The 53,780-nt window shown below is 44.7% G+C and overlaps 1 protein-coding gene and 1 long non-coding RNA gene across 5 annotated transcripts; one reads left to right on the forward strand and one right to left on the reverse strand.

Annotated features, from left to right (window-relative positions):
- Window positions 1-8,303: 8,303 nt before the first annotated feature.
- On the reverse strand, window positions 8,304-20,532 carry LOC125753511 (uncharacterized). Its single transcript, XR_007405505.1, has 2 exons — window positions 20,362-20,532; window positions 8,304-11,107 (listed from the first exon to the last, which is right to left on the reverse strand). It is a non-coding gene; the product is annotated as an uncharacterized LOC125753511 (long non-coding RNA).
- On the forward strand, window positions 19,805-25,372 carry WFDC2 (WAP four-disulfide core domain 2). Of its 4 annotated transcripts, none has more exons than XM_025470218.3 (4): window positions 19,805-19,964; window positions 20,532-20,675; window positions 22,698-22,850; window positions 25,202-25,372. In XM_025470218.3, the coding sequence occupies exons 1-3, from the start codon at window positions 19,886-19,888 to the stop codon at window positions 22,847-22,849; spliced, it is 375 nt and encodes a 124-aa protein (XP_025326003.1). In that variant the 5' UTR covers window positions 19,805-19,885; the 3' UTR covers window position 22,850; window positions 25,202-25,372. The 4 variants fall into 4 exon arrangements, with proteins under 4 accessions (XP_025326003.1, XP_048956353.1, XP_035561736.1 ...); XM_049100396.1 differs by lacking the exon at window positions 25,202-25,372 and adding an exon at window positions 22,991-23,130; XM_035705843.2 differs by lacking the exon at window positions 25,202-25,372 and adding an exon at window positions 22,991-23,130 and having other exon boundaries at window positions 19,828-19,964; window positions 20,475-20,675.
- Window positions 25,373-53,780: the final 28,408 nt, after the last annotated feature.

The following is a 53,780-nucleotide window of genomic DNA, read 5'->3' on the forward strand; positions in this document are numbered from 1 at the left end:
ATTTGGGGACATCTCATGGCTGACAAATTCCTTTCCTGGGGCTGCTGTAGCAAAGTACTACAAACTGGGCAGCTTAAACAACAGCTATTTATTCAATCACGGTTCTGGAGGCCAGAAGCCTAAGATCAGGGCCATGATCTCTTTGAAGGCACGGGAAAAGGATATGTTCCAGGCCTCTCTCCTAGTTCTTGGAAATTCCTTGGCTTGTGGCAGCATAAATCCAGTCTTCACACGGCATTCTATGTCCTGATTTCTCCTTTTTTTAAGGACACCAGTCATAATGGATCAGGGCTCCCCCTAATGACCTCATCTTTCCTTGTTGACCTCTGTAAAGACCCTATTTCCAAATAAGGCCTCATTCTGAGATATCCAGAGTTAGGACTTCAACATATCTTGTTTAGAGGGGACACAATTCCATCCATAATAGCAAAGAAATGTCAGAATGTGGACCTATCAGCCTGACCCAAAGCCGTTGCCCTTTGGAAGGAGGAAGGCTGTAGAAGAGCCCAGCCTCTCCAGCCAGGCTACAAGGGGCCAAATGCTTGGGTCTGTCTTAATTCAGGGCTCCAAAGAAGTAGAGGCCAAGCAGCTTATTAGGGAAGGTGGAGGGGCGCAAGAAAGAGAAGCAAAGGTGGTCAGTAAACATGGAGTTATCAGGGCCACTACCACAGCTTGGTTTGAGACTGGTGCTTAATCCCATGAGGATTTGAGGAGGTGGATAGAATGCTTTCCCTGTAGTGACCTCCCCCAAGAGGAAAGGGAAAGGTGTTTACACACCAACTCCCTGTTATTCATTGGTTGAGGACTTTTGGCTTGCTCTGTGCACAGGCTTTCTTTGTGTGGCTTCCAAGAAAGCCCTCGGGCAAAGAGGTGTACATACTGGCCTTTGGAAGCCAGCCAGCCAACAGAACAAGGCAGCTCCCAGAGGTAAGGGAAGGGCACCTACCTTCCTCCACACCGTGTTTGTGGCTTTGAACAAATTCTTTAACCTCCCTGGACCTGCCTTCTCCCTATATGAGGTCGTTGTGAGGCTAAATGACTTAATACATGCTGAGCCCTTAGACCAGAGAGCCTAGCATGTAAATAGTGCAATTGAAACCTTTGCTAGCATTAGTATTGCCTAATTATACTGTCCTTTGCTGGCAAATGAGTGACTCAGACACTCATCTTTAGAACACTGTCTTTTACTCTTTGAACCCAAAAGGATCTCCCTCGTCCCTGCCCTGCTCTTCCATGTTAGTCCTGAATCTACTCCCAAGAAACCCACCGACCAAGTCTGCTGTCTTTGTCCTAAGACAATTTATACAGAAATTGGGAAGACGGCCATTAAGGAAGTACTCCCATCTCCCATAAAGTGTCTTTTAGGTTCTTGTGCAACATTTTGTTAAGTCCCCTCCATTAGCTTCCAGATTCTCAGGACTAAAAGTCTTTTTTCAGCTATCTACAATTTATGCAGAGGCTGCTAGGATGCCCCCTTACTCTGTTGGGGGAGAGAGGTTCATGTAAGAAAAGGAGGATGGACTGTAAGGTAAAAGCTCCTAAACCACCCTCCTGACTTGCTGCCCCCCCCTCCCCCCGCCTACTTTGGGCAAGAGAGTGGCAATCAGATAATGTGGAAATAAGAACAACTGGAAGAGGATTGCTGGTGGGAGGGGGTAAGAGGTAGGTGATGGGCAGGGGTCCAAGCTCCGGGAGATACTTCTCAGGATGCACCACTCTTTGGTTCATCATTAAATCTTCCCAGCTATAAGGCATTGTGGGAATGACTTGTTGAGAATCTATTGGGCCCCCAGCCAAAGGGATGTCCCCCACCCAGAGTTTTCAGCTCTCCCAAGCAGATGCCTTTGACAATGCTTTCACACTCTTGCGTCTGGGAAGGTGTGAGCTGGAGGGACCTTTGGAGAGTGGTCTAACTGCCTCACTACAGATGAGGAAACTGAGGCACAGAGTACTCAAACAGCAGGGATCATTAAAAAGAGAACATAGACGCAGCTGGTTTTGTCACACACTACCTTGTAGTCTTGGGCAAATTTCTCAACCTTTCGAGTTTCACTTTCTTTATTTATAAAATAAGGGTGATGAAAATACCTGTTACTATCCCCAACCAAATACGCTAGAAGCACTCCTGTTTCTACTTGAACAAGTTGGGGTTATTACTCATTGCAGCAAGGGAGAGCGTACACCTTGGGGAAGCATATGCATCTTATTAAGAGGATATTAGAAAGGACTTAGGGGATTTGGGCTTGTGTGGGGTGATTTGGGGACAGGTTTCAGGAAGCTGGCTTTGCTCTGGATCAGAGGCCGTCAGGAAGTGGGGCAATTCTCTGATTGGATATCTTAATCTAAACAATAAGAAGGGAACAGCAGGTAGTGGTGAAAGCTGTAGCGGGTAAAGGAGCAGCAATCCCTCAGATGGGCCAGGATAGAGGATCCCTGCTCATTTTTGTGGCTTGTGCGATACGTTCTGTCTGTGTTCAAACAAGATTACAGAGGGTCATGATTTTGTCTCGATCCACCACAGGCACAGAATGGCCTTGTCTGATGTGAATGTTCTGTGAAATTGTTGCTGTTCAGCAGCACATCGAAGGCCAGCTGTGAGGGGCAGGTCAGAAGTCAGAAGGGCTGCTTTTCTCTGTCTCATATCTACCTCATCAAATCCTGGTGAGGATTAAAATAATACAACATTTGTAAAATGCTTTGTGCAAGTGGCTGACAGAGTGACCCTTCAGGGAATGAGAGCTCTGATAGCATTAATAGTAATTCTATTAATAAATACATTATTTCCATTATTAATTTAAACAGTATAATAAGAAATAGATTTGGTAGTAATTAGAAGTAGCCCTGGGGAGCCTGGGTAGTTCAATGGTTAAGCATCGGTCTCAGTGGTTGAACTCAGGTTGTGATCCTGGGGTCCCAAGATAGAATCCCACATAAGGCTCCCCAAAGGGAGCCTGTGTCTCTGCCTCTCTCTCTCTGTGTCTCTCATGAATAAATAAATAAAATCTTAAAAAAAAAAGTAGCTCTGGATGTTGCTATGTGATCTTAAGCAAGTCACTTTATCTCTCTGAGCCACAGTGTCTTTCTTTGTAAAATAAGGAGATGATATCTGCCTTAAGAAATTCATGAGTTTGGGTATTTTTGTGGACTACAATGATTATGGTGCTGAAGTGCTTTGACACCATAGACCAAAGCAACTTACTTAAAAGCACATAGATTTTTAGTTTCCTTGGCTCCTGATTGCTTTTTTAAATGTGCTATCAGTGGCATTACAGAAAGGAACAGGGATGCCTGGGGTGGTTGTGCTGGGCTCAGTGGTTGAGCGTCTGCCTCTGGCTCAGGTGGTGATCCTGGGGTCCTGGGATGGAGTCCCACCTCGGGCTCCCCTGCAGGGAGCCTGCTTCTCCCTCTGCCTATGTCTCTGCCTCTCTCTGTGTCTCTCATGAATAAATAAAATCTTTAAAAAAAAAAAAAAGGAACAAATAACTTTTTTTTTTTGGTGGTGTCACCTCCGGGAAGTCCATCCCAGGAAAGTCCGTCCCTCCATTGCCCAAGGAGTGCCACAATATCTCTTCCAAACGGGTCCCAGTCTTCCCTAGGGGCAACTAAACCCCTCTTGCTTTCATAATTAGCTTCACTCAGGTCCATTCCCACATCCAACACACCTTGTCTTTTATTTGACTTTCAGGTCTCTCAAAAATGTGCGCGGGAGGTGCGCGATACCGTTGGGGTTTTTTATTTTTTATTTTTATTTATTTATTTATTTATTTATTTATTTATTTTTTGATACCGCTGGTTTTGAGATGCAGGCCACCTCTTCTTCAGCCGGTAGGAACCTCCCTTTAAAGAAAGCTCTGCCTGCCACCTGGTGGTAGGATGGGGGAAGTGCCACCTCCCCCGAAACAGCGCACACCCCACTCCTGTGACCGGGAAGATTTACCTCTTTTGGTATTTTTTTTTTTTAAGATTTTATTTATTTATTCATGACAGAGAGAGAGAGAGAGAGAGAGAGAGAGGCAGAGAGAGAGGCAGAGACACAGGCAGAGGGAGAAGCAGGCTCCATGCAGGGAGCCTGACACGGAACTCGATCCCGGGTCTCCAGGATCACGCCCTGGGCTGTAGGCAGGCGCCAAACCGCTGAGCCACTCAGGGATCCCAGGTATCTGGTTCTTTAAAAAGTTTTTGTTTTTTGTTTTGTATAGGAAGTAAATTTTTAAGTCATAAAGTAATAGAAATAATGAATATAAAATATTTATTGTGCATCTGTACGCAGGACAGGCACAACCTCTGCTCTCACGGACTTCACCGGCTATCAGAAATCCCATGAGACATTGAACAAGTGCTTACAATGCATGTGGTGACTATTCGCAAAGGGGAAATGCAAGGTGTGATGGGAATGCTGGCAAGGGACCTGGCCACGGTGGAGGTGGTGGTGGTGGTAGATGGGAGGGAGGCCCTGGGGAGGTGAATTTGCAGCTGAGACCTAAGGGGTGAGCCAGAGTTACTCAAAAGAAGGGGGAAGGGCACCTGGGTGGCTCAGTGGTTGAGCATCTGCCTTTGGCTCAGGTGGTGATCCTGGGGTCCTAGGATGGAGTCCCACAGCAAGCTCCCCGCAGGAAGCCTACTTTTCCCTCTGCTTATGTCTCAGCCCCTCTTTGTGTGTCTTTAATGAATAAATAAATAAAATCCTTTTAAAAAGCAAAGAAAGGGGGAGAAGAGCAATTTGAGTAGATAGGAAAGCAAGAGACAGCTTAAGGAAGAGAAGACACTCAGAATGAGTGGGAGGATGGGACAAGATGGTAGTGGGTGTAAGAGTAGGGACCAGACCCAAGGAGCCTTGCTAGAGAGGCTAAGAGTTTGAGGCTTTATCTGAAGGCCAGAGGAAGGACCTGGGCATCTTAGAAGCTGGCAGCTGGATGGGGAAGAGGTGCAAGGCATGTGGCATGGCGGCCCAACAATTATCCAGATGGCAAGAGAGTGGCCGGCACTCAGCAAAGAATAATGGCCTGGGGAGGAGACAGTGAGGAGGTACAGTCAACAGGCTTTACTGATAGATTTCTCATGAAGGAGAGATGATTCTATCAAACCTTCCACACTAATTCCTGGAGTACTGGCTGTATATGCAGGCTGCCCCTCAGGACCTGTGCCAGGCTGCCTGAACCTGAGATGCCAATTCATCTTTAGTTTTTTCCTCTATGAAGTGGCAGTGAAAAAAATCTGTCCTGCCCACCTCCCAGGAATGCACAGAGGGGAAGGATGTTGAGGGGAGGAAGGAAGAATTTCCTTCTTCCTCTCTTTCTACTTCACATCATGGATGTTGCAAAGGCAAACAATTTTTGGGCATCATGACCTAGTGCAGAGTATATGCACAAGGCATCTTTGGTTCAGAACCTGAGGCTGTCTGAGCATGAAGGGAGGTGACATCATTGGAGTCCTCTGGGATGAAACAGAGCCAGGTGCCTAGAGCCATAGGGCATCTACGGGGCGCTTTGACAACGGCTACTGTTCGTGTGTTGACACTGTCTTGATTGCTTTGCAAAAACTATCTCTTAATCCATTTGACCTTATGAGGTTAGAAGTACTATCTTCACCTTATAAATGAAGGAACCAAGGCTCAGAGAGGTTAAGTAACTTGCCCAAGGTCACAGAGCTAGGAAGTGGTAGATTTGGGCTTCAAACCAGATCTTCTGAACTCCAAATGGAGTCTTAACTACTTTTGTGGGATGGAGATTAGAGAGCATTTGCAAATAATGAAACTATTGGTTAGGTGTTTCTTTTTCACTTCTGCTACAGAATGATTTCTGTGGGCAAACCTCAGTAATTGATAGAGAGCCTATTCTAATTATACATAGTTTATTCACAAGGCCAACAAGATTATAAAAACCTTTTTAAAAATAATATCTGCTCCAGTTAGCTATGGGCACAGTACACCAACCTAAAGTGTAAAATAGAAATCATTATACTATGCTCATGGATTCCATGGGTCAGGACTTGGGACAGGGCACAGTGGGAACGGTTTGTCTCTGTTCCATAAAGCCTCAGGCCTCAGCTGGGAAAACCAAACAACTGGAGGTGACTCCATGACCGGGGCTGGAATAATCTAATGGCTTCTGCGCTCAAATGTCTGGGCTGGGAATGACTGAAAGGCTGGGTGAGCTGGGATTGTGGCCCACATTGCCTCCACGCAGCCTCTCCATGTGACTTGGGGTTCCTTACAACATGGCGGCCTCAGCTAGTTAGACTTCACCCAGGGCAGCTCAGAGCTCCAAGAGCTAGTGTGCCAGTAGAAACTTCCAGTGCAAAAGGTAGAAACTGCATGATGAATCAGTAACCATACAGTCCCCCTCTGTGACTTAATCTTCCTTAGTATGACAAGTCTAATAAATCAGCCCTGTCCTCTGGATGGGATGGACTGATCAGCAACAAGTGATTCATGATCCTTTGCCTAATATAAGGAACTGTTACCATTGATTCTTTGCTCAGTCAACTGCAAAAAAAAAAAAAAAAAAAAAAAAAAAAAAAAAAAAAAATCTCACTGTATCTCCACTTTCCACAGCTTCCCTCTTACATATAATCCATTCTTTTGGAGCAGCTGGAGTGATTTCCACAATTACAAATCAGATAATTTCACATCCCTACCTCCCAGCTAAAACTAGCCTGTGACTTCCATTGCACTGAGAGGGCACACCCACAGTGGGCCCTGCGCCATCTCCTCCCTGCCCAGCTCTCTGATTTCACTTCTTACAGCTTCCACTCTGTTCCAGCTACGCTGGTTTTTTACTGTTCTTGGCATTCATCAGGCTTGTTCTCGCCTTAGGGACTTTGGACTTGCTTTAGTCTTTTTTTTTTTAAAAGCAACGGCATTTTAATTTGTTGAAAAACTCAAGTTTACAATCCCTTAGTAAATGATGAACTAACACTTTATTTTCCTATTCCATAACTCTTTAAAAACTCGTTAGCAAATAAATATTTGTGAACAGATGAAGGGTAAGGCAGACTGGGGAAGGGCTCTGATGTTTATGTTCCTTGCATGTGACTCACTCCACAGTGTGAAAATAGCACTGTTGATAAGTGAGCTGATATGAGATGAGCATTGAATTTCATCCCTCATCATTCAAATCCGCCCCGTGGCAAATACTCAGTTTTTGCTCATCACAGGCAGCCAACTATACATATTTTATGGAAGGAATACTTTGATAGAGTTCTTATTTAAGTTACACTGTACATCACAACTAGAAAAATGGCCTGAATTGTTCCATTTAACTATCATCTATAAGCTACAACTATATGATATTCTGCATTTTATCTGGGCTGTGTTGAATGTCTGTCTAGACCAAAAGTATCCTAGCTGCCTAGTTTCACCACTTCTGAAAAGATCTAGATCTGTGAAAAAAGACTGTCTTCCACACAAAGATGACTATGTCAGGAGTTTAATCTCCTTTTTTCTTCCTTTTCCTTAATATTCAACCTCTAGATGATCATATAGATAGATCTTACACATCATTCAGGTATCACTTCATTTTAAAAAAATATTTTATTTATTTCTTTAAGAGAGAGAGAGAGAATGAGCAGGGAGGAGAGGCAGAGGGAGAAGGAGAAGCAGACTTTTTTTTTTTAATTGGAGTTCAATTTGCCAACATATAGCATATCATCCAGTGCTCATCCCATCAAGTGCCCCCCTCAGTGCCCGTCACCCAGTCACCCCCACCCCCTGCCCACCTGCCTTTCCACTACCCCTTGTTCATTTCCCAGAGTTAGGTGTCTCTCATGTTCTGTCATCCTCACTGATATTTTCACTCATTTTCTCTCTTTTCCCCTATAATCGCTTTCACTATTTTTTATATTCCCCAAATGAATGAGACCATATAATGTTTGTCCTTCTCCGATTGACTTATTTCAGTCAGCATAATACCCTCCAGTTCCATCCACGTAGAAGCAAATGGTGGGTATTTGTCGTTTCTAATGGCTGAGTAATATTCCATTGTATACATAAACCACATCTTCATCTTTTGATGGACACCGAGGCTCCTTCCACAGTTTGGCTATTGCAGACACGAGAAGCAGACTTCTTGCTGAGCAGAGAGCCCCATGCAGTACTTCCCGCCCGAAGTAGAGGAGCAAGACGTCAGCACTCTGCCAGTGTCCTGTGCTTGGGAGAGCGGGATGAAACGTCCCCCCGCTGCCTGTGCTTCAGCTAGCATTAACGTGTAGGTGCCACTCCTGTAGCTGTTAACTTCGAGTTTAGCTTGAATTGTGGGTTTTGAGGGGACCGTTTAACTTAATTACTGCTAGTTTTGAGATGTCTGTAAGTAGGGTTGGCATGAATGCAACAGTATGGAAGACTAGGAGATGGGGTCACTTATCTGTGTTCCTATGGAAACTATTTGAATATTTGTTTTATATGGATTTTTATTCAATTTTCAAACATGCTACTAAGGAGTGCCCCTCAGCTGCTGAGCAAGCGTTTGTAGCTTGTACGTTGGCAGAATGGGCCAAAAGCTTAGTGTTGTGACCTGTTTTGAAAATAAAGTATCTTGAAATAAAAAAAAAAAAAGAAGGACCAGGACCCCGTTACCATGACCTGAGCCAGAGGCAGACACTTAACCAACTGAGGCACCCAGGTGCCCTCTGGTATCACTTCAAATGTCACGTGCTCAGAGAGCCTATCTCTGGTTTCCCCCAACCCCAACCTATAATTACATGACTTTGCTTCATTTTCTTTATAGCATTTATCCACTTCGGCAATAATATTTTCCATTTACTAATTTATTTGCTTATTTTTTTTCCCTAGAGAGTAGGCTTCATGAGAGCGGATATCATATTCATCTTGCCGCTGTTCTGGTCATCTATTGGTGTGTAATGAACCATCCCAAAACTTAGCAGCTTAAAACAATTTACTATTAATTCTCATGGTCCTGTAGGTTGACTTGGATCAGCTGAATTGAATAGTTCTCGCTTGGGTTCTTTCTGAGGTCAGATGGTGGCCAAGGCTGCAGTCGTTTGAAGGCTTGCCTGGGACAGATGTCCACAGTGGCTCCCTGGCATCTGAGGCTGGCTGTTGGCTGATAGCTTGGTTGGAGATGTCCACTGGAGCACCCGTATGTAGTTGCACATGGAGAATGGTGGAACACATGAAAGGCGGGGCCAACATGCTCATGATTGGAGCAGGTGAGATTGGGAGAAATAGCAAGTGACCTCTTGTGGGCCAGGACACTAACACCTCTTGGTTACTGCTGGTACATTAAGGTGTACATTTGTTCGTCTTGTTTTGTGCAGATTAAGGCTATTGTTAAGGCGTATCTCAGAAGCCAAAGAATCACAAAGAAAGGAAGAAAGAAAGAGAGAGAAAAGGAAAAAGAACAGAAAGAAATTGGTGGGTACTGGTGGAGCATTTAAAGCCTGGTAGAGTGCTCACCACCTCAAAAAGACTTGGTGGTAGAATACGTTGGTCACAGAATGGGTTCAGTAGACACTAGGTTACCTCTCAACTTCAGGAAAATTTCTGGGCAATGAGGTATATTGTAAAACACACATAACCCCCAACCCCTCGGCACATCCCTTTTAGGTATTAGTTCAGCTCCTAGAAACCCAAAGGCTTAGCTAATGGGATCTTTATTTTTAATTTAATTTAATTCAATTTATTTGTTTTAAGGAGTTAAATTAGAAGTTTTTTTCCCCCCATAGGCAGTATTTCTTTTTTTTTTTTCATTTGTTTTCATTTAAGTTCAATTTGCCAACATAGAGTATAACACCCAGTGCTCATCCCATCTAGTTCCCTCCTCAGTGCCCGTCACCCACTTACCCCAACACCCCCCACACACCTCCCTTTCCACAACCCTTTGTCTCCCAGAGTTAGGAATCTCTCATGGTTTGTTTCCCTCTCTAATTTTTCCTACTCAGTTCCCCTCCTTTCTAATGGGATCTTTAAATTCTAGAGTCAAACATGCCACCTTCCAGCACACCTGCCTATTTTATTTTTAAGAACTATACTCCGGAAGTTAGAGATATCTAGCAAAAATGGCAAAATCTTACAAAGCTTGCTTTGTCCTGAGGAACTTGGCTTGGTAACTACCAGATCAGGCACCCCCCCCAAAAAAAAAAGCCAGAAAGAAATGTGAGTTATACCCCATTTACAGTTAGATATGGCTGGACAGAAATGTGGCTTTGCTCCATTTGGGGTCAGGGTCCTACCAAACTGCTGCCTGCCCTCAGAGGAATTAACAACCTAGAAACACAATGGCCATTATGGAGAATGTCCCAATTAGGTAAGATCATTTAAGAAGTGCCCTCAAAAGCAAGGGTTCCCAAATTAAAATGGGATACCTTTTTTAATTGGCAAGCAGAAGCCTCCAAAACCTTTCAAAATTCCCAATAGTTTCACAAAGAGATGCATTGCAAAAGGCTAATAAAGAATTACAGGAGATGCCTGGGTTGCTCAGTGGTTGAGTGTCTGCCTTTGACTCAGGTTGTGATCCCAGAGTCCTGGAATCAAGTTCTGTATCAGGCTTCCCGCAGGGAGCCTGCTTCTCCCTCTGCCTGTGTCTCTGCCTCTCTCCCTGTGTCTCTCATGAATAAATAAATAAAATCTTAAAAAAAAAGGAAATTACAGATGGAAGAGGTACCTAAGACAAATGCCTGTAAGATTGATGTAACTCCTTGTTCCCCTCTGCTGTCTTTTGAGCTAGCATTCATGCTACTAATCCTCTCTCTGAATGGGTTTTCCACTCTGAAAAGACTCACCCTTAAAAAATTCCACCAAGTTAATGGACTTACAAACTGCGCCCAACCCCATAACTACCTGTAGAGTTGTCAGAACTAAGGGATTCTCTAATAAATTGCTACATTATTCCCTTAAACAGCCAAAGGGAAACCCATAAACACCAGAGCTTGTGGAATGGAGCCTGGAAAAATTGGCAGGAGCCACAAAGGGTGCAAATCCTTACCAGAATAATTTCTTCTGAATCTCTGTAGTGCCAGGTGGAGAGAACAATAAAATTTCACGTTGTCTCTTCCTTTCCAAATCCCATTGGTTATTGATCCTTCTTCTCCCAGAGATAGCCACTGTCTTCTCACAACACATCCTTGTCACTGGGCTGGACTTTCTGCCTGCCTGGGACATGCGGGAGGTTGGTTCTTTCTCTTGGCTCTCACTGGGAGCAACTTTGGATTTTGAGAAGGTTAGTGTTTTTTGTACCCTCTACAAGCCGCAAGGAGGCTTATCCAACACTGCCAGAGATATTTAATATTACAACTACATACTCCAATGGAAAGAAGTAAGTTGAGGATAAAGGAATTGGAGAGGTGGATTAACCAGTGAGGACACTGAAGCGACAAAGCAATTCTTTGAGGAATTGAAAGCAATTTTCCACATTTTACAAATCTTTACAAAACAGGAAATGAAGCTCTGGAGACACGTTTAAAGTTCACCTCTTCCTTTACCAATCCCTAAACTTTCCCTAGTTATCCTAAACAGCTTGTAAATTACTAGCTTTAAAAAGCCAAAGTCTTTTTTTTTAAGACTTTATTTATTCATGAGAGAGAGAGAGAGAGAGAGAGAGAGAGAGAGAAGCAGAGACATAGGCAGAGGGAGAAGCAGGCTTCCCACAGGGAGCCCAATGTGGGACTCCTCCTGAACTGGGATCACTCCCTGAGCCAAAGTCAGACACTCAATCACTGAGCCACCCAGGCGTCCCAAAGCCAAAGTCTTTCTTAGAAAAATTTGCATTCTTTCTCTGTCTCTTAAAGTTGTACATCTTATCATATCTTTTAAATGTGAACACAACCCGCAATCAGCTGAGAGGAAAGGAAAAGAAAGGGGTGAAGGGGGTGGGGTGGGGGTAGGGGTAGAGGCTTCTTTAAAATGCAAAGTCCTTTTAGGGCTCTGGTGCTCAAACTCTTCTATAGCCTCCTTAAGATTAATTCTAGGGACAAATACAAATTTCAAAAATCTTCTTCAAGAGTATTAGTGGCTATAAGTTCTTTACATCTGTGTGCTTATGTGTATGTTGTAAATGTGATGAGAAACTGTTCTACTTCTGGGCAGTCCTGCTACGATTAATTTGTAAAAGAGCCCTATTTACTAGGTTTGAAAGTAAGCACTTGGGCATTCTAACACACTCAGAAAGATAGAAACTAACCCCCAATTTTTTTTCAAGTTCACCTATTCTGGGAAAACATTCAATTGTTTGTTTAATTGAAATAGACATGTTTTGGAGAGCCTGGCTGGCTTGGTCAGAGGACCATGTGACTCTTGATCTTGGGGTCTGAGTTTGAGCCTCACATTGGTTGTAGAGATTATTTAAAAAAATAAATAAACTTTAAAAATAGACATGTCTTCAGGTTATCAGTATTAAAATTAAAACTTTTATTCTGCCTGGATTTACTTCAGTTAAATAAGTTGATATGATCTCTGTTCTGCCATTAAAAAAAATTTTTTTTTTAAAGTAGCTTGGAAGAATGACTGACTTTTATGTCATAAAGTTTTTTATGGGTAGTTTAAGCATAATTGTTAATAACAAGTAAATTAAATAGGTGTAAATAAAACAATTTTTAGGTAAACTTTAAATCATCGCCCAACTCTTTTTGGTAACCTAACACCTTAAAGTTTTGCTGAGTTAGGTTAAGTAATAAGTTAAATTCATTAAATATGTAGATCGTTTCCAAATAAGATAAAAATACTGCAACATTAATAACTGAACATAGGTTTATTTACTTTTGACTTTCTTATTGCAGAGAAAGTAAAGATAAAGTTGGGTCTGTTAGTAAACATGTGTGTTTCTAAGAATTATGAAATACATTTTTCAATTTACCAACCTTGAGAATGCCGGTGTAACAAGTCACAATTGCTTACTTATTAGCTTTCAGTAGAAATCAAGGTTTTTAAGAGGTAAAAATTCTAATAAGGGAAATAACTATGCAAGAAAGTAAGATGTGTTTTTGGTAAAAAAAGAGAAACTATGAGGAACAGAAATACATTTTTGCTGAGGGAAAAGAAAGTAATCTTGTCCTAAAATGAGCGTGGTTCGTTATTTGTTTATTTATTTAGAAAAAGATAGGGAGGAAGAGAGGGAGGATCAGAGGGAGAGGGATTTGCCAACATATAGCATAACACCCAGTGCTCATCCCATCAAGTGCCCCCCTCAGTGCCCGTCACACAGTCACCCCCACCCCCTGCCCACCTCCCTTTCCACCACCCCTTGTTCGTTTCCCAGAGTTAGGAGTCAGAGAGGGAGAATCTTAAGCAGGTTCCACACCCAGTCCAGTGCAGAGCTCACCCTCATGACTGTGAGATCATGACCTGAGCAGAAATCAAGAGTCAGACTTTCAAGGGACTGAGCCACCCAGGTGCCCCAGGGGTGGTTACTTAAAGAGGAAAAACTGAGGACAACATCTGAATGTGAAAAAGAAAAGTTGTAGAAGTTTCATGGAAAAAAACATCTTTGGGGAAGAATTTTTTTTTTTTTAAGATTTATTTATTGAGAGAGAGAGAGTATGAGAGCACACAAGTAGGGGGAGGGGCAGAGAGAATCCTCAAGCAGACTCCCCACTGAGCACGAGCCCCAGGCAGGGCTCTATCCCAGGACCCTGAGATTATGACTTGAGCCAAAATCAAGAGTTGGCCACCTAACCAACTGAGCCACCTTGGCGCCCCCTTTGGGAAGGAATTCTAGGTGTGGTCAGGACTCCCTAAGATTGGAACGAATAAGGTGGGGTTTGGGAGGTTTGTTTGGTTGGCTTTATTTGTTTTACTTACTGGTGACGTATTTGTATCTTTCACACGATTTCTTCTAGAATGAGTGTTTCTATATAAAAAGTAAGCTGGTGCAACATTAGAATTTGGTTTTCTTTCTGTTAAAAGGACAATTTTTTATTTTAGACTTTTGGTATGCTTAAGTCTTTTCGACCTCGAACATTTCAAAACATTGACTAAACTAATGAGGCTTATTTGCCATGTCCAATTGCATGGGGAACATTGTCAAATAAGAAGTCACACTAAGCTTTCTTTATGTTGTATTTGTAAGATTGTGGCACATGTGGGTAAAGTCCATTCTGCTTCTACAATAATGGCCCCTCATTGCCAGACCTTTGCTATCCTGATGTCCTAGTAACATGGCAACACTCAGCTCCTCAAGCAGAGAAATTGAGGTGTATAAAAATGGCTGTAAATTAAACAAACAGGGCTACAGGGAAACCAAGACAATGGCTTGGTTCTTCCCGGCTCTTTGACAAACCCCATTTGTTGGTGTTTGCATTCCTTTACCCACCAGAGGGCATGTAAGATGACTCAACTTATAAATGAACATTAGTGGAGAGAATTCTGTAATATAGCAAGAAAAAAAAAAAAGTCTACCAACAATGTCTGACTTGTCGGGTCCATATCCTGGAAAAACTTTTTGTCTCAGATCTCCTTCCTCTGGACACTAGGAACACCTGCAACTGGATTTTTTTTAACTGCCATCAAGGATGGGTTTCCAATATGTTTTTGTTTTTGCTTATATGTTTTCTGGGGGGGTTGGAACTTTTCGCTGGTGCAAGGCTGATGCCCTCTCAGTGTGGAGATAAAACTGTTAAAAATGTGTTTCACATTTGGGATATACCTTCTATAATCTCCAGTGATTGAAACTCCCACTTTGCTGGACAAATCATACAATGCTTCATGAAAATCTTGCAGACTTCTTGGAATTCCATCAGTGTACACCCTTCTGCTAATGCCTGGTCTCATGCTAGTACACCCAGCTACTGTAAGCTCCTAAAGGCTTATGCTCAAGCCTGTCATCAAAGATTAAAGAAGCCTTCCCAGATATTAATTCAAAGGAACCTGTTGATCACATTCCAAATAAAGCCCGCTGACTGGGCCTTCTAGAAACGTCATCAGAGGGGTGTCTGGGTGGCTCAGCTAGTTAAGTGTCTGCCTTCAGCTCAGGTCATGATCCCAGGGTCCTGGGATGGAGCTCCATGTCGGGCTCCCTGCACAGCGGGGAGTTTGCTTCTCCCTCTGCCCCTCCCCTCCACTTGTGCTCTCTCTCTTTCAAATAAATTAAAAAATAAATCTTTAAAAAAATGTTAGAAATGTCATCAGAGGAAGACAGTCTTGGAGTCCTGTTGGAAAGGACCCTACCAAGTGTTTTTGATGACTAACACTGCTGCAAAACTAAAAGGTATTGAGCCTTGGGTACACACCACACAGCTAAAGGAGGCTCCACCTGCTATCTGATCCTGTACAGATGCTGGACACCTCCATGTCAGGTTGACAAGGAAGAAAAGTAGCTGAGTTCTAGGTAGACTGCTTCCACCAAGATGACTGACCGACTTAATACTTTTTTTTTTTTTATTGGAGTTCAATTTGCCAACATATAGCATAACACCCAGTGCTCATCCCATCAGTGCCCCCCTCAGTACCCATCACCCAGTCACCCCCTACCCCCTGCCCACCTGCCTTTCCACCACCCCTTGTTCGTTTCCCAGAGTTAGGAGTCTCTCATGTTCTGTCTCCCTTTCTGATATTTCCCACTCATTTTTTCTCCTTTCCCCTTTATTCCCTTTCACTATTTTTTATATTCCCCAAATGAATGAGACCATATAATGTTTGTCCTTCTCCGATTGACTTATTTCACTCAGCATAATACCCTCCAGTTCCATCCACGTTGAAGCAAAGTGTGGGTATTTGTCGTTTCTAATGGCTGAGTAATATCCCATTGTATACATAGACCACATCTTCTTTATCCATTCGTCTTTTGATGGACACCGAGGCTCCTTCCACAGTTTGGCTATTGTGGACATTGCTGCTAGAAACATCAGGGTCCAGGTGTCCCGGTGTTTCACTGCATCTGTATCTTTGGGGTAAATCCCCAGCAGTGCAACTGCTGGGTCGTAGGGCCGATCTATTTTTAACTCTTTGAGGAACCTCCACACAGTTTTCCAGAGTGGCTGCACCAGTTCACATTCCCACCAACATTGCAAGAGGGTTCCCCTTTCTCCACATCCTCTCCAACATTTGTTGTTTCCTGCCTTCTTAATTTTCCCCATTCTCACTGGTGTGAGGTGGTATCTCATTGTGGTTTTGATTAGTATTTCCCTGATGGCAATCATACTTTAACTAGACATGACACTCTCTCCTCTCCCCTCCTCTCCCCTCCCCTCCCCTCCCCTCCCCTCCTATTCCTTTCCTTTCCCTTCCCTTCCCCCTGGCATTGGCCTGGAAAACAACACTCTCATCTGTATCTCCCAGGCCACTGCTAATGGGGTTTACGTCTAGATTTTAAAACAACTTTTTATTTCAGGCCAGGAGAAAATCTAACTGTGACCCTAACTTTTCAGAGGCAAAATAAGACGTTACCTATATTTACATTGTGAGTTAAAAAGCACCTATCAGGAGGCTTTCACAATTCAGGACTCACTCCTTTTGGCAGGTTCCTACATCTCTGGTTGATGATAAATGTAAATGAGGTAGTGATCAGGAATTTCTTAATTCTTGAAATTGTTGCAAAATCTGCTGTTAAAGCAATAGCTGCCCAAGAAAGATCCTTAGACTCTCTAGCCAAAGTTGTTCTCAATAATAAAATAGCCCTTGATTATCTTTTAGCTGAACCAGAAGGTATCTGCTGTGGCCAACACCACCTGCTACACCTGAATTAACACTTCTACGGAAATCAAAATTGAGTTACATAAACTCATTGAGCAAGCCTCTTGGCTTAAAGGAGTGATTCCTTCAGTGGGAGGTCTTTCTTTGACTTATTTAACTTTGATTGGTTTGGATCATGGCTTCAAAGTACACTCCAAATATTGGGAATTATCCTGTTTATAATAATCATAATAACCTTCCTGCTGTGTTATAGTCTCTCAAAAGCTTTACATGCGTGTTCATAGACACTAACCGTCAAGCAAATGATCTCCCCAAGACTGAAACGTCAACAAAAGGAACGAAGAAAATGACCATTTGTGAAGCTGAAGTCATAACCTGTGAATATCATAGTGATAAAGCAAAACATCAGGACCTATGAATACCACAGGGGAGCAACAGGAGCTGCAAGCACTATAGGGCAGAGCTGAGAGTGATGCTAATACCTTAAGTTTTGAGTAATCAAAATCAGCTGAGAGTCTGGTCAAGGGAGTAATTGTTAATAATAAAACCACAGTCCCCAAGTCACTTAGATTCAGACCCTAAGTCAGTAAACCAAGACTTAATACCTAACCTAACTGTAGTCTCAACCCCCTACAAGTATAACGTTTTTTCCAGTCAACATGGGGACTTCCTGGTCATTGCTAGGAAATTTACTGATAGACCCCTTCTGTTCCTCTGGGGAGAGTGACCTGGCCTAAAACAAAAGATTCTTTGTTAATAATTTCCCTTTTTTCTGCTCCTTCACTGCTTTTACAACTCTTTGCTTTTCTGTAGCCCTTTGGCACCCCCCCTCACCTGCTAGATGAGATGCTCCCTGATTCATGAATCCATTAATAAACCCAATTAGATCTTTAATGTGTGCTTGGTTTAACTTTTGTTACTTAACACCAGGAAGTGCCAACCTCTGATCTAGACCTGAGTGTGTTTGGTTCTAAAGCCTCTGCCCTTTTTACCTTCTATAAGGAGAAGGGAAAATATATGAATATTCCTGCACAGAGCCTAGCATCACAAAAGTGAAACGTCTTTTCATGCCTTCGGCCATTGACAGAGGAAACTTCTCCATCTTCTGCAGCACCCCACCCCCTCAGCCTCAAACTAATCCGTACTCCTGCCAGAAGAGAGGGCCAACCAGCTGGGAACCCAGGACTGTTGGGGAGGGGTGTGGCTGGGCAGTTTCCCTGCCTGGGAGCTGGGTAGGTCCCGGAAGCTGTGCCCAAGACGGAATGTCCAGTACCCAATTGGGTCCAAAGGCTAAAATCGGCGGCTCATCAAAATGTCCTCTGCATGCCCTAGACTGAAGGCAGATGCTCAATCACTGAGCCACCAGGTGCCCCGTGCATGCCCTAGACTGAGTGAGTGTGCCAACTGCTGTCCCCTACCTGGCTCCTGCCTTATTGTTGTTGACTGTTCTTTGAGCTTAGAATAAACAGCCCTTGCCCTTCCCAACTATGGCACCCCTCTCTTCCCCAGGAGGGGCATGGGAAGTTGAGGAAGGCATTCTTTTTTTTTTTCTTAAGATTTCATTTATTTATTTGAGGGAGAGAGATATACAGAGAGCATAAGAGAGGGAGAAGGACAGGGGGAGAAGCTAGCTCCCCACTGAGCAGGGCGCCCAATGCGGAGCTCGTCTCAGGACCCTAGGATCATGACCTTGAGCAGAAAGCAGACACTTAACCCACTGAACCACTCAGGTGCCCCTGGGGGAGGTAAAAGAGATGACTCTTTTACCAAGAGTCATCTGCGGAGACAGTGGCCTGATACACTCATGTCACCAAAGCCCTGCTCACCAGTCGTTCCAATTGTCAGTGCCCCAGATGCCTCTAGCCTCCAGCAGCAAAGGGGCTTACAGAATCGCAGATTGTTGGAGCAGGAAGGGTCTTGTCTAATGCCCTGGGTAACTCTTTGGGTATTTTCCAGCCTGGATTCTAAGGCTTGGCTATATACTTATCAGATTCCTTGGTCTAGACACCCTTTATCAAGCACTCACAGCTGTTTATCTACTCCCTGCTAGGTGTCAGGGCTGGAGCTCCTATGCCAGTCATGTGGATCTAGCCGTCAGTGAGTACTCAGCTACTCCACGGCAGGAACATTGCATTCACGTTCCCTCTGAATTCTTACTTTATCAACATCTTTGTACATGGCAGGATGGAAGCTCAGAATGGAGAAGTAATTCATTCAAGGTTCTGCAGCTGGGAAATAATGAAGATGGGAGTCACACCCAGACCCTACCACCCCACAGTCAGTGCCAGATGGCTCCTTTAATTGCTTTCTCTACACCAATTGTCTTGCCCCATAACGTGTCATGTAGTAGGCACCTAGTGAATATTTATGATGGAATGGGGGAAAAACAGAGCTTGGAGGGAAGAGGTGTGGGTTCAAAACCTTGTCTCTAGAGCTTGGCATGGGACCTTGGGGGAAGCCTCTAGACTTCTGAACATCCTATTCATCTGGCATTTACAGCTGATGGAAATAGGAACTCCTTATTCATAGGTTTGCTGGGAAAAGCCATGAGATGCCAGGAGGCCATGAGCACAGAGCCTGGCACAGGCAGCCCTGAGACAGTATTGGTAGGGGAAAGAGAGAGATAGAGAGAGAGAGAGAGAGAGAGAGAGAGAAAAGAAGAGAAGAAAGAGGGAGGAGAAACACACATTCAAAATGTCTTGAGTCTGTTAATTAATAGTTGTTTCACCTTCATGGGACTCAATGTCTTCCGTGGAATGGGTTCATTTATTAATGATATTTCTGTAGCCCCTACTATATGCTCTGTATCACCTCACTAGATCTGCATCATGAATCCTTCAACAGAGATGGGCACAGTGATCTGGCTGCTGCAAATCCAACCACTTAATCCCCAGGTTCGATTTGCCTCCCTGAGGGCCCTGCCCTGCCCTCCCGTGGCATTACAGGGAGACCCAGGAGTCCTGGGCCCGACCGGGCCGCCAGCCACCGCCCCGACAGCCCTGCGCGAAGGCCCCAGCAGGGAGGAGGGAGAGGGGAGTGGACAAGGGTCTGACTGCAGCTGGTCGAGCTGCGCCAGGCCCTGGAAGCTGCTCAGGTTCCTGGTTCCCACCGGGGCCAAGAATGACACCTGATCCCGGGGAATTGTGAAATGGCGTGAGGTGGCAGCCCGCCCGCGGTGGCCGCTGCGCCCACCCCCCGCCGCGAGGGCGGCCCCACCCCTACCCCACGCCCCCGCCCTCGCGCGCGGTTAAATCCCCGCATCCGGCGGCGGCAGCGGCTCACACCGCACCCGGCCCGCACAGCACCATGCCTGCCTGCCGCCCCGGTCCTCTGGCCGGCGCCCTGCTCCTGGGCCTGCTGCTGCTCGGCCTCCCCCGGGTCCCAGGTGAGCGGGGCGGGGAGAGCCCTGGCGCCAGAGCGGCCTCTCCCCGAGCGCTAGGACCGGGCCTGGGCCGAGGCGCACGTAGCCTCTCCGGGAGCTGGAGAAATGGGGATTCCTGGGGCGGAAGTGGGGAGACCCATGAGAACTAAATTTTGATGATTCCCTGGTTCCTGAAGGTAGTGACCCCTGGAGCTTAGATGTGGGGTCCTATGTGCTGGAGGTGGGGGAGACCACTGAAGGCTGAAATTTGGGGCAGAGGCTGTGTGCTGAAGGTGGAGACTTAGTGGCCGGTGGGGCACCCTTGCCTAGGCATAGGAAGCTCCTAAGATGCTCAGCTGTCTGGGGGCCCCTTAAGGATTGAGGGCTCTAAGGATGAGAGTTAGGGGACCCCCGTACTTACACTTATTAGGGTCCCCAGGCCTGGAGGTGGGGCTCCCTGAAGACTGTGAGGGGGGCGCCTAGAGCCAGAGACCAAGAATCCTTGGAGCTTGCGTTCTGGGGCCCTGGGAGCAGGAGGTGGGCGTCTTCCCAGACTCGGGCTCCGCGCCCCCCTGACCGTGCACCTCCCAGGCGGAGAAGTGGAGAAGACCGGCGTGTGCCCCCAGCTACAGGCGGACCTGAACTGTACGCAGGAGTGCGTCTCGGACGCCCAGTGCGCAGACAACCTCAAGTGCTGCCAGGCCGGCTGCGCCACCATTTGTCACCTGCCCAACGGTAACCCTGGGGCGTCCGGCGCGGGGCGGGGAAGGGCGCGGTGGGCTGGAGGAGGCAGAGCGCCGAGATCGGGGGAGAGGGGAGCCCCCCCCCCGGGGACCCCTGTAGAGTCGAGGCGGATGGAACCAGATCCGCCCTGTGCCTCCTCGCGGGGCCTCGGGGAGACAAAGGCGGCGCTAAAGCTCAGCCAGGAGGGGGAAGGGAGGTCCCCCCACCCCTGGCTGGATTCCATTCCCTGGTGCGTGACGGGCTTCCGGGCAAGCACCAGCTGGGACCGTGTTCCCGGAGGTCAAGGCACCCGGTTCTCAGTTTCCTCCCCGGCCGGTTGGAGCCGCAGCCAAGACCCGGGCTGGCCAGTGGGCTGGGTCGTGAGAACTGGGGCGCTCAGCCCTCTCGGAGTCCCTCCCCTGCGCCCCCCCTCCCCCCTCCCCCAGCTCTGGGGGAAGGACTTGGAGCGTCTGGCCTAGCAAGACTCCCCGGATTCCTCTGTCCAGACAGAAAGAGACTTTACGCATTAAGGAGAGCGCCCAGCCCATCCTGAAGATGTGGTGGTGAGCGGCAGACTTGTCCAGGGTCGCTCCGCCGCTCCGTGGCTCGACAGGAGTCCTAGCGAGGGGGTTCAACTTTTGCCACTTCTGGAAGGCTGGTTTGGAGGAAATCAGGATCACTTCCCTGAGCACCCCTACCCTCTTCCTCCTATTTAAAACAATCTCTTCCACTAAGGATGGAGAGAGAGAGAGAGAGAGAGAGAGAGAGAGCTATGCGAAAGCCCTGGTGATCCGCAAAGGTCCTTGCTAGAGCTCACTGTCTCCACTAGGCTGCAGGGACCTCATCAGAACAGGGAGTGGCCTTAGGCAACAAGAAATCCAAGCTTCTCATTTTTCAGAGGGAAAAACTGAGGACCAGAAGTAGGGATATGACCTGGGGCACCAAGCTGTTGTGATTACTGGTCTTTATCCAAAATACAGCCGCCCTCGCCCAGCTGTGATTTTTTTCCCTTTCCGTTATTTCTAGTAGGGGCTGGGACAGTTTGTAATTAGAGACCTCAGACTTAGGAGACTGGAGCTGGGAGGGTAGAGGGAAGATTGGCCCGTCAGGGGCAGCTGCTGGGTCTGGAGGCCTCTAATCTGGAGCAGGGAGAGGAGGACCAGAGGGAGAGGTGAGGGTTGAGAGAGAAAGCGAGAGGCAGACAAACACAGATGAGTGGGGTGGAGGGGACAGAAGGCGTGCCTACTGTTAGGGGCAGACTTTGCTGTTCCTTTGTCTCAGATGGACGGACTGAAGCAGGAAGAGCAACGGGCCAGACGGCCTCCTGAGCTAGAATCTTAGTTCTGCCATCTGCCAGCTGTGTGGTCCTGAGCAAGTTGCTTTATGTCTCAGAACTTCTCCTTTCCTGTTGGCAAAATGGGAATGATAATCCCAAACTTTGTGGGACTGACATGGGGGCTAAATGAAATAACACATGGGAAATGTCTCTGTGGAGAGTAGACCCTCTATCCGCTGTGGCGTGTTTTGTCAGTAAACTGCTCCCGATTCCTTTTTTGTCCTAGGGAAGCCCAGTATCTAGACCTCCTGCCCTTTTCAGAGGAATGGATTTCTTTGTGCTAAGAAGTCAGCCACTCCTAGCCTCTGCAGCTGATCAGCCAGTTCTGTACCTGTGTTTGACCTTTGGCTGGGCTTGCTCTTGGGGCTTCCGGGAATTGAGCCCAGCTTCTTTCTCCTTGACCCAGGAAGTGGTGCTTAGGGTGTGTGTGTGTTTGTAAATGGTCACAGACTGGGCTCAGGTCTTGATTTTACTTCTTACCAGCAGCCTGGTGTTGGATGGTTCCAAAATCAAGGATGGAGGGAGCAGGAAGTGGAGGGGTTTGCGGGTGGTCTTCCTAAGTGCCCTGAGATCAATGCCAGAAGGCAGCTGTCTGGTTTGTGACACAGGGGGAGGGGGATGGGAGGTCATGTTGTGGACCAGTGTTCATCTCCCGGCATCCCCTCTGCCCACTTTCTCTTGTTCCTTTTTCTCCCCAGAAAAGCAGGGTTCCTGCCCCCAGGTGAACACTGACTTCCCCCAGCTCGGCCTCTGTCAGGACCAGTGCCAGGTGGACAGTCACTGTCCAGGCCTGTTAAAATGCTGCTACAATGGTTGCGGGAAGGTGTCCTGTGTCACTCCCATCTTCTGAGGTAAGTTGTGTGTGTGTGTGTGTGTGTCGGGGGGGGGGACAGCACACTGATGTCTAGATGTAAAGATGATTGAAAAGGAGAGCCTGGGCAAACATACTTCTCTTCACTATCTGTCCATTTCTTTGTTTTCTTGCACTCAGTGAGTATCAGTTGAGCATCTATCATGCGCCATGCACTGCTCTGGGTACGGAAGAGGATCCATGAGTGAGCAAATCAGACAAAAAATCCTCTCTGATGGAGTTTATGTGTTAATGGATAATAAAGAAAAGTAAACAAGCAAGTGTTTTCTGTAGAATGTTTGAGAGAGAAAAGTGCCATGGAGAAAAAGGAAACAGAAGGGGAATGGGAGTGCCGGGGAGGGGGCAGTGGGGTGAGTGGGGGTGAGGTGGGGTGGGCAGGAAGCAGGGTTTCTGTGTTAATTTTTTTTTAGGGACACTCAGGGAGGGCCCTACCCAGAAAGGAGCATTTGAACAAAGACTTGCCAGAACTTGAGGGCGGGGGCCACGAAGATAGCTGTAACGGCGGGGGGGGGGGGGGGTGTTACAGGTGAAGGCGGCAGGCACAAAAGCAGGAGCATCCCTGGTGTTTCAGGAAAAGCCAGGAGGCTGAAAGGGAGCCAGGAGAGCACAGGAAAAGGAAGGTCAGGGGTAAGTTTAGCAGCTTCTTAGGGGCCTGGTAGGTCATTATAGGACTTTGGTCTCGACCCCGAGATGTCGCCCCTGTGGAAATGGACATGCTCTGGCTTAGATTTGAGAAGGATTGCTCTGGCTGCTGGGTGGAGAATAGACTATACAGGGGCAGTGGCAGAAGCAGGAAACCAGCTGGGAGATGACAGACCAGGGGAGGTAAGTGACTGTTTGGGGCATATATGTGGAGGTAGATGGGATGGTACTTGCTGATGAATTGGGCTGTGAGGGAAAGAGAAGATCCTCCCTGTTTCCATAGCATGCACTCAGAAAGCCAACAGTTGGAGGAGCAGCTGTGTCCTGAGAGAGGGGATAGTGGACAGTGCCTAGAGGGGGTAAGGGTGGGAGGGAAGCTCTTTGCATGTGGCCAGTGGGAGGCTGAAGACTGATCTTTAATTTCCCCAAAAACTTGGCTTTTCAGGATACACTTGGCAGGTGTCAAATATGTATTTGATGTGTGATGAGCTCTTGCTCAGTGGCGGGCTGGGGCTATGTTTGGCCACCTCTGGTAGTTCTGACCCTGCAAGGAAAGGATTGCAGAGCCTCTCTTCCCCTACCTACAACTAAAAATAAAGCAATACCAAGTCCTAGAGTAAGTGTGAGTAAGTAAGAAATACAAGATACAAAGCACATGTTTGATTGGCCCATTGGGAGATCCGGTTGTGCCGTGGTCTCTGTGTCAGGTGCTGGGACTGAAGGTGAACACTGCCCTTCCTCACAGAGCTTACAGCCCCCTGGCTAAGGTGGATGGACGGAGGGACACTCCCAGGGCCAGTCTTCAGTGCTGCAGTGAGGGAAGGACTGGGTGCTGTGGAAACAGAGGAGGAAAAACCTTATGGGGTAAGAGGGTGGGAGGGTGGAAAACCAGTGTGGGGAGAAAGCAGGCTTCACAGAGGCATTGATGACCCTGGGCCCATCCTCAAGGATGACTGGAAGGTCAGTAGAGGAGTGACGTACAGGAGGAGCAGGACCCCGGGAGTGTCCTCTGATTGAAATCTCATGGTTGATCGTGGGCTACCTTGATAAGCCCTCAGCCAGGGGCTGACAGGTCTCTGGCGGGACCCAGGATTGCACAGATGAGAAGAGGGGAGAATGTGCCCAAGATCCTGTGATTGCATTTCGAGGTGTCCTTTTGGTGCTTGAGCGGCAGCCACATTCTCCCGAGGGCCCGGAGCTCCCCAGTGATGCCAGCCACCCCTTGGCTCCCACGTGCCGGCAGCATTGCCGGACTTCGTGGCCAGGAAGACCCAGGTTCAGATTTCAGCTCTGACACTTAACTAGTCTTTACCTCCCGAAGCTGCAATTACCGTGCTTATAAAATGAGATCTCCTTGACCAGCAAATCCCAGCTTAACCTAAGGACTGGGGCGGGGCGGGGGTGGTGGTGGTGGAGCTTCCTGGTGGTAGAGGGACTTGTAGGGAGATAAATGACGATGGTCCCTCAGGAAGGCCCCAGCGGTCACTTGGACTGTGATTACCCAGGTATGACCCGGATGATCAGAAGCAGAAGAGGTGAGTCTAGGACCTGCAGAGCCCGGGGGCTCTGCTGTGTATGTGTTGGAAAGGGGAGAGTAGAGGAGCTCTGGTCCAGAATTTAAGCTCCAGGTCCTCTTGGCTGGTATTTTGGATATTGTCACTGATGTATTTTATGATTTTCTTCCTCCAGCTCCAGCCACCATAGCCCAAGGAGTGGGGGAGTGGAAGTTTCTGTCCAGCCCTGCCTGGCTCCAGCTCGGCTCCAGGCCCGCCGTCCTCTTGTCTTTCTGGCCTGTACACCCGCTCCAGAGCTAAGCGCAGCTTCTTCCTTTTCCAACCAATAAAGTGACCGCTTCCAGCACTGGGTGGGGGGCATGGCCTCCATTCTTAATCATTCTGTACTTGTCTCCTCTGACTCTGGGTTGAGGTGGGGGGTTGGTGACCAGGTCATCCGGGCATGAAGTCCAGGGAGGGATCAACTCAGAAACAGTGAACATACATTCAGGGTTCAGCTTGTGTAGTTGTGCTTTTCCTAGGGGGTTGGGAGTTATCCTTTCCTTGGGAGGGAGATGGAAGAGAGAACAGGCTCCAATACAGGATGGGATGCTTCCAAAGTCATTCGCATTCATTGCCAGGGGCTCGATAACTAACAGCACATCTGGGTGCCGTCTGGGTGCTGGACCCAGGCAAGGCTGAGAGATTTGGTGAGGCTGATGACAGTTGCGTGTTCTAGACCAGGCGTCTAGCAGATGACCTGCTTGCAGCCATATGGAGAGAAGGTGGCAAAGCTGAGGTCCTTTGATTGGTTGTTGGTTTTATTTTTTTTTAATATTTTATTTATTTGAGAGAGCATGTGTGCGTGAGCAGGGGGAAAGGCAGAGGGAAGGGAGAAGCAGACTCCCCACTGAAGGCAGATACTTAACTGAGCTACCCAGGTGCCCCTGGTTGTTCTTTCTTTTTTTTTTTAAACATTTTATTTATTTATTCATAGACACAGAGAGAGAGGGGCAGAGACACAGACAGAGGGAGAAGCAGGCTCCGCGCAGGGAGCCCGATGTGGGACTCGATCCCTGGTCTCCAGGATCACACCCCAGGCTGCAGGCAGCACCAAACTGCTGTGCCACCGGGGCTGCCCTGGTTGTTCATTTTTTAAAAAAGATTTTATGTATGTATGTATGTATATATGTATGTACGTATTTAGAGTGGGACAGGGGCAGAGGAGAGGGAGAGAGAGAGAATTCGAAGCAGACTCCCCAGTGAGTACAGAGCCCAACAGGCAGCTTGATCTCATGACCCCGAGATCATGACCTGAGCTGAAACCAAGAGTGTAGCGCCCCTGGTTGTTGATTTTTAAACCGTTATTTTGTATAAATAATACATTCACATGATTCAAAATTCAAAAGGTTAAAACAAAAAAAACAATGGAAAGGGTCCTTCAAGCTTGATCCCCTCCCTCTTCCCCCCCCCCGCCAGCCCCAAACTGTTTTCTATGGAGGAAATCAAATCTACGAGTTTCTTGTGTGTTCTTTCAGAGACACACCTGAGTCCCAGTCCTCACATCCCTTCCTTTGCTCTCTCTCTCCGTCTCCTGTTTACCCTCTCTTGTCTCTCTTCCCCCTTGCTCTCTCTCTATCCCTCTGTCGCTCTATCTCTGTTCCTGCATGGCTTCTTTCTCTGTCCTTCCTCCATGCTCCTTTTTTTTTTTTTTTTTAAATTTTTTATTTTTTATTTATGATAGGCACACAGTGAGAGAGAGAGAGGCAGAGACACAGGCAGAGGGAGAAGCAGGCTCCATGCACCGGGAGCCCGACGTGGGATTCGATCCCGGGTCTCCAGGATCGCGCCCTGGGCCAAAGGCAGGCGCCAAACCGCTGCGCCACCCAGGGATCCCTCTCCATGCTCCTTTTGATCCACTTTTCTCAGCCTTCCTCTGCCCACCCCAGGACAGCTTCTAGCTCCTCTGCTCCACCCACCATGGGATGTGAGAAATTAGGGCAGCTTGAGGGCAGTGGTCTGGAGACAGAAAGCCTTGGTGGCTTGGTGCTTGGCTGGTCCTATCTTTCTCATCTCTTGTGGGTCCTTGCCACAGACCACGAGCCAGGCAACACCCCAGGGCTTCTCCCTACACCTCCACTAGGGATGCAAGGTGAATGAGTGAATGAGTCTCCTGGATGCAAGGGAGTGTGCTCAGTGCATAAGGCCACCCCTTGGCGATAGATGGCAGTGTAGCTCTCTTTGCTTTCTCTTTTCTGGTTTTTGTCTGCCCAAGCTTGGGTCCCCCAGCCCTTGCAGGCAGCAGCAAAGGCATGGGTAGAGCTGTTAGGAGCCAAGTGTATGACTGCCACCCCCTCTACTCTCTCCTCACCTTCCCTAGGTTTGAACTTGGAAAGAACCCTGGGCAGAGCCCTGTCTAACTCAGGACGGGTATGCCTTTTGTCTGCACACCATCATTTCTCCACCAGCTCCCACCCTGCAAACCTATAGCACTCATGCAATTCCTCCCCCTAACACTCCAGGCAGCTGCCAGCAGCCACCCACTGATCAGGGCTAGCCCATGAATTTGCGACTCCCAATTTAATAAAGAAACGCAGTGCCACCAGTGGAATAGCAGACCTCATGGTTGAGGTTTTACTGAGTGAGAAGCATGCCAGGACGACCCTGAGTAGGGCCAAGGGAGAGGGACCCTCAGGCCTCCTCCAGAGCCTTGATAGAAGGTGGGACTTTTATCAAGGGGGTCCTGGCCCAGGGACATCCTGGGGAAGATAAAGGGGAGAACCAGGAGTGGAGGTTACCATGGGTCTCAGTGATGAATAGGAAGAACCTGCTGGAAAAGGACAATTGAGGGGTGGAGTGGGTCAGGTGAGAAAATGGGTGGGTTTGGAGGAGCCCCTGGCTGAGGACATCTCTTTGATCAACCTTCGCCGCTGAGTGGCTGCTGCAGGTTGGGGATTCTCAGGGTCTTTGGTGGAGGAGGGGGATGAGGAGAGAAAGAAGGGCTGCTCTGGACTGGTCCCTTCCTACCCGCTTCCAGGTCTTGATGGGCTACGTGTTGTGTAGACAGACCACAGCAATGTTTACTTTTGGCTAGAAGGATGGCTCCCAGGGCCAGGAATCCCGGTAAACTTCTGGCTTCAGATGGGACTTGTGGCACTTCCCAGAGCCCCTCAATTCGTCCACTCCTCCAGAGTTCAGGGCAGAGTTTCTTCCTGCACTTACTCCCTCCCATCTCCAACAACTGACGGCTTTGCTGATGCCAGTATGCCCATCTCCAGTCTAGAGGGCTGTGTATGATAACACCCATGTGGAAATAAGCCTCTGTTTTGCAGGAAAGTGCAGGTTTGGGGTTGGAGGGATAATAGGCAGTTACATAAAAAGTGAGGTTCTAAAGACAGACCAGTAGAGGATAGTCTTGCCTGAGGAATAGCATAAACAGAGGCATCCACTCATTCAGTAGATATTTATTGAGTGCCTACTATGCTTTCTGTCATAAGTGGCAGGGATTTGGTATCAAGGTGGTATGTGTATGAGTGTGTATGTGTGTGTGCATGCATGTGTGTGCATGTGTGTGTTTGGTGGTGGTAGTGGGGGCAGTCAATAAATGAATGAACCCACATATGTATACCACGTCAGGTGTCATAAAGATGGGTAAGAGGACCAGTGAGTCCAGGGGATGTAGTAGAGGTGAGGGTGGTTACTTCACAGCGGGTATTCAATAGGCATCATTCAAGGACTGTGTTGAGTGAAGGAGGACATGAACCATGTGACAATCCATGGGAATTCCTGTCCAGGCCCAGGAAACTTCCAGGGCTAAGGACCTGAGGTCAGAATGTGCCCTGGGTATTTGAGGATCATCCAGGCGGCTAATGTGGTGGGAATAAATGAGCGATCAGGGGCATGAGGGGAGGTGACCTCAGACAGGTAATGCCGGCACGGGTTATGGAGGGCACTGTGGTCAGTGCAAAGACTTTGCCTTTTAATCTAGAGAATCTAGGAGCCATGGGAAGTATTTGAGCAGAGACATGCTGTGATCTGACTTGTGTTTCAAAGATGGGGTGAGCTCATTTCACACAAAGATGAGACCCTTAGAGCTGCTCTGTTCTCAGTGTTTGTGCCCCTCACTCCATAAATGCTCCTCTGGAAATTTTTCGCAGGATAAACAACCCGAAGCAGATGGTTTCTTACGGGTTAGGGTTAGCTTTAGGATTATGGGCAGGATCTTGCCACTAGGGGGATAGGCAATGGAAGGTAGTTGCCATTGGTCTGAAAACAACAGCTCATGAATAGGAAGGAGGCTGGGCTCCTCATGGCCTGGGTGCCCACAGGACCCATTTTAGTCAAACTCCAGGTAGCAATCTACATAGACTCATGGGTAAGTGCCTGGGTTTGCTGAGTGATTTGGAGCATAGAAGTCTCTGTGTTGGTTTATTCATGATCTCTGAGGTAGAACTCAAAACTCCTTTGAGGTGGCTCTGTCAGTTAAGTGTCTGCCTTCGGCTCAGGTCATGACCCCGGGGTCATGGAATTGAGCCCCGTACTGGGCTCCTTGCTCAGTGGAGAGTCTGATTCTTCCTCTCCCTCTGCCCCCACTCCTGCTTATGCTGTCTTTCTCTTTCTCTCTGAAATAAATAAATAAAATCTTAAAAAAAAACTGCTTTGAAATAGCATCAATCTCTCAATGTATTAATATGCCAGTGAGGTGAGTATGCACCATCACAGGACAGTTCTCCAGCTGTCTTGGGGGATTCCTGTTCCCTGTGGTTCAAGGGCATAGTTGCCTTGTAGTTTCTGTGGCTTTGGCCTGGTTTCATGGAACACTATATCCCACTCTCCCGGTAGCTCTCATGTGGTGGCGGGTTGTTTCTCCCTGACTTTTTTTTTTTTCTTTTTTTTAATGCTTTATTTTATTCTTTACTTCCAACTTTTGCTTTTGACATAATTTCAGACCTACAGTTGCAAGAATAGTGCTGGGATTTCCTGCACACTCTATGTATATTTATCACATGCTTACATTTTATTACATTGTCTTTCATTTCTTTCTCTCCCTCTACAGCCCCCACAACATTTTTTTTTTTTTGCAGAATGTTTGGCCCATTTATTAAATTTAAGTAGAGTTCAATCAAACACTGATCAAATATCACATGGCTTCTCAGTGCAGTCAGAATGTGTGTGAATCCACTTTTCTTTGCCATAGTTTCATCAAAGTTTTTTTCATCTCACTGTTTCTCAAACTGTAGATCAGTAGATTCAGCAGAGGTGTAAGTGATGTGTAAGCCAATGATATGAGTTTCTTAGTTTCTGGGGAATAGCCAGATTTGGGTTGTAAATAGGTCATACTGGCTGTGCCATAGAAGAGTGTCACAGACACCCCACAACGTATTATGTTTTTCTGTAACAAGTGAGAGCAAGTTACAGACATCTTAAATACTTCAGTCAATTTCCTAAAATAAAGGCATTCTCTTAGATAACCACAATACCATAATAATCAAATTAAGGAAATTAACATTGAGATGAGATTATTATCTCATCTACAGACAGGACTAGCTACGTAATTTGTGGAGTCTGGTGCTGAAAGAAGATGTGGGGGCCCCTCTTCTAAAAGCTGAAGAAAATTTGCCTTAAAGGTACCCATCCATAACACCTTTTCCTTTCTTGTAGGGTCTCTCTCAGACCTGTTATAATGCTTTTTATTTATCATTCAATGTCACATTCCCTTGGGCATGAGGGTACTGTGAAGGCAATAAAGACTCTCAGAAGTGCCCAGGGTCCCTGCCCTGATACTTGGCAGTGTATCCTTGAGCATTCCACCTGCAGCTGGATTATCCCTCCTCCCGCCAGCTGCCAGATGGAAGCTGTGCCCCACTGGTGGGTGGGGAAATCAGTTTCCTCTTTCTACAGTTCCCTTCATTCTAAACCATGGATGGGTGATCTCCATGGGATTGCAGTCTCTGTGCTGGATGTGCTTGGTACCTGGACTGGAGCGGGTGAGAGGTTAGCCCCTGACGAAAGACCTTCTGAATGCACTATGGTGCTGCCGTCTCTGAACAGGGACAGTGTCTGCCAAAGCCTTCCCTGGGACGCCAAGGGGTATGTATATTTGTACATGGATCCCTCTTGTATCCATGCCACGGCCCCCACTGAGAGGTGAAGGCAATGACAGATCATGGGCCTCCTCACTAATGTGACTCAATTGCCATCCCAGCCATAGGGTGACAGGGTCAAGGGGATGGAACATCACAGGCCAGTTATTTTACAGAATGTCCCTCAATTGAGCTTATCTGATATTTCCTCACAATTAGATTCATGCTATGCATTTTTGGCAGTAATACTGCCAAAGAGATAGAGTGTTCTTTGTGGTGCATCATATCAGGGGGCACAGGATGTTGATTTGTTCTGTTCAGAGTGATGATATTAACTTTGATTACTTGAGTTAGATGGTATCTGCCAGGATTCTCCACTATAAAGTTCCTATTCTCCCCCTTGTAATGAATAAGTATCTATAGGAAGATGCTTTGAAGCTCTGTAAATATCCTTTTGCTTCTCAAAAATTTTACTTGCTAGTTTTAATATCCACCGATGATTCTTGCCAGATTCAGATTGAATGGTTGCTAAACAATGATTTTTCTCATTTTATCCTTTACTGAGCTCCTTCTGGCTTCCCTTGTCTCCAGTGTGAGGGCTGAGTATTGTGTTCTAGCTACTGTCCTGAGCCCAGGACAGGCCCTGGGGGTGGGGAGTAAACTTTCTTGGAGTTTTTGGGATCTCTCCTCTGAGTTTCAGTGAAATGTTCTATGCCAGGGTTTATTCCTTGTAGTTAGCAGAGTATCCTGCTCCCAAGAGGGGTTATCTAGCTGTTGGGACAGAGCTTGGGATTCTTCTTTCTCTACATCATCCCATCCTGCTCAAGATCTCTCCACAGCAGCTATGTGCTCACCTGCATATCAAAAGAGAAAAGCGCAGGTGCCTTTGTATGTTGGGCCTTCTAAGAATAGCTCAAGTAGGGAAGAAGAGATTTCTCGAAGGCTTCCACTAGAATCTCTTTCCTCCAACCTCCCAATCTTAGATATATTTAATACTTTGTCTCTAGTTTTAGCTTATTGCTTGGGGTGACATGCTCCCAGCTGTTGCATTTTGAGTCCTGCTCTGCCTTTCTCCCAGTTCACCAGGATAAGTGGGGATCCCTGGTGGTTTTTGCCATTTCTATTGGGGTCTTACAGGAACAAGTGCAGACTTTTACTCTTGAGAGATCTTTCATATTTTTTTCCTAGGCTGTGTACTCTTATCTCCTGGTTTTATTGTCTCCCATTTGGGAACTGTTTTTGAGAATTCCCAGGTATGAGTGGTCTCATCATTTTCAGCATTGTTCTCCACATTTTGTATCACAATTCACCAGACTCTTATTTTTACTTCCCAAAGCACAGTGTTTCCTCCCCTGTCAGTCTAGGTCCTCCCAAAAGCCTCTGTCAAGAGGGGATTAGATGTATAAGAGATTTACTGGGAAAGAACCATGAAGGATAAATTGGGGGCAGGAGGAGGCCAGGGAAAATGATGGGGGTCTCACACTAGTGAAAGGAGGCAGGAGGGCAGGAGGTTTGGGCAGAAAGTCTCTGGTTATAGCTCAGTTCTAAGAAGGCTTGTCCAGGTCAGCGGGAAATCTTGGTTGCTTACCAGGGGAATCCTCTATCTCTCAGGGATGGGCCTCCCCTAGAACCCCAACCGATCTCAGTTGTTGACTGGAAGCAGCCTGAGGGAACACAGCCTGATGCAAACAAGATGGAGGACCCAGAGGTGTGGCAGGAGGGCTGTCAGTCAATTGTGCTTCCTGCAGCCAGTTATCTTGTAGAAGATCAGAGCTTCCCTCCCTCCTTCCTTCCTTTCCTTCCTTCTTTCCTCCTCTCCATAATTCAGAGATGATGAGAATCATAGCAGTGACTCATAGCTTAAAACCTTAACTCTGAAAAAGAAATCCCAGGTCTTTCCTTTCCTCTATGGCATAATTTCTATGAAACTAACCAACAAGTACTTGCTGAGTACCTACTCTGTGCATGTCACACTTTCTTTCTGTGTATGGCTTAGTGTAGGGAGAAATATGTAAGGCAAGGTACCTCTTTTCAATCCACAAAATGTGAAGATGAAAATGTAGAAGCCAGCAGACCCCAATATTCCTGTGGAGTACATTTGGAGAAGTCCAGAGGTTTTTATGGGATGGAGAGGTGAGGAGGGGCTGGGCTGGCCATGGCAGAGCTGTGTTTTAATGACAGCAAACTAATTAAGAACATGGGCCCTGGAATCAGACTTTTTCAAACACCAGCTTCATTCCTTGCCAGTTTGTTATTTGGGGCAAGTCATTTATCTTCCTGACCTTTAACTTTCTCATTTGTAAGATACAGATATTAATAGAATCCTCCTCTTCAGGTTGTTGAGAATATTAAATGAGATAATGTATGCAAAGCACTAAGCTTGCTTCCTGGCATACCATAAGTGTTTCATAAGTGGTAGTTATTAAAATTTTAATGAAAGGTATTATGTATCAAATGCCTTTAAAATGCATGTCTTCTTCCTAACTCTGGGAAACGAAGGTGGTGGAAGGGGAGGTGGGCGGGGGGTGGGGGTGACTGGGTGACGGGCACTTAGGTGGGCACTTGACAGGATGAGCACTGGGTGTTATTCTATATGTTGGCAAATTGAACACCAATAAAAAATAAATTTATTAAAAAAATGCATGTCTTCTTTGACCCAGAAATTCCATTTCTTAGAACCTCTCCTAACTAAACAATCAGAAATGTCTGCAGTGATTTATTATCCTTGCAGCATTACTTATCAATTGAAAAACCATAAACAATCCTAACATTTAATCATAACAGTTTCCTTTAAAAAATATGATCTATCAACATAAAGAAGGCTTTGTGCCTTTTAGCAATTGTGTTGTAGAATAATATAAGAAAAATCTTCACTCAATATTGTTAACTGACAAAAGTATGTTATAAATCTGCATTAATATATGCTTCTAAATTATTATCATTCTTCCCAGAAAGTTTCTTTAAAGGCCTTGAGAAGCTTGCTACTGTCCTCAGGGGCATTTGGAAGATCTTCCTCCATCATATGTGAATTGAGAATTTTTTTAAAGGTTTATTTACTTAAGTAATCTCTACACCCAATGTGGGGATCAAACTCATGATCCTGAGATCAAGAGTCCCACGCTCTCCCAAGTGAGCCAGCCAAGTGCCCCTGAATTGATAAATTTAGTGAGACCCTCAATACAACGTCAAGAGGGCTATTCCCAGGGCCCACATTGCTTATTTGGCACCCAGTAGTCTAGTTTATTCTTTCTGGCAATTTTTATTTATCTTTCCATCTAAGCAACTTCTGTAACATGACATCTCTCAGAACCTAGACTTGATGATGTAGGAACATTTGGGCATTTATACTCACAGGGACCAGGCACTATGAACCTTGAATTTTCCATCTGTGAACAAATATCAGGGAAGAAGAATGGGAAAAGGGAAAGACTCAAGAATTGAGACTTCCAGTAGTCACTGCCATGTGATTTAGGTCAAGTTACTCCCTGTGGCAGATAGACTTCTAATGTGGCCCAAACAATCCCCATCTCTTGATATGAATGCCCCTGTATACTTCCCTACTGGAGTGTGGGCCGAACCCAGTGACTTGCTTCTCATGAGTAGTGATGTAATGGGAAGCAACGGGGTGGAGGAGAATAGTGGGATGTGTCTGTTTTCTTGGCAGCGAACTTGTTATTTTGAAGTGGTTTGAATAAAAGCTATGGCTGGAAATTAGCCCCATAGGGGAGTTTCTGAGATCCATGGAAAAAGTATAGTAGAGCAGTTAAGGTCATGGACTTTGGAAATGGACCAGCCTGGGGTCAATGTCCAGCTCTGTGATTTTCCAGCTAGGCCTTGGAAACCTTACCATGGAAACAGTAATGGAAATGAAATATATTATCTGTGTTTCCGCATCTACCACTGCTTCTTAACCCCAAAGATACAGATGCAGTGAAACCCCGGGACACCTGCACCCCGATGTTTATAGCAGCAATGTCCATAATAGCCAAACTGTGGAAGGAGCCTCGGAGTCCATCAAAAGATGAATGGATAAAGAAGATGTGGTCTATGTATACAATGGAATATTCCTCAGCCATTAGAAATGACAAATACCCACCATTTGCTTCGAGGTGGATGGACCTGGAGGGTATTATGCTGAGTGACATAAGTCAATCTGGGTGTTATTTATTTATTTTTATACATTTATTTTTTATTGGTGTTCAATTTTCTAACATATAGAATAACACCCAGTGCTCATCCCGTCAAGTGCCCACTTCAGTGCCCGTCACCCAGTCACCCCCACCCCCCGCCCACCTCCCCTTCCACAACCCCTAGTTAGTTTCTCGGAGTTAGGAGTCTTTCATTTTCTGTCTCCCTTTCTGATATTTCCCACTCATTTTTTTCTCCTTTCCCCTTTATTCCCTTTCACTATTTTTTATATTCCCCAAATGAATGAGACCATATAATTACAACCTAATTTTAAAAGTCACTCTGAGCTTTATATGTATTGTTTACAAAGAGCTTAGCACAGTGCCTGGCACAATGAATGGTAGTTCTTTTTCCTTGGGCAGTAGCAAGTAGCTGACTTGGATCTGAGAGGAGGACCTGAATCAAAATGAGAGATAGATGTGCCAAACAAATGATCCATCCTTAGTTCTTCCCTCCATTCCTGGGTGCAGAGGAAGTCAGGGAAAATTATTGGGCAGACATTGCAAAGGTTTTGGAAAGGAGGGCCTTTTTCTTATATCAGGAACACCTCTGTTTTATTTCCACCTTGTGATTTTAGAGAAGTCTCTTCTCCTCTTTAGCCACCCTTTTCCCCTCTGAGATTTGACCTAACTGAACCAGATGATCTCCATATTTTCTCCTTTTGCTCCAAATTGTAATAATTGGTATTGGAATAATTGGTGTTGGTAAGGCAAACGAAGGGATTCCAGGACCAGGACTCTTTATTCCTCTCCCTGTGTAGCCCATGGCAGTTAGATGTGGTGTAGACTTAGTAGCTAAGGGCTTTTATGAAAACTCACTAATCTTTAAACTAAAAATGGTCCTGGGGCACCTGGATGGCTCAGTCAGAAGAAGACACAACTCTTGATCTCAGGGTTGTGAGTCCAAACTCCATGTTGGATGTAGAGATTACCTAAATAAATAAAAACTTAAAAAAAATGGTCCTAAAATCTTCATACCCCACCCCCTATTCACTTTGCTTCTTTGTTTCTATTGTTCCTTTGTCTTGTTTCACAGGTCTCCAGGAATCTTCTTTTCCATTGTAGGCCCTTCTGATATCCTGCCCCAAGTTTTCAGATTACCGCTGTCTTTTAATACCTCTGTTTTCCAATAGGTTAAGCCATAACTCAAACAAAGTGTGAGTGGCTATTAACTCTTAATTTACCTAGCATATTTGTGTGTATGTATGTATTTTCAAGGGAAGGTCTTGAGATTTTAAACATGTTTTTAATATTGGTAAATTTCAGGCATGGTGATGAATGATTTCAGGAACACAGCAGGGAGAACTAGTTTGCAGGTGGAAGGTGCATGTCTTAAGATTTCACAAAAACACCTCATATTGCCCTAGAGCAAACCTAACTGAGGGTTGTGGTCTTACTAGGAAATTAGGTGTCCTTGCAGACTATCTCACATGATTCTTTTCTCAAAAAGTTCTTTGCCATTGCCATTACAACTTCTGGAGAAAAACTTCTCACATTTAAGTTTTCACGTTGTGAAACCATCGTGGTATTGAGGCCTGACAAAGATCCATTTCTACAAAGGAGATTGCATACACTTAAGGAGCCAAGGCTGGAAAGGCCTAAAGAGAGAAGAGAATTGAGAGAGGCCAAAGACATCACTTTCCCCTTCACAGCCTCACAGGCCAAGGGCTGGGATGGCCCTGGGCACAATTGTGGGTCTGTCCAACCATAGCCAAGCTTTGCATTCCTTCGCGCTCAGCCCACCTGGCCATGGTCTTACCATCTACATAGAAGTTGAGATATTCACTTCTGGGAGTAGCCTGATGCGGTGAAAATCCCAGACTTAAGAATTCAACTCAAGTGAAGTCAAATCTTAGCCCTGTTCCTTACTACTGTGTGATTATGCATCAACTCAACTCTTAATGTTAGCAAGAAAGTGCTGGGCCAAGAACCAAACCCAGGACAGGCATACCACAAAGCTTGCAGGTTCCCTCTGTGTGTGTGTGTGTGTGTGTGTGTGTGTGTGTGTATCTGCTTCTACAAAAAAAATATATATCTTAAAAGATTTTATTTATTTATTATTTTTTTAATAATAAATTTATTTTTTATTGGTGTTCAATTTACCAACATACAGAATAACACCCAGTGCTCATCCCGTCAAGTGCCCCCCTCAGTGAGATTTTATTTATTTATTCAGGAGAGATACAGAGAGAGGCAGAGACACAGGCAGACGGAGAAACAGGCTCCATGCAGGGAGCCAGTGCAGGACTCGATCCAGGATCTCCAGGATCACACCCTGAGCTGAAGGTGGCACCAAACCACTGAGCCACTTGGGATGCCCAAGTACATATATTTTTAATTGGAGTTCAATTTGCCAACATACAGCATAACACCCATTGCTCATCCCACTAAGTACCCCCCTCAGTGCCCATCACCCAGTCACCCCAACCCCCCTGCCCACTTCCCCTTCCATTACCCCTTGTTCATTTCCCAGAGTTAGAAGTCTCATGTTCTGTCACCTTCTCTGATATTTCCTACTCATTTTTACTCCTTTCCCCTTTATTCCCTTTCACTATTTTTTATATTCTCTAAATGAATGAGATCATATAATGTTTGTCTTGCTCCGATTGACTTATGTCACTCAGCATAATACCGTCCAGGTCCATCCACCTCGAAGCAAATGGTGGGTATTTGTCATTTCTAATGGCTGAGCAATATTCCATTGTATACATAGACCACATCTTCTTTATCCATTCATCTTTCAATGGACACCGAGGCTCCTTCCACAGTTTGGCTTTTGTGGACATTGCTGCTATAAACATTGGGGTGCAGGCGTCCTGGCATTTCAGTCCATCTATATCTTTGGGTAAATCCCCAGCAGTGCAATTGCTGGGTTGTAGGGTAGCTCTATTTTTAACTCTTCGAGGAAACTCCACACAGTTTTCCAGAGTGGTTGTACCAGTTCACATTCCCACCAACAGTGTAAGAGGGTTCTCCTTTCTCCTCATCCTCTCCAACATTTGTTGCTTCCTGTCTTGTTAATTTTCCCCATTCTCACTGGTGTGAGGTGGTATCTCATTGTGGTTTTTTTTTATTTATTTTTTATTGGTGTTCAATTTACTAACATACAGAATAACCCCCAGTGCCCGTCACCCATTCTCTCATTGTGGTTTTGATTTGTATTTTCCTGATGGCAAGTGATGGGGAGCATTTTCTCATGTGCTTGTTGGCCATGCCATGTCTATATCTTCTTTGGTGAAATATCTGTTCATGTATTTTTTTGTTTTGTTTGTTTGTTTGTTCATGTCTTTTATCCATTTCATGATTGGATTGTTTGTTTCTTTGCTATTGAGTTTAATAAGTTCTTTATAGTTCTTGCATACTACCCTTTATCTGATATGTCATTTGCAAATATCTTCTCCCATTTAGCTTGCAGGTTCTCAATCCATATTTGTTGTTGGAGAATGAATGGATAGATGATCACTCCTATGGCAGACCTTCAGTCATCAAGCTAGACAGAGGGAATGTTCAAGCTCTGTCTTATCCTCCTACCTGTATGGCAGATGCTAAGGGTGAAGTCTCTTATAAGAAAGAGACAGAATAGCTAGTCCAGTCAAGATGAGAGGCAGAGTGGGGTATGTTGTGATGTTCCTGAATATCCTAGTCACAGCAGCTTCACCCTCTGGACCTTTACAAGTGACTCTTCAAGGAGTGTAGTCCTACTTGCTTTTTAATTTTCTTAGCCCAGCCTCTATGCTCCTCTGTGTCATTAAATAAAGGAAAATTATGGGGAACGTGGGTGGCAAAGTCAGTTAAGCATCTGACTCTTGGTTTCAGCTCAGGTCATGATCTCAGGGTCTTGAGATTGAGCCCCAAGTCTGGCTCCACACTCAGCTTGGAGACTGCTTAAGACTCTCTCTCCTTCTCCCTCTGTGCCCCCCACATGTTCTCTCTTTCTCTCTCTCAAATAAATAAATCAATAAGTAATCTTTGAAAAGGCACACAAAGGAAAATCACTTGACTGATTTCTTTTCTTATGGAATGAGAACAATGATGCCTCTGTGCATGTGTGCATATGTGTATATATGTAATGTGTGTGTTGTATGTGAAAGAAGTTTGCTAAATGCTTTACAAAAATCTATTTTTAAACTTCCTCTCCCCCAACTAATAGTTTTATTTATTCTGTATTCGTCACGTTTTCTATTCTACTCTCTCTTGTTTCTGTCTATTTTTTTTTTGTGTGTGAGTTTACTCTGTTGTTCTTTTCTAGTATCTCGAGTTCTTGCATGGTTAATTAACTTACAACTTTTCTTCTTGTAAAGAAGAAAACACTCACTTGAGTATAAACACTCAAGTGACAAATTTCCCTCTAAGAACCACTTTAGCTGCAGTCCACAAGTTTTTTATATGGTATGTTTATGACTGATTAGTTCTAAGACAAGAATCTATTAAGAGCTAAATTATGCTGAGAGCTCTGCATACATCACACCAGTTGATCAATAAAGTGGGTAAGGTCATTTGCTTTATTTTACAGAAGAAGAGACTGAAGCTCAGAGAGGCTAAATAATGTTCCCAAAACAAGTAGTGGAGTCATGACCTAGATCCAGGTGTCTGTAGGTATCCCATCCGGTTGACTACTACAACCTTCTTAGCAGAGGTTTTCTTTTCTTTTCTTTTCTTTTTTTTTTTACAGGAAAAAAGCTTTTAATAAAATTTAATTCAACACCCATTCATGACAAAATCCTAGAAAACTACAAATAGAGATATCATTCCTTAATTGGATAAAGAGTGTATTTTGAAATAATCCAGGTCAGTACAGTTCTTGAAGGGATAAAATTGAAATCTTTCCAATAAAAAATAAATTTATTATTAAAAAAATGCAATGCGGTTGCATTGCACTGAAATACAATCCAATAAAGTGAACATTAAGAAAATACAAAAAAAAATTGAAATCTTTCCTTCAGGGACCGAGACTGAGATAAAGCTGAGACCACTGCTCCTTAGCAGAGGTTTTTTCTCTCTTTCTCTCTCTCTCTCTCTCTCTCTCTCTCTCTCTCTCTCTCTCTCAGGTGTGCAAGCAAGGGGATGGGCAGAAGTAGAGGGAGAGGAGAATCTTAATCAGGCTCGGATATTGTAAGAAACAAACAAAAACACACATTGTGAGGGACACTCCCAGAGTTTCTGATCCAGTAAGACTGGGAATTAGTAAATTCTCAGGTGGTGATACTGCTTCTAGAAAAGGAGATAAACTTTGAAAGACATTGGTTTGTCAGGTTATTGAGAGGTTTAGTATCCCAGATATATATAAGAATCTGTGATCCACAGTTTTGTACTTATGCATACAAGCAGAAAGCTACATGTGCAAGTGGTAGTCTCTGGAAGGTAAGAGACAAAAATTTTGACAATTTTTAACTTTTTTCCTTACACTTCTGTATGTTTGAGTTTTTACAAAACATAGGTATAGCTTTTTATAATTGCATATTATAATATGCTTTTTTTTAAAGGAATCTTACAGGCTGCTGAAAAAATCTTGGAAACTACTGCTAACTCCCTCATTTCCAATAATCTTGGATATGCTGCATTTCATCTCCTCACTTCCACGTGCAGAATTTAAGTTTAGAAAAGAAAGTTGTCCAGAAAGTAGTTTTTTCCTACCAGTAGGTCTGATTTAGCCAAATCCATCATCTTTGTTTTTTTTAATAAATTAATTTTTTATTGGTGTTCAATTTACCAACATATAAAATAACACCCAGTGCTCATCCCGTCAAGTGTCCCCCTCAGTGCCCGTCACCCACTCACCCCCACCCCCCGCCCTCCTCCCCTTCCACCACCCCTAGTTCGTTTCCCAGAGTTAGGAGTCTCATGTTCTGACTCCCTTTCTGATATTTCCCACACATTTCTTCTCCCTTCCCTTATATTCCCTTTCACTATTATTTATATTCCCCAAATGAATGAGAACATATAATGTTTGTCCTTCTCCGATTGACTTACTTCACTCAGCATAATACCCTCCAGTTCCATCCATGTTGAAGCAAATGGTGGGTATTTGTCGTTTCTAATGGCTGAGTAATATTCCATTGTATACATAAACCACATCTTCTTTATCCATTCATCTTTCGATGGACACCAAGGCTCCTTCCGCAGTTTGGCTATTGTGGACATTGCTGCTATAAACATTGGGGTGCAGGTGTCCTGGCATTTCAGTCCATCTGAATCTTTGGGGTAAATCCCCAACAGTGCAATTGCTGGGTCATAGGGCAGGTCTATTTTTAACTCTTTGAGGAACCTCCACACAGTTTTCCAGAGTGGCTGCACCAGTTCACATTCCCATCAACAGTGCAAGAGGGTTCCCTTTTCTCCGCATCCTCTCCAACATTTGTTGTTTCCTCCCTTGTTAATTTGCCCCATTCTCACTGGTGTGAGGTGGTATCTCATTGTGGTTTTGATTTGTATTTCCCTGATGGCAAGTGATGCAGAGCATTTTCTCATGTGCATGTTGGCCATGTCTATGTCTTCCTCTGTGAGATTTCTCTTCATGTCTTTTGCCCACTTCATGATTGGATTGTTTGTTTCTTTGGTGTTGAGTTTAAGAAGTTCTTTATAGATCTTGGAAACTAGCCCTTTATCTGATACATCATTTGCAAATATCTTCTCCCATTCTGTAGGTTGTCTTTTAGTTTTGTTGACTGTATCCTTTGCTGTGCAAAAGCTTCTTATCTTGATGAAGTCCCAATAGTTCATTTTTGCTTTTGTTTCTTTTGCCTTCGTGGATGTATCTTGCAAGAAGTTACTGTGGCCAAGTTTAAAAAGGGTGTTGCCTGTGTTCTCCTCTAGAATTTTGATGGAATCTTGTCTCACATTTAGATCTTTCATCCATTTTGAATTTATCTTTGTGTATGGTGCAAGAGAGTGGTCTCGTTTCATTCTTCTGCATGTGGATGTCCAATTTTCCCAGCACCATTTATTGAAGAGACTGTCTTTCTTCCAATGGATAGTCTTTCCTCCTTTATCGAATATTAGTTAACCATAAAGTTCAGGGTCCACTTCTGGGTTCTCTATTCTGTTCCATTGATCTATGCGTCTGTTTTTGTGCCAGTACCACACTGTCTTGATGACCACAGCTTTGTAGTACAACCTGAAATCTGGCATTGTGATGCCCCCAGCTATGGTTTTCTTTTTTAAACTTCCCCTGGCTATTCGGGGTCTTTTATGATTCCACACAAATCTTAAAATAATTTGTTCTAACTCTCTGAAGAAAGTCCATGGTATTTTGATAGGGATTGCATTAAACGTGTATATTGCCCTGGGTAACATTGACATTTTCACAATATTAATTCTGCCAATCCATGAGCATGGAATATTTTTCCATCTCTTTGTGTCTTCCTCAATTTCTTTCAGAAGTGTTCTGTAGTTTTTACGGTATAGATCCTTTACCTCTTTGGTGAGGTTTATTCCTAGGTATCTTATGCTTTTGGGTGCAATTGTAAATGGGATTGATTCCTTAATTTCTCTTTCTTCAGTCTCATTGTTAGTGTATAGAAATGCCATTGATTTCTGGGCATTGATTTTGTATCCTGCCATGCTACCAAATTGCTGCATGAGTTCTAGCAATCTTGGGGTGGAGTCTTTTGGGTTTTCTATGTAGAATATCATGTCATCGGCGAAGAGGGAGAGTTTGACTTCTTCTTTGCCAATTTGAATGCCTTTAATGTCTTTTTGTTGCCTGATTGCTGAGGCTAGGACTTCCAATACTATGTTGAATAGCAGTAGTGAGAGTGGACATCCCTGTCTTGTTCCTGATCTTAGGGGAAAGGCTCCCAGTGCTTCCCCATTGAGAATGATATTTGCTGTGGGCTTTTCGTAGATGGCTTTTAAGATGTCGAGGAAAGTTCCCTCTATCCCTACACTCTGAAGAGTTTTGATCAGGAATGGATGCTGTATTTTGTCAAATGCTTTCTCTGCATCTAATGAGAGGATCATATGGTTCTTGGTTTTTCTCTTGCTGATATGATGAATCACGTTGATTGCTTTACGAGTGTTGAACCAGCCTTGTGTCCCGGGGATAAATCCTACTTGGTCATGGTGAATAATTTTCTTAATGTGTTGTTGGATCCTATTGGCTAGTATCTTGTTGAGAAATTTTGCATCCATGTTCATCAGGGATATTGGTCTGTAATTCTCCTTTTTGGTGGGGTCTTTGTCTGGTTTTATAATTAGGGTGATACTGGCCTCATAGAACGAATTTGGAAGTACTCCATCTCTTTGTATCATTCCAAACAGCTTTAGTAGAATAGGTATGATTTCTTCTTTAAACGTTTGATAGAATTCCCCTGGGAAGCCATCTGACCCTGGACTCTTGTGTCTTGGGAGGTTTTTGATGACTGCTTCAATTTCCTCCCTGGTTATTGGCCTGTTCAGGTTTTCTATTTCTTCCTGTTCCAGTTTTGGTAGTTTGTGGCTTTCCAGGAATGCGTCCATTTCTTCTAGATTGCCTAATTTATTGGCGTATAGCTGTTCATAATATGTTTTTAAAATCGTTTGTATTTCCTCGGTGTTGGTAGTGATCTCTCCTTTCTCATTCATGATTTTATTAATTTGAGTCTCCTCTCTCTTCTTTTTAATAAGGTTGGCTAATGGTTTATCTATCTTATTAATTCTTTCAAAGAACCAACTCCTGGTTCTGTTGATCTGTTCCACAGTTCTTCTGGTCTCGATTTCGTTGAGTTCTGCTCGAATTTTAATTAATTCTCTTCTTCTGCTGGGCGTGGGGTCAATCTGCTGTTTTTTCTCTAGCTCCTTTATGTGTAAGGTTAGCTTTTGTATTTGAGTTCTTTCCAGTTTTTGAATGGATGCTTGTATTGCGATGTATTTCCCCCTTAGGACCGCTTTTGCTGCATCCCAAAGATTTTGAACGGTTGTATCTTCATTCTCATTAGTTTCCATTAATCTTTTTAATTCTTCCTCAGTTTCCTGGTTGACCCTTTCATCTTTTAGCAGGATGGTCCTTAACCTCCACGTGTCTGAGGTCCTTCCAAACTTCTTGTTGTGATTTAGTTCTAATTTCAAGGCATTATGGTCTGAGAACATGCAGGGGATGATCTCAATCTTTTGGTATCAGTTCAGACCCGATTTGTGACCCAGTATGTGGTCTATTGTGGAGAAAGTTCCATGTGCACTTGAGAAGAATGTGTATTCAGTTGAGTTTGGATGTAAAGTTCTGTAGATATCTGTGAAATCCATCTGGTCCAGTGTATCATTTAAAGCTCTCGTTTCTTTGGAGATGTTGTGCTTAGAAGACCTATCGAGGGTAGAAAGAGCTAGATTGAAGTCACCAAGTTAAGTGTATTATTATCTAAGTATTTCTTCACTTTGGTTATTAATTGGTTTAAATATTTGGCAGCTCCCACATTCGGGGCATATACATTGAGGATTGTTAAGTCCTCTTGTTGGATAGATCCTTTAAGTATGAGATAGTGTCCCTCTTCATCTCTCACTACAGTCTTCGGGGTAAATTTTAGTTTATCTGATATAAGGATGGCTACCCCTGCTTTCTTTTGAGGACCATTTGAATGGTAAATGGTTCTCCAACCTTTTATTTTCAGGTTGTAGGTGTCCTTCTGTCTAAAATGAGTCTCTTGTAGAAGCAAATAGATGGGTCCTGCTTTTTTATCCAGTCTGAAACCCTGCACCTTTTGATGGGGTCATTAAGCCCATTCACGTTCAGAGTTACTATTGACAGATATGAGTTTAGTGTCATCATGATATTCCCACTTGGTCATGGTGGGAATTTAGTCCTTGTTTTTGTGGATAGTTCCACTGAACTTCTTCTTAAAGGGGATTTTTGAGAGTCCCCCTTAAAATTTCTTGCAGAGCTGGTTTGGAGGTCACATATTCTTTCAGTTCCTGCCTGTCTTGGAAGCTCTTTATCTCTCCTTCCATTTTGAATGAGAGCCTTGCTGGATAAAGTATTCTTGGTTGCATGTTCTTCTCATTTAGGACCCTGAATATATCCTGCCAGCCCTTTCTGGCTGCCAGGTTCTGTGGAGAAGTCTGCTGTTACCCTAATATTCCTCCCCATAAAAGTCAGGGATTTCTTATCTCTTGCTGCTTTAAGGATCTTCTCTTTGTCTTTGGAATTTGCAAGCTTCACTATTAAATGTCGAGGTGTTGAACGGTTTTTATTGATTTTAGGGGGGATCTCTCTATTTCCTGGATCTGAATGCCTGTTTCCCTTCCGAGATTAGGAAAGTTTTCAGCTATGATTTGTTCAAATCCATATTCTGGTCCTCTGTCCCTTTCGGCACCCCCGGGAACCCCAATTAAATGTAGGTTTTTCTTCCTCAGGCTGTCGTTTATTTCCCTTAATCTGTCTTCATGGTCTTTTAATTGTTTGTCTCTTTTTTCCTCAGTTTCCTTCTTTGCCATCAACTTGTCTTCTATGTCACTCACTCGTTCTTCCACCTAGTTAACCCTCGTCGTTAGGACTTCTAGTTTGGATTGCATCTCATTCAATTGATTTTTAATTTCTGCCTGATTGGATCTAAATTCTGCAGTCATGAAGTCTCTTGAGTCCTTTATGCTTTTTTCTAGAGCCACCAGTAGCTTTATGATAGTTCTTCTGAATTGGCTTTCTGACATTGAATTGTAATCCAGATTTTGTAACTCTGTGGGAGAGAGGACTGTTTGTGATTCTTTCTTTTGAGGTGAGGTTTTGCTTCTAGTCATTTTGCTCAGTGCAGAGTGGCCAAAAACAAGTTGTATTGGGAAAAGGCGAAAAAGAGAGAGAGAGAAGGAAGGAAAAGAGAAAAACAAAAAAGAAAAAAGGAAGAAAAAAGGAAAAAAAGAGAAGAAAAAGAGAAAGAAAAAGAAAGAAAGGTGGAAAAAAAGGTTGGGGGAAGCAATCAGAAATCAAAAAGAAAAAAAAAAACACAGGGGAGTATCTTCTGTTTCTGTCTACTTTAAGTCCCTTGACTTCCCCTGGAACTTGTCCGTCTAGCTGGTCTTCTGGGGGAGGGGCCTGTTGTGTTGATTTTCAGGTGTTAGCACTTGGGGGAACTGCTCTGCCCCTGCCTGGTGCAGGGCTCAGTGGGGGTTGTTTACCCCGTGAGGCCCCAGGAGGAACATCCCCAGTGGCTGCGGCAGCTCTGGAAACCTGGATTCAGCCCCCTCAGTAACTCCGGAGCTCTCCGTCTGCAGGGCCTGGAGGCTCCGGGGCGGGGCCGCTGCTCTGCTCAGCTCAGGGCAGGAGCATCCTTGCTGTCCTGGGCCCTCCTGGCCTCTGCCTGTCCCGGGGGGAGGCCGGATCCTGGGCTGTGTCCCGGTGCCCTGTGCTCCGGGGCCTGCGCTGTTGGATTCGCACTTCTGGAGCCGCACAGCACCCTCCGCGGTGCCGCCGCCCGAGCCCCCCGAGCTGCTCCCGCCCCGCAGCCCCCCCCCGCAGAGCCGCCGCCTGAGCCCCTCCAAGCTGCTCCGGGTCCCGCAGTGCGCGCTGCAGCCCTTAGGGAGCTTTCGCACTCTCCCCGGGGCGCAGGTGTCTGTTAGTGTCCCAGGAAGGCTGAGGGCATCCCCGCCTTCCTGGGGTCCTGCTCTAACTCCCTGCGGGCGCCTTTCCGCCCGGGGAAGGTTTGTGCAGCTCCTGCTTCTCCGGGACGGGGCTCTCCTGTCCTGGGGACACTCGCCCCGGCCTCAGCCCGGCTCCTCGTGGGGCCCCTCCCCCTTGGATGCCTTTTGTTTCTTTATTTCTTTTCCCCCCGTCTTCCTACCTTGATAGAAGCACGAACCCTTCTCACTGTAGCGTTTCAGCTGTTCTCTCTTTAAATCTCAGGCCGAATTCGTAGATTTTCAGGATGATTTGAAGGTTATTTAGGTAATTTGGTGGGGACAGGTGATTTGGGGACCCTACTCTTCGCCATCTTGCCCCTTCCTCAGTCCTTTATCTTTGAATTTTGAATCCTACTCACCCTTCTTCATCTCACCTTACATCTCACTAGCCCCACCCCAGACTTGAAACCCCCTTACTCTGCTCTACTTTTTCTTTCTCTATAGTCCATTTATCATGTATTATGTATATTATGTATTGTCTGGCTCTCTTCCATTGGGATATGAATTCCACAAAGGCAGGGTCTTTATTTTGCTCGTTGCTTTAGCTTCAGCACCTAGGACAGTGCCTGGCATGTTGTATGCATATGTTTGCTGAACATATATCTGATGAAGTGAATAGAATTGACTCCCTATCCTATAAGTAAAGAGTCAATGAACTATCTCTGTGTTGCCCTTTCCAGGCTGTTCTTGGAGCTCCAGTGTTCCATACCAACTTTGTCCTAAATCTGATCAAGGCTCTTGGCAGGAGTGAGAAGCAAGAGGAATGGGAGAGCGACCTGGAGTTGTATGTTGCCACCCAGCCTGGGACTGGCATTTTAGAGAGAAAGCAGAACAAAAGGGAGGAGTTTAGGCCCACCTTCAGCTGATTTACCCCTAACTTCTGCTCTTTACAAGGCTGGGCTACCCCTAGAACAGAGTATCCATTCAAAGCCCAGCTCTGCTTTTCTCCTCTGGCCTTATTTGGTCTAACTTTATCCAAGGTCATTTGACTACACTTCAGGATAGGAATCTCTTTAACAATAATAAGACAACATCTACCATTTGTTGAGTCCCTTACTTTTCTAGGCACCATATAAAATACCTCTGTTGAATCCACAAATTATTCCCACAAGGCTTAGATCCCATCTTATAGACAAGGAGAAGTTAAACTGCCTTGACCATTGTCACATGGATATCAAGTTTCACAGACAGGACTGGGACCCTGGCTTGTCCAGTTCCAATGCCCTTGTGTAATTCATTCAACAAACACTTATTGAGTTCCCATAATGTGTGAGGCATAGTCTTAGGTGCTGTCTCTCTCCCTTCTGGGGACTCCAGGGAATTGTTGGAATAACACATACATTTTTTCCTTTTTTAAAAATTTAAATTCAATTTGCCAACATACAGTATAACACCCAGTTCTCATCCCATCAAGTGCTCTCCTTAGTGCCCATCACCCAGTCACCCCATCACCTCACCTGCTTCCCTTTTGTAACCTTTTGTTTGTTTCCCAGAATTAGAAGTCTCTCATGATTTGTCTTCCTTTTTTATTATTATTAAAAAAAGATTTGTTTTCCTCTCTAATTTTTCCCCACTCAATTTCCTTCCTTTCCCTGAGAGTCCCTTTCACTATTTCTTATATTCCACATATAAGTGAAACCACATGATGATTGTCCTTCTCTGAATGACTTATTTCACTCAGCATAATACCCTCCAGTTCCACCCACATAGACACAAATGGTAGGTGTCCATCCTTTCTGATGGCTCAGTAATATTCCATTGTGTATATATATATATATATATATATATATATATATATATCACATCTTCTTTATCCATTCATCTGTCAAAAGGCATCATGGCTTCTTCCACAGTTTGGCTATTGTGGACATTGCTGCTATGAACATTGGAGTGCAGGTGTCCTGGCCTTTCACTACATCAGTATCTTTGGGGTAAATACCCAGTAGTGTAATTGCTGGGTCATAGGATATCTCTATTTTTAACTTCTTGAGGAACCTCCACACTGTTTTCCAGAGTGGCTATATTAGCTTGCATTCCCACCAACAGTGCAAGAGGGTTCCCCTTTCTCCACATCCTCTCCAACATTTGTTGTTTCCTGTCTTGTTAATTTTAGTCATTCTCACTGGTGTGAGGTGGTATCTCGTTGGGGCTTTGATTTGTATTTTCCTGATGGCAAGTGATGTGGAGCATTTTTTCATGTGCTTGTTTGCCACATGAGGTTTTCTTTGGAGAAAAGTTTGTTCATGTCTTCTGCCCATTTCATGACTGGATTGTTTGTTTCTTGGGTGTTGAGTTTATATATAAATTCTTTACAGATCTTGGTTACTAGCCTTTTACCTGTCATTTGCTAATATCTTCTCCCATTCTGTAGGTTGTCTTTCAGTTTTGTTGGTTGTTTCCTTCACTGTGCAGAAGCTTTTTATCTTGATGAAATCCCAATAGTTCATTTTTGCTTTTGTTTCCCTGGCCTTTATAGATGTGTCTTGCAAGAAGTTGCTGTGGCCAAGTTCAAAAAGTTGTTGCCTGTGTTCTCCTCTAGTATTTTGATGGATTCTTGTCTCACATTTAGATCTTTTAACCATTTTGAGTTTATCTTTGTGTGTGGTGCGAGAGAATGGTCCAGTTTCATTCTTCTGCATGTGGCTGTCCAGTTTTCCCAACACCACTTATTGAAGAGACTGTCATTTTTCCAGTGGATATTCTTTCCTGCTTTGTTGAAGATAAGTTGACCATAGAGCCGAGGGTCCATTTCTGGGTTCTCTATTCTGGAACAACATATACATTGTCCAGAGGTCATAATAATTCATCTACTTGGAGAAGATATAGACTCAGTATATTCAAATGGAAATGTCAAAAGCATAGTGTAGAAGGAGAGCCCAACTTTGTTTGGTTTAGAGAATCATCTGTCTAAACACATGCCCCAGTCACCAGGGTACAGCACATTCTTTACCCAACTCCTTTCCTAGATCCTCCAGATATTGACTTTTCAGACTATGAAGCCACATGCTTTAGTGGGATTTAATGAGCTTTGGATTTGATGTCTGAGGTTGTGCTATTGAGTCCAGGGGTTCTTGATTTTGAGCGAATTATTTAACCTTTCCGAGCCTCAGTTTTCTCACATATAAATTGAGATGAACTGGGGCACCTGGGTGGAGCAGTAGGTTAAGTATCCAACTCTTTCTTTTTTTTTTGACATTTTGCCACTTTTATTTCATCTTTGCCTCACTAATCCCCACCCTCATCTGCCTTTTTTTCTGGTGTACTTTATTTTATTTTATTTTTTTATTGGATTTCAATTTGCCAACATATAGCATAACACCCAGTGCTCATCCCGCCAAGTGCCCCCCTTAGTGCCCATTACCCAGTCACCCCAACCCCCTGCCCACTTCCCCTTCCACTACCCCTGATTTTTTCCCCAAAGTTAGGTTTCTTTCATGTTTTGTCACCCTCGCTGATATTTTCACCCATTTTCTCTCCTTTCCCTTTATTCCCTTTCACTAATTTTTATATTCCCCAAATGAATGAGACCATATAATGTTTGCCCTTTTCCAGTTGACTTATTTCACTCAGCATAATACCCTCCAGGTCCATCCACATCGAAGCAAATGGTGGGTATTTGTTGTTTCTTTCTCTTTTTTTAAAATAAATTTATTTTTTATTGGTGTTCATTTTGCCAACATATAGAATAACACCCAGTGCTCATCCCATCAAGTGCCCCCCTCAGTGCCTGTCACCCAGTCACCCCCCCCCACTCCCCCCCACCACCCCTCCACCACCCCTAGTTCGTTTCCCAGTTAGGAGTCTTTCATGTTCTGTCTCCCTTTCTGATATTTCCCACTCATTTTTCTCCTTTCCCCTTTATTCCCTTTCACTAGTTTTTATATTCCCCAAATGAATGAGACCATATAATGTTTGTCCTTCTCTGATTGACTTATTTCACTCAGCATAATACCCTCCAGTTCCATCCACATCGAAGCAAATGGTGGGTATTTGTCATTTCTAATGGCTGAGTAATATTCCATTGTATACATAGACCACATCTTCTTTATCCATTCATCTTTCGATGAACACCGGGGCTCCTTCCACAGTTTGGCTATTGTGGACATTGCTGTTATAAACATTGGAGAGCAGGTGTCCCGGCATTTCACTGCATCTGTATCTTTGGGGTAAATCTCCAGCAGTGCCATTGCTGGGTCATAGGGCAGGTCTATTTTTAACTCTTTGAGGAACCTCCACACTGTTTTCCAGAGTGGCTGTACCAGTTCACATTCCCACCAACAGTGCAAGAGGGTTCCCCTTTCTCCAGATCCTCTCCAACATTTGCTATTTCCTGTCTTGGTAATTTTCCTCATTCTCACTGGTGTAAGGTGGTATCTCATTGTGGTTTTGATTTGTATTTCCCTGATGGCCAGTGATGAGGAGCATTTTCTTATGTGCTTGTTGTCCATGTCTATGTCTTCCTCTGAAATTTCTGTTCATGTCTTTTGCCCATTTCATGATTGGATTGTTTGTTTCTTTGGTGTTGAGTTTAATAAGTTCTTTATAGATCTTGGATTAAGTATCCAACTCTTGATGTTGGTTCAGGTCGGAATCTCAGGGTTGTGAGATTGAGCTCCATATGGGTCTCCATGCTTGGTTTGGAGTCTGCTTATGATTCTCTCTTGCTCTGCCCTTCCTGCTCTCTCTCTCTCCTTTCTTCTCTCTTCCTCTTTTTCAAAGAATTAAATAAATCTTTTAAAAAGTTGAGATGTGTTATGCTGGTTTGGCTTACTTCCCAGAATCTGGCACAAGTGTTCAATGCTATGCAAATGTTTCTTTCTTTTTTTATATAATTTTTTATTGGTGTTCAATTTGCCAACATATAGAATAACATCCAGTGCTCATCCCGTCAAGTGCCCACCTCAGTATGCAAATGTTTCATTGATTGTAAATGCACACAGACACATGTCATTTGCAAGTGTGTGTGTGTGTGTGTGTGTGTGTGTGTGTGTGTTTGTGGGGGGTCATGATGCTTTTTTGGAAATGGAATGTTAACTTTTAACTGGATCATCACCATGCACCATGGTCCCTACAGACATGTGTTACCCATTTTTCTCACTACTCATGGCTCTTTCTTCTCTTAAAATCCTCCGAAGCTATGATACTCATTCTTTGGCAATTGCTTCTCCCAACTGTAGTTTACACAATAGTTGGTCAACTCTCTCAATCACCTGCTGATCTTCACTGTTTCCTCTACCTTATTTCCTATTTATCTCCTCTGAAGAGGCAATGTCACTTGGCAATGTCTAGAGACACTTTGGGTGATCACAACCCTGGAGTGGGAAAGGACCTATTGGTAAAGACCAAGGATGCTACTGAAACATCCTACAAAGTACAAGACAGACTTACCACACAGAATTATCTGTCCCCCATTGTTAATAGTGCCAAGGTCAGGAAACCCTGCAAAAGTATTTATGGATATAAATACTTTTTAAGCAAGAGTTTATTTATTCATTTGAGAGAGAGAGAGAGAGAGAGAGAGAGAGAGAGAACAAACAGGGTGATCAACAGAGGGAGAGAGAGAGAAGCAGATTCCCCATTGAGCAGGGAACTCGACATGGTGCTCGACCCCAGGACTCTGGTATCATGACCTGAGCCGAAAGCAGATGTTTAGCCAACTGACCCACCCAGGTGCCCCCATAAATACCTTTTTAATAAAAAATTCTTTTTTTCCTTTTTATTTATTTTATTTTTTTTATTTTAATTTTTTTTATTTATTCATGATAGTCACAGAGAGAGAGAGAGAGAGGCAGAGACACAGGCAGAGGGAGAAACAGGCTCCATGCACCGGAAGCCCGACGTGGGATTCGATCCCGGGTCTCCAGGATCGCGCCCTGGGCCAAAGGCAGGCGCCAAACCGCTGCGCCACCCAGGGATCCCCTTTTTTTCCTTTTTAATAAAAAATTCTAACATTAGTCCATGATAAGGACTCCATGTAGTGAGGGTAGTGCTTGATGAGGTGTGCCTGTACTATTTTTGGCTGAGCAGGCTTTGTGAGTCAGTGTGGGAGGCACTGGACTTTGAAAACTAGGCACTCTGTACTGGGGATGTACTGAGGAATCTTTGGCCATGACTCAGTGACTTGGCCCTTCCTCAGGTGATTTGGGTGCAGGGTTACTATAATTCCAGAAGATGGAGGGAGAGCATAAGATTTACTAAATGCATGTTTGAGAAGCTAACAGGAACTTCTTACTGGTTATCCAGCTTTTGTACTTATCAAAGGAGTCTTACTAACCTCACATCAACTATATGTCCATGCATGTGTGTGTATATGTAAATAATTAATTAAATTACCTTTGACTGAGACGCATTGATTTGGGTGGTATGGGGATGGGGAAAGTGAATTGGGTGGAATTTTGAAAGAATGAAGTTTCCTCATTTAGATTCTTATGCTGAGTGAAATAAGTCAATCAGAAAAGGACAAACATATGGTCTCATTCATTTGGGGGAATATAAAAATTAGTGAAAGGGAATAAAGGGAAAGGAAAGAAAATGAGTGAAAATATCAGTGAGGGTGAAAAAACATGAGAACACCTAACTCTGGGAAATGAACAAGAGGTAGTGGAAGGGGAGGTGGGTGGGGGGTTGGGGTGACTGGGTGATGGGCACTGAGGGGGGGGCACTTGGCAGGATGAGCACGGTGTTATGCTATATGTTGGCAAATTGAACTCCAATGTAAATTTTTTTAAATTTAAATTTTTTTAAATGTAAAAAAAAATTTATTTACTCATGAGAGACACACACACAAAGAGAGAAAGAGAGAGAAAGAGAGAGAGAGAGAGAGAGGGAGAGAGAGAGGCAGAGACACAGGCAGAGGGAGAAACAGGCTCCATGCAGGGAGCCTGACATGGGACTCGATCCTGGGTCTCCCGGATCACGCCCTGGA

Source organism: Canis lupus, chromosome 24 (genome assembly GCF_003254725.2).
Source record: "Canis lupus dingo isolate Sandy chromosome 24, ASM325472v2, whole genome shotgun sequence".
NCBI classification, from domain to species: domain Eukaryota; kingdom Metazoa; phylum Chordata; class Mammalia; order Carnivora; family Canidae; genus Canis; species Canis lupus.

Excerpts from the sequence above, each read along its gene's own strand:
- WFDC2 (XM_035705843.2), top strand. The coding sequence starts at position 19,886 with ATGCCTGCCTGCCGCCCCGGTCCTCTGGCCGGCGCCCTGCTCCTGGGC. Across the intron at positions 19,965-20,474 it reads CGGCCTCCCCCGGGTCCCAG|GAGGTGGGCGTCTTCCCAGA; the intron begins GTGAGCGGGGCG and ends CCCTGGGAGCAG. Across the intron at positions 20,676-22,697 it reads CATTTGTCACCTGCCCAACG|AAAAGCAGGGTTCCTGCCCC; the intron begins GTAACCCTGGGG and ends TTTTCTCCCCAG.